Here is a 72089-nt window from a genome sequence, read left to right on the forward strand (position 1 = left end):
GGAGTGAAGACAGTAAGTGAAAACAGCGGCAATAGATAAACAGTGTTTGAATGGTAAAATAGCGTAAAATTACGTATAAATAGAAATGTCACTTATTTATTCATTTTCATTTTCTAAGTTAGTTTGATTAAAATTAATTTGTCGTAACGTAATAGGTAACTTTATGCCACGGCATCGTCGTCGCTAATAATAAAAATGAAAATTTACGTATTTTCTTACTATCAAGGTATGTCTTTATACAATTACTTTAAAATAGTTCAAATCGACTAAATCATATCATAGTAATTCATTCTCTTTCTTTTATCCTTTAAAAACTATCTAATAATCATTAACCCTGGAGTGCACATCACTTTCGAGTACGACGTCGTTTAATTTTATTTCTCTTAAAATACTAAAATCACATATATGTAAATATGAGGACTGGTACGAAGGGTTCGCGAAATTTCACGAATAATTATCATTTTGTTAATCATTTAGTGGCAATAAAAACGTGCCTCGTTGTGAGTAGTTTATAAACATCAAAGGGAAATGAAATTCATCTTTGAGGTAACCTTTAGACTCCCTTCGTTCTGTCCTGATATGTTGAAAGAGTCCCCACGATATTGATTTTTTCATCATCTTCATTCATTAGTGCTCAGAGAATTTTTTTTCTTGAATTAGGGAGAATTTCGTCAGATGAACAGTTCTGTTGCTTAAATTGAGAACATTATTACAGAATTTTTAACATCGCTCTTAATTCAAGAACAAGTTTTTTAATTCGAGGACATTTCACTGGAAAAATTGCAAATGGTGTCATTGAAAAGGCAAGAGAATTAAAAAATAATTTCTTCCAATTTCTTCGCCTTTCCAATGAAAACATTTCATGTCTTGGAAAATGTGTCCTTTATTCAAGAAAGAAAGATCTGTGCGAATGCTAACGCTTTCGAGGTCTNTAATTTCATTATGCAAATTGCAAAATTAGGACCGACAGATAAAGGGGGGGGGGGGAGGAAGGGCATAAAATAGATAAGAATATTTTAACATTTGTAAATTGGAGGAGTGAAGACAGTAAGTGAAAACAGCGGCAATAGATAAACAGTGTTTGAATGGTAAAATAGCGTAAAATTACGTATAAATAGAAATGTCACTTATTTATTCATTTTCATTTTCTAAGTTAGTTTGATTAAAATTAATTTGTCGTAACGTAATAGGTAACTTTATGCCACGGCATCGTCGTCGCTAATAATAAAAATGAAAATTTACGTATTTTCTTACTATCAAGGTATGTCTTTATACAATTACTTTAAAATAGTTCAAATCGACTAAATCATATCATAGTAATTCATTCTCTTTCTTTTATCCTTTAAAAACTATCTAATAATCATTAACCCTGGAGTGCACATCACTTTCGAGTACGACGTCGTTTAATTTTATTTCTCTTAAAATACTAAAATCACATATATGTAAATATGAGGACTGGTACGAAGGGTTCGCGAAATTTCACGAATAATTATCATTTTGTTAATCATTTAGTGGCAATAAAAACGTGCCTCGTTGTGAGTAGTTTATAAACATCAAAGGGAAATGAAATTCATCTTTGAGGTAACCTTTAGACTCCCTTCGTTCTGTCCTGATATGTTGAAAGAGTCCCCACGATATTGATTTTTTCATCATCTTCATTCATTAGTGCTCAGAGAATTTTTTTTCTTGAATTAGGGAGAATTTCGTCAGATGAACAGTTCTGTTGCTTAAATTGAGAACATTATTACAGAATTTTTAACATCGCTCTTAATTCAAGAACAAGTTTTTTAATTCGAGGACATTTCACTGGAAAAATTGCAAATGGTGTCATTGAAAAGGCAAGAGAATTAAAAAATAATTTCTTCCAATTTCTTCGCCTTTCCAATGAAAACATTTCATGTCTTGGAAAATGTGTCCTTTATTCAAGAAAGAAAGATCTGTGCGAATGCTAACGCTTTCGAGGTCTCGGTTGGATGAAAATAAATCAAAATGGCGGGTGATAATTACATTAAATTCATTATGGATCCATTTTAAAATGGCAAAGTACCGACAAACATAGTCTCGATGAGGGGCGGCGCAGGTACAAGATCCTCAACTTTCAGGTAGAATATTCGCTGATGACCCTGGATAGATAGACTTCTGAGTTCTGGTAATTTACCGAGGAGTCGTGATAAATAGTTTGTCTTTCGCTGGGCCTCGGCATTGTAGGTCACGTGGTCGCGGAGGGATGATATTATTTTCGACTGCAGCTGCTCAACACGGTGGGGCTCTTTCAGACCATGCCTCACTGCAAAAGACAATAAATTCGGGGATTTTAGTAATTATTTAGTCCACCGGATGCTGGGTTTTTAAATTTAACGATGTGCGACCGGTGAAGGGGAAGAATGGGGACGAGTGGATTAATGAATTTGATGTTCTGGGGAGAGAGCTGAGGAGCCAACGGAAACAGGCGATGCTGTCAATAGTTAATTGCGAGAGGATGTTCGATTGTTCAATTGGGAGGAGGGAAGAATTGAATTTAATGGTGGAATAAGTGGAATTTAATGGGAACTTTGTCTCGCTCATGTTCTTTGTCGAACGGGGATCTTCCAAAAAATATGAAGGATCTGTGGCTGGGACAGATTTCAGATATTTGCTACGTTTGTATTTGTTCGAATGCGTTTCATATGAGGAGCAAATATGAATTCCCACCTGAGACAGATCGGACGAAACAACACGGAGAAGAAAGTTGGAGAAAAATTACCAAACAAGTCATGTAATCGTGGAGCGGAATCTATTTCTAGGTTTTTTTTCACCCCATATCGGAGCAAAAAATACGAGAAAATAGTAAATTTTTCTTTGGTGAATTAAGAACATTTACTTTTAGGTTAAAACTGTAAAATTTACCAATCATCAAAAATTATTCCATGAATATGAATGCTCAATATTGCGCAACCATTCACATAAGTGCGTCCTCATGTCCTTCACATCGGAGCCCGAAAAAGAAAATTGGGAAAAAAAGTTTGGGAAATTTCGCTGTACAAGGAACGGTATTATTTACATCCACAGATGCGTTTTAAAAAAATTGAAACGGATAGTAGGATATCCTCCACAAAAGGTATTTTTTATTGAACTACAATTACGCTCCACGATTAAAATTAAATTTCGTATAGTAAAATTTGCCATGATTTTCTAGTACTTTTCATTGAACTTTTGTCTCCGTGAAACATTTGAAATCTGTCCGAGGAAACTCCTTTATTTTTATTTATTTTTTCTTATTAATTGCTTTTAGGACATAGTCCCTTTGCAAAGGGGAAGTAACATAGATAAAAAGAAGCAATAGATATCTTATAAAGAAAATTTTAAAAAATAGAAAAACATGGGTGAAACTAAGATCCCATGTCATTTCATGGAAGTCAATTGTCGAAATTTAATGGGATTTATTACTTATGAGTTCCTGGGGGGAATGAATGAGTTGGCATGTAGTGGCGATTCAGAACACTGATTCTATTTTTTGTGTGATGTTTGGAGAAATCAAAATTGTTTTAAAGAATTGTTTGTAAGAATAGTGAATGGTATGGAGAATTAGATACTTCGACGAGAAATTACAAATTGTGGGATTCGATGGCTAGAAAAACCATATCTGCTTTTGTTAGGGCTGATTTTATATCACGTGATCAATAGCTAGTAAGAAAAATATAAAGAAACATAATCTGCGTAGATTTGATGTTCGAAAAAAATTGTGAAAGTTTCATACTGATTGACAACCTCGTTCACGAGAAATTGAAAAACGAAATAACATGCGTTTTCATGCAAAATATCGAGGAAAATTCTAGCTCAATAAAAAAATTGCGACAAAAATCTGGAACATTTATGAAAATACGGGGTAAAATATAGAATAGAATTATTTTGGTGAAAAATTGCGATCATTAGGAGTTGTCAGATTCCCCTAGTAACCTAACTTTTCAAATATATAGTACGGGGAATCCCAATTTCAGAGAGCTAACATGGACTGTAATTGGGCTCGCTAAATAAGAAAACGCCACCTAGGATCTAAGGCGCACGGGCACTCACTCACACAAACAACCAAATTTTGGGTTTGCGTAGGCGCGTATGTGAGCGCCTTAGAGCGACCATATTGACGAAAAACAGCGTCCTCAACGGTATTTGGCGACTCCAATAGAGAAACAGGCTCAATTTAAAAAATCTTAATTTGAGAATTCGAGTATCTTCTATTCACAGAAAGGGCATAAGAATTTTTTTGGATTTGCAAATCTTTTTTTTAGCACTTTGATAATCCTCTAATTAATGATAAGTATAAATAAGAGTAAAAACTATAGAATCAATGAAGAAAAAGTCAGGGAATCTTTTAATGATTTTATGAAAGAATAGAAAATTCATCAGAAACACGCATCATTATAATGAACAATGAATTATTGGATTTATGATGATTCCTTGAGTGCACCGATTTTCTCCCCATTTGCGAATTCCATCATTTATTAAAGAATAAAAAACGATTTACCTGTTATGAGAGTGATAGCACAGAGACAGGCAAATGCACTGATGTCCACATCGAGGGTATGAAGTGCCTGACAGAATTCCAGAATTCCGTGCAACCAATCCCCAAAGCTTCTTTGACACTGAGCACGGGTCAGTACAACTCCATTGCAGAAGGTTAATCGTGCATCATCGGCTCTGGTACGATAAGCCAGCCTCAGTACAAAGAGCTCGAGACTCGCTGATTGGAAGAGTAATTCTTGATCCTCCTTAGTCAGATCAGTGAAGCCAGGAATTTTATCCGCAAAATTACGGATCACATCGACTGAAGTCATCAGGAGATTGTAAAATTGTTGAATTTTTTCCGCCTCGGTGACGGGTACATCGTTGAGCCCGGGCTCGCGGTACTGAGAGTAGTCCAGATTTGCTAAGTCAGGGGTTGTGTCAACGTGCGCTCGGACTAAGGCAGTTATCAGGGATATGGGCGGACTTGGTGGAGATTCTTGGGGGGATTTTGGCTTGGACGGTAGTCTACCTCGACGACCTTTTAGCGAATCTGTTCGGACGACCTATTAATAAAAAATCACGAGTAAAGATTGATTATTAATTAATTAAAGAGGAGAATCATAAAAGAATTTTCTTTTTTTTTTTAACTTTGGGACAATTTTTTGATCAACCGATTTAGTTTGGAGAATGAATGAAATAATTTATTAGTGAATTGAACAAGTTTTTTTGTCAGAGAGAGAAGACGGGTAAAATGGAACACCAAAAAATACGATTATTAGCGCAATTCAGTAATTTTTTTTCGTTTTAGTTGAGGTCAAATGGTCTTGACGGTGGCAACTCTGCTGTAACTCGTTCGATGCTGACGATAATTTGACTCTTGAGGATATCTAAGTATCTTTTACAGTTTGGGGCAGGCCAAACTATAGATTCAACGATTTCCAACCATTTGTCAATCAAATTTCGAGAGGAAAATTTGAAAAAAATCATGAATATGCAGTGTCATTCAAATGAGATTTTGCACAGAATTATTATTTTTTAAACAATCGTTGTTTATAAATAAATAATTGAAAGTGTTTAAACTTTCGGAAACTGATTGTTTCTAAACATTGCTTCTTTCCAATTTTTTTAAAGAAAAAATGCTCGTATGTAAAAAGCCTAATCGGCTATATAGGGATTATTAAAAAATAAAAAATAAAAGAAATTACTCGTAATTTTAAAAAACTGCAATTTTTAGATGATTTCAACAAACTTGTTCTATAAGTTAATTTTATAATTTTTTTTCAGATTTTTAAAATGTTTTCTAACGGTTTAATATCGAGATTCAAATTCAGATCTGCAAAGTTTAAATAATAAAATCATCGTAAAATGTCCGGAAACTTAGGGTCAAATGGGGCTCAAATGAAAGCGCTGATGTTCGACTACAAAAGTGTAGAAGCATTTCACTGGAGAAAAAATAGCCAAAGTACTTGGATATCCTTAATCATTAACATTTTTAATAAAAAAAACCTTCAATATTCATAAGGGGTGGTTGACCGTCAAGACTATCTGATTTTCTACTTCAAAAATTCCCAGGTTTTCGTTAGGAATGAACCACAACAAATTCTCATTTTTGTTGAAGTTTGACTTCATGTGATTCAATTTAAAATACATCTTCATAGAAATTCCTTTCGAAAGCAAATTGCTAGTTTACCAATAGAAATATATCGACTATCTTGTAACGAAAACCAATTTCCCACTTGTTTTGAATCATCAAGTTCTGACATTTTTATCGAAGTCCACTACTTCCGAAGATATTGAAAAGAGTATAAAATCAAATTTACTCGTTGAAAACCAGAATTCGGATTAAAAATAAAAAACAATTAAAAGATTGTTTTTTTTTCCACTCAATTCTTGTTTTATTCAAATAGAAATTATTCATATTTTACCTCTTTAACCATGCCGACTTTGAGACACTTTTGGAATCGACAAAATTGGCATCGATTGCGCCGTCGTTTATCCACAGGACAAGCTCTCTCAGCTAGGCAGACGTATTTGGAGCCCTTCTGCACTGTCCTCTTGAAGAAGCCCTTGCACCCTTCACAGGTCCTCACACCGTAGTGTTGACAGGCAGCGGTATCTCCGCAAACAGCGCAGAGTTGACTGGGACTTTGCGGAGCGCGATCAGTGCCTCCCGGGGACGGTATGGAAGTGAGATTTCCACTCGAGCCGCTCCTTCGAGGCTTCGGAGATTCCTGATTGCTGCCACTGCTACTCGAACAACGAAAATCGAAATTGAATCTCTAGAACTTCGAAAGTTCGTTGAAGCGTTTTCATTGATGGGAGTTTATTGGGGAAATTCGGATTATCGAGATTTATTTTTTAGAAGTGCAATTCCGGAGCCTTTAATTCAGCTTATTATGAATGTGAAATACGCAATGAAAATGAAAAACTCAGATTTCTTTTTCAGGTGTAATCATTTCAATTCATACATACTGCTGCATGATTTCGAGAGTTAAGGTCCGGGTGTACTATCTTTCGAACGTTATCTGGATTTCTTTTACCTTTCGTAATCCAAAATTGTCAATTGAGTGGTACATCATGTAGAAATTCCCAAAAATTATAATAGAATGATGGGAAAAAAAAGAAAAAATTCTGAACTTTTTCAAAGAGCGTTTTTAATTGAGATTCAGGATGAGCTGAAAAAAGTGGAACTTACAAATATCTGATTCGCTGTGGCAAATTATCTATTAGCAGTCATTTTCCATGGTGGATAACAAAACACTAACTCCTCATGGGAAGTGACAACTAGGTATCTCAATTTTCAAAACAGTGGTATGTAGTCATCTGCCATTTTTGTGATAAAAGTGTGATTAAAAATTTTTCCAAAATATTACAATTTTTTTCAAAGAGCCTTTTCCGTAATAAATGTCTCTGTGTAATGTGGGAAAAGATTTACGAAATCAGTCTTCCCCCTGCATGATATTGGGTGACAGGCTGCCATTTGTCACCCTAAATCAGATACATTTTTCAATTTCTTGTTATTCAACTTATTCTGAATATAAATTAAAAATGCTCTTTGAAAAAATTAAGAATTTTTTCTACTTTTTTTTTATTATTCATTCATAATTTTTCAAAACTTCTGCATGATGCAGGACTCAATTGACAATTTCAGATGACGAAAGATGAAAAACCATCGAGATAACGTTCAAAAGATAGTACACCCGGGCCTTAATTTGAAAATAGCTGCACTGTTAGAAATTTTTTGAAATTTTACGGAAGATATTTTAGTAAATCTCATAAGAGTGACATTGAATCGAATTTAGGAAAAAAATGGTTATGAAATTCCAAATTTTAAGCAGAATTCACGGAAATTTATGAGTTTTCAGTGGAACATGAATATTCCGAAACAAAATGCCATTAATTTTCAATTTTTCCCGGAATTTTCACAGAATAATTGAACTGAAAAATCAAGTATTTTATTGATTTCCAGATCGTTTGAAATGGAATATATTATTTTTCAATGACAAGATTTCCTGAAATTTTAGTGGAACTTGAACACGATAAAAACTTCCAGAATTTGGCACGGAAAATAACGAGGAAAATTTTTAATAGTGTGGCAATTACATAGAAAAAAAATATACTTTTAATTTGACACAAAGAAATTGGAGAAAAAATCGAAATTCATTTTCTTTTACCGCGACACAAATTTCAGGTGAATATTGATTTTTCCAGAAAAGAACAGATCCATGTTAAAAAATTCAGAGTGTTCCTTTTTTCAGAAAATCAATGGAGCTTTCCAGTAATTTCACAGAATTGCAAGAAGACTTCAGTTTTTTGAAGGATTTAACATGGTTATTTTTATAAAAGTTGAAAAATTTACCGACTCCCTGAATTATCAGGAGCCTTTTTTGGAAATAAATGAATGTTCTTCATTCACCTCGTTTGATATCGCTCACTGAGACATTGATACCATAAAATACCGGAAATTCTCTTTCGACAGTGTAGAATATTTTTATTTTCACCTCGTGAATATACAATTTCTCATACCATTAGAAACTTATTTCCTCTCGTGACGAAATATTTGAAAGCATTTTCACAGATTTCGGAAACTAATGTATAAAAATTGCACTAGTGTATCCAGTCTGAAGAAATTCTTTAGTTCTTTCACAGAAAAGTCGTGCGCAGTAAAACAATAAAAACCTTCAACATATTTCCCCAAGATTAGGACGTGAAAAAAAATATCTAAATTTTATAGGAGTGGCTTCTTCCGTCCCGTTGAATTACAGCTGTTTAACACAGTTATCAAGTGTTGAAACGTAACTGTTTAACTCAATCCTAAATATCCCTTTGAATACCTAATTCTCAATATTGAGTAATTTTACAACAGATCTTTTCCGAGCAATTTTTTTATTCTTCAAACCGTCTACTATTTGAGGTTTTTTCCTCCGCGTTGAAGTTCATTTGTAATAGCAAAGTGAATAACGAGCACTGAGCGAGGAAAAAGCATGTCTCGAATAAGTCTTGAAAACCACGAGTTGAAAATTGTTAAGATTAAAAAATCTTGAGTAGGAAATTCGAACAAATTGTATATTTCGATATGAGTGCATAAAAAGTGTTTTTCCGTACTGACCTTCACCTTTTCCAGTCCGGGCATTGGTATTGCCCTTCCCCGAACTGGCAAAAGTGAAAGTCACTATGGAAAAATATCGTTCGCGCCTAGTACCACAGGGGTTTTCGACTCGTGTGATTGGCACGCCTCGCCTTCGGTTCGGCGTGCCGACTCGACGGGGAATATACTATTCATCACTTGTGCGTAAAGTGGAATTTTACGCACAATTTCAAAACTTTCGTATGTTTAAATAAAACACTTTCTAATTTTCCATTATTTATCCAACCGTTTTTATCATTAATTCTTTAAAAAAAACTCCTTCCAGCCAATATACAGTCAACGTACAGTCGAGCACTAAAGTTCGTAAACAGAATACATAGAATGCAAGTTCAAGCTGTTCACGAACTTTAGTGCTCGACTGTATAACGATTTTAAAAGAACAAAGAAATTTAACACAAAAAATCTACAATTTGTCGTCTACATTTCGAATGCTATAAGCATTCTTCTTCAGGGCTGTTTATTCAATCTAAAGTAGAATAAAAACATCTAAAGTTGATTGAATAACCCCGATAGTCCGGGGATAATACAGAAAGTAAATTAACAAAATTTACTTTCTGACAAATTTCGCAAAAATTATATTGTTCATACCTAGTAGAATCAGATCTCTGCAGCATTGGTGCCCGTGACCGTATGACATTGTTACTCCCGAGACTTGGAGCAGATTGTGGACCCACGAGACTTGGTGGCTGCCCATAGGCAGTTGCCATTGGTACACTCGAGTACATGTCCCGTTGATGAAGTACCGTGCTCTGTGGTAACGTAACAGCAGGATTGGACGTCGATATTGTCGAGAAATAGCCAGGTGGTGGTGGTGGCGGTGGAGGAGGTGGTTGTGGTGGTGAAGAAGCTGGGGGTGGTGAACCGGGTAGATTAGCTGAGGCTGGCGGGGGCGTCAGCGTTGTTGGTATCTATTTTGGAAACAAATCATCCTCATTATCATAGCAAGTCGTTATTACCTAGTAATCCAAAGCGTCCGGAACTAATTAATCTATTATCTTTAGTATATCGACGAAGCTACGCGGAAAAAAAAAGTTTCTCGGTTTGAGTACAAAGTTACTGAGTCTGAGAAACTCGTGGTTCGAGAGGGTATTGTACTGAGAATGAGAAACTGGTTGATTGATTTCGGAACAAAAATCCCTAAATTTCAAAATTCGACTTTTTTCAAATGCGAAACGTCTTGAATTAAGAACCTTCGCATTCTGAAGGATATCGATTCGGGCAATTTTTTCTGGAGGAAATCCTCTTCAGAGTTTACAGAATAGATTAAGAGTATTTTTTAGGCGCAATATCAATTTTAGTTTCTGAACATTTTTTTCGAGAAAATGATTTTTGAAAAAATGAAATTTAACACATTGCGTTCATAAGAGCGGTTTACTCCCACCTTAATCCAATAGTTCATAGGCTTGAAGCGTTTTCTCGTACGCATAACCGTATATGACTTTGTTCATTATACTCTTTAGATTTTTCTTGCGACATTTAAAAACATAAGTTTGCGGGCAGATAATTGCAAACAATTAAATTAAAAGCTTCTTGATTGGTATGGCGACCATATTGGGTTACTCGGACTAGGGATGCAAAATAACAGTAATTTTTTACATGCGTCAAGTCAGTTGTGAATTTACCGTTTTCTGTCCATTTCTGACTTAACGCATACCTCGGGATGCAAACTGACCGGTCAAGTTACCCAATCGTCAGTAATTTTGCTCGTTGTCATTTATGCTTAAAAATCGTCCATCTAAATGTAACCTGGCCCTACCTTTTGTGCTCGGTCTTTTCTTTTTTAATTGTTTTTATTAATTTTTTGAGAAATTTGAATTAAAATTATTAATAACGTCGAAACGGAAATCGAAAATTTAGTGAATATTACCTTAGTATGGAATTTCCAAAAAATTAGAAAATTTCGTAGAACTTTTTTATTTATTATTATCATAGAATCTACAAAGTTCAATTATAGTAAAAAGTCGTATAAAATTTTTCATTGGCAAAATGATTTCGTAAATTTTTTTTCTTTTAAAGTAATTAAAGAACTCTCTCAACCATATGGTGCCCAAAGCAGGCTATCTCTTACTAAAATTTGGAGCGTTGTGGGGACCGAATTTCGAAGTAACACAGTAAATTGACCGGTCAGTTTTGTCCGTTACATCCCTAACTAAAATGCTTTGAATAAGAAAGGATTTATAACCATGAGCAGATTACTTGAAAAAAAAAAAATATTCAATTCAGAAACGAGAATGTTCTTAACTTGAGAACCCAGAACTTATCAATTCTAAAACTGAGATTTTCTTAAAATAAGCAAAAAAATGTGCCTTAATTGACGTACAATTATACTAAATTCAAGTGGAAATGACTGAGAATTTGTCCTTTTTTCGTTGATTTTTAAGGGAAACTTCAATTCTTTCCCGGATTTTTTGTTCGCAAGATTTCAGAAAATACAATAGAATTCTGAAATTCAGAGACTTTTTACGCGAACCTACATTTTTTCCTCTGTATAGTGGATATAACGAAAGAAGTGAAGACTTTTCAAGTGGAAAATTTTGCTTCGAATTTTGTTTGACTCTTCATCCAGTCATCACCACTTGGCTACATAAATATTCTCATTATTTACGTTATGATGATGCTCGTGACGTTGATGATGGTGGTAATGATGCTGTTGGGGGTGGTGATATGGTACAGTCGTGGAGAATTCACCGGTGTAGGTTGGATCGTTGCAGGCGTACTGCAGTGCATCGAAACACTCGTCGTCCATTTTTATACCAAGACTCTGTAGTTCTTGACGAGTATAACGCTGATGAACTGTGTAGGTCTCTTGAAAGCTCGGCAAGGGGGTAGGACTGTAGAATAATCAAGAAATTGATCATAATCTACTCCAAAAATAATATACCATCGAATCTCTCTTCATTTTTCATTTCATTTATTTGCAATTTAAGGCCCGGGTGGATTATCTTTCGAACGTTATCTCAATTGTTTTTCCATCTTCATAATGTATAACATATCACAATTTCCATTGGATTTTACATCACGCAGAAGTCCCTAAAAATTATGATTGTACAATTAAAAAGAGTTTTAAAAAACTGAACATTGCCAAAGAGCGTTTTTAATAAAGATTAAGAAATAAGTTCGATAAAGAGGAAATATTGAATGGATAATTTATCATGGTAACTAACGATCTAACAGCCATTAGATACATCAAATTATAGTCCAACTAAATCTTCTTTTCCTTCAGAAACTTAATTTCAGGCCGCAGGTTTCCGTGGTTTCCATTGTCGAAATGTTGATTTCTCAATGAAAACAATGGAAATACAATTGTTCAGATGGAAAAGAAATTTTAGCCTGACTATATTAATTTGCAATTTCCCTCCTATTGGCTTTATTCCCCAATATTATTCAAAAAGGCTCTTTGAAAATGTTCAGCTTTTTTTCAACGTTTTTATGATTGTACAATCGTAGATTTAGAGACTCCAGCGTTAATAGCAATTGGAGACCATTTCAGGTTATCAAAATAAAAAAAACAACCAAGATCACACTGAGAAGACAAGAGTTTTTTGAGAAGTACATCTTTACTTGTACAAAGAAATTCATGGCTCGAAAATTATCAAGCGCACAAAATCTCACACTAAGAAAATAAATCTAACGCCAAGAAATTTTATACTTATCCGAAAGATGAGGGCTATTGGCTCATATCAAGAAAACGAGTTTTCAAATCAAGTCAAGGGCTTTTTGCATTAAAATATTTTTGAATTAAGGCTAAAAACTATTAAATGAATCAATTCAATTTTACTTGGTTTGAGAAATCGCTTTCTTGTCATCAAGAAATTGTTCTCGTCTTTAGGACAAGTACAAAATTTCTTGACGAAAGTTTCTTTTTTTCTTAGTGCAAGATATTTTTGTGAGTTTCTTGATATAAGTAAAATCGTACTTCTCAAAAAGATAAGAGAGAAAGATAATCCACCCGGACCTTAATAAAAAAAATTGCTTTAATTGAATTGCGTCAAACAGACGTTTATCGACAGTTTTATTTGCCTCATGTTTCATTTTGCCCCACTCTCCACTAGTAATTTACTGATTTATGTTAGGTGATTGATAAGTTTGATGTGATTATGATATTCACCTGAGTGAGTCTGTATGGACATCGCCAGGTAACGGCCTGTGATGTTGCATCTGCTGATGCATGGGGACGTCTTCGGAAACGTTCTGGGGATTTCCAAGCTGTAGCTCGGGGAAGGGGTCGAGCTCCTCGGGCAGATTCGCTGCATCCGTGGGATCTGTGTAAGGGGCACTTAGGAGGTCCGCAAAACTGCTACATCCGAATGGGCTCTTTAAAGATAATAAAAACAGAACGTTGCTTCATAAATTGGGATTAGAGTGATGAGATGGAGTCATAAAATTCATTCTTTCCCTGACATTTAAGCTCATCGCCCTCTTGAGACACATTTTCACTGTCATTAAACTCTACACCTGTTGTTATGTCACCATCAAATTTTTCTTCTGATTCTTCGTGTTACTTTCTTCCTTTCGAAAATTAGTAGCACTTTATGAGGGAATCGACATAATTTACGGGGTGTAATTTTATAACGATGAGTCCAGTGAAAATTAATTATTACATTGATTTTCCCGGGGAAAAAATACAAAGTTATGAAATTTAGCGAAAGACTGAGAAATGATAATTGAAGGAGATTTCGTAAATTTTATTTTGGAATTATCTTTGAAACGAGTGGGTTTGAGAGAAATATGTTGAGAATCTTTTCTTGGGCCCCATACAATTCTGTATAAAAAAGGTCCCTCTACGATTCCTTCTCATCGTTGATCACGAAAAATTGATAAAAATTTTCAGTAAAGTGGTAGGAGGAGAAAAGTTAAAAAACTTTTGTAAAGTTTATTTTGAGAATATCTTTGGAACGAGTGAGTTGGAAAAAAATCTCAAGCATCTTTCTTTGTGCTGCATAAAATTTTAAAAAAAAGTATCCTGTTGATTCCTCTTATCGTTCCTCATTAGTTGGATAATTCCATAGTTAGGATGCGATTCACGTCAAAGATTATAGTTTGATCGACTCTCCGAATGCTCCTAATCTGAGACGATTAATTCTAGGAGAGAAAGTCAAAAGACTTTTTTGAAAGGCATTAGTTTTATTTCTTCACGGGAAGAATCTGATAAATTTCTCCAAATTTCTTTTAAATTACTTTACTATCGAATTCTCCAGACTTCAGTAGTGGAGTGGAAAAACGGCATAAGATATGAAATTTTTATCGATTATGAAATTACCCCAATAACGCACACAGAAAAAAAAAATGATGTTAGAAACATTTTACGAATTTTCATATGTCCATCCCTAATTTTTAGGCGGAACATTTCCATTCAAGTATTCATTCTTTCTAGCAGCAATAGGATTGAAAAAAATTACCTGTGTCTGCAGCAGAAGCATACTTGATGCGACCGTGAAGGCAGTGCCCGTGGTCGTCGTGGAGGTCGTCGTGATTGCAGTGGTTGTTGAGCCACGTTCAGGGCAAGCTAACACCGTTGGCCTCTGATGCTCGTCAGAGGCTCTGGAGTCCAATATCTGGGTCTCGAATCCCTTTTCACAGTCGTTGTCGCCAGTAGGCGTGTGCAATTGCCCTGCAATTAAAAAAAAAACATTTCCATAAGCACATGAACATTCTCTCTTCTTTCTTCTACTCATCGATCGATCTAGGCGATGCAAATGGGATAGGCTCTGTCATAAAATCTGTAGCCAAGTTGTCGACCGAATACGTCACATTATGATAATTATGCATTCATCCAGTGATTCAAGGAGAAAAGGTTGGAAGACACTGTTGAAGACACTGTTGCGAGAATTTTTCCCATCCAAATTTCAGCCAATAAAATTGCATTATTCGACTGTTATTTTATATAGTCTACACTGAGAAAAATGTTGTCATAATATCACAAAACTAATTTCTTGCACCAAATATCTCATCTCTTGAGAATAAATTTCTTGGGACAAAAATTTCGGATAATGTGTCAGCCAAAGTCAAATTTCGGTGAAGTGTTCATGACTTGAACATGAACATTTCATGATAAAGTGAGAATTTCTTGCCACAAGAAATAGGTTTTTTTTGTCAGAAGATGAGAAAATGACTAAAAATATTAAAAGCTTCGATTTAGTGAATCATGGATCAAAGACTTTCATATTGAATGAATAGAGAGTTTATGCAGAGGAAAACTTANTTGAACATGAACATTTCATGATAAAGTGAGAATTTCTTGCCACAAGAAATAGGTTTTTTTTGTCAGAAGATGAGAAAATGACTAAAAATATTAAAAGCTTCGATTTAGTGAATCATGGATCAAAGACTTTCATATTGAATGAATAGAGAGTTTATGCAGAGGAAAACTTACAGATATTAAAAAAATATAACCGTCGCTTACGCTCAATCGCTTTGAGTTCGAAGAAAAGCAATATCTTCTTTTTCTTCTGTCAAACTATTCTTGCTCAAGAAATTATTTTAGTGATATGTCGATTTTTCTCTTAGTGAACATGGTATTCAACTGATAATTTCTGACAATTCCACCTGTAATTTTTCATATTCATATATATTTGAAAAACAAAAGATTTCCTGATTGAGTGAGACCCTCGTTGGAACTGACAGATGGATTTTGTCTCATAGTGCAATTCTCTTGGCCAACATTTGGATGGAAAAATTCTCAGTAAGGTAAATGACCCTACGCTCGTCTAGCTAAGGTGAACACATCATTAGTCCAATATTTCTATCGAAATGAGGGTGAAGTTGCGATGATTTCAATTACATATCAGAGGGTAAAACCTTCAGAATTGGAATTTATTTATATTAATTATGATAATTACTATTTTTTTAATAAATAATCGTCCATGAATATGAACAGTCCCATGTCCCTACGCTCGTTTATTTGTCCCCATGCTCGTTTGACACATGTCCCTATCCTCGTCTCGTGATTTGAGTGATATGCAAAGGTTATATCCGAACTAAGTACATCGTGAGTATCCTATTTTGTGATAAAACAACATTAAAAAATATCTCGATGCACAAAATTATATTTCCATTGGACAGTCCAACCTTTTAATGATTTTTTCATCCGTTTAGTCCGTTACCAGTTGACAGTTGGGTGCAAAACGAGCGTAGGATCAATGCCATTTTCATTGTACCTATTCTTTTAATTGGCAATATTTCAGTGAAATATCCGGATATTACTATAATTTATGCATTTTTATTAAACTTTCAACTATTCAAAACCTTCGCCAAGGAATTTTTAATTCCATTTTACTAGTGTAACGGAGATATCAAAGTTTTAAAATTGTGAGTTTCTTAACTTGTGGCTTAAGAATTAACTTTGTCGTAGCACGAGTTGATGTGAATGTGATTTTTCTCTCTTATTATTCAATCAATCACTCTGCATTGGTGTCTATAACTTTTCTTATTGACTAAAATAATAACTCCAATCGTACTTCACTCTTAATAGACTCTTGGGACTATCAAAAGGATTGAAATGTCATAGCTGACAGGATCTGAACGAGCGTAGGGACAAAGACGGGCATAGGTACATTTACCTTAGTAATACCCCAAGAGCTTCAAAATTATCGGGTATTTCCCAATAGCTTCATTGCAAACAAATGAGGATGTCAAGTTTTGCAGGTTAAAAAATCCCGAGCGCTTGCACGAGGGATTTTTATGCAAAACTTGGCACGATGGTTTGTTTGCAGGGGAGCTTGAGGGAAATACCCGATTAATTTTGAATCTCGAGGGGTATTTGTCGGATTATTTTTCCCAATCGGATTTTGGCCAAGCGGAGTGCAGTGGACAACATCAGGAGGTGAATTAGGAAAGATTTGAACAAATTATGTTAATAGAATAACCCGATTTCAATAGACTGTCAAATATAAGATTCTATCTGAAATGAGCTAAAAAAATTTAGAGCTGCTGCGAAATATTCAGGTAAAAAAAAAGAAGAGCTACTGCGAAATATTCAAAAGCTAGGAGGAAATATCCAAAATAAAACTGTCGGGTAGCCTCAAATACTGCGCTCTAATTGGTCAAAATCCGATTGGGAAAAATATTCAAAATTAACCCCTCACGTACAGGGTCGATGCATGGTTGAATCTTAGTTTTTCCCCCTTAAACCAAATTCAATGTTGTTCTACTGAAAAATACTACTATGTGTTACGTATCACTACTGTCCATGAAGTTTGATTTTTCTCCAACAGTGTATTTCGTGGCTGGAGGAATTTCCATTAAAAAATGTCTATTGCGTCACTGCGTGTAGGAAGTCGGACATAATGTGTGGTATAGTTAATTTTGAAGAGTTTCTAAATTGGATTACTTCGGAGCATAGTCAATTTTTTCACCGTGCAATTCATCTGTTGCCATTTACTACTCAATTTCCTTTTCTATTCAAAAGCTATTTAAATGGAAAATTACGATCCTTTAAAATTAACTACCACACCGCAGCATAACTTTCTAAGTCAGTAACGAAAATCTCACATTTGTCAACAGTGCCATTTCCCAACTACTACCTTGATGTACATTTCAACTTATATTTTCCCCCAAAATTGTTAACTGAGAAGATGTGAATGATCCATTCGTTGCATTCCATATGTTCACAATTCCAAATTGAATATTGAATCCATAAACAATAACAAGACGAGTATTTTGAAAAAAATATAATCAATGAGATCAGTAGTTTGAGAGATGTTGAACAAAACAGTTTTTCACAAAAAGTTGAATATCATCTAAACCACTTGTCCGATTTCGTATACTCACAATTCCCTTCTGTAATATCATAAGAGCTACAATCTCACCAAATTTCAACATCCTATCGTGCGCAGAATGAGTTTCTCATAAAAACGAAAAATGCCGATTATTACCAAACCGTTCCTAGTTACATAGCAATATTGTGATTTGATTTAATGGATATTATCAAAAGGAGTATTGAGACGTCAAAAGAATTTCTTCATTCAGTCCCGTAGTTTTCGAGCTATTGAGGAAAAAAAGATTTTTGAGAAATCGCTGTACGTCGGAACTTTAGTCATTTTTCTGTGAAGATTCATTTCCGAAAAATTTTCACACACATCCGGACATATATACACACATTTTCGAAAATTTAACATTTTTCAGCTTATCTTCACGTTTCATGCCACTCTACGTCATTTCCAGGCAAAATTAGAAGATCCTCGAAATCAACGATTACAAACTTCCATTTGGAAGCGAAATTGAGATTTTTAGTCAGATGTTTATTTTTTAGCAATATTGTACTCGAAATTGAGGTTCTGCACATTTAGAGTCAAGGAAAATTTCAATAGTGTGAAAAAATATGGTACTGTCAAATTGAAGATTGAAAAAGTAATGCAGCACTGATTTTAGATCATTGTCAATGAAAAGAACTCATTATTCTGGAAACTGGAAACGATAGAGTGCACGGAGAGAAATATTCAATAAAAATGACGTATGTTATCCTTAATTCCGGAGTGAAATGTGGTTGTAGGAAATTTTACGGAACTGTCACGTAATTTTTACCTGAATCTCCTGTGAAAAATTACGATACCGTCACTTAAATTTTCTGAGTAGTGTGGGGACTTACCATGTGAACGCGCATTACCGTCAGTGACCCGTTTATGGAATCGGCACCAGTAATCAAATATAATTGGCCCATTCGACATCACGTGGTACAAGCTACAGGGTTTTCAACTGATAATTTTTTGATAATTTTCTCTGGTAGTTGCTATATAAAAAACAAAACATCATGCAGTCGAATTAACCCCTCGTCAAACTGACAGATTGAATTCAATTGTGGTAATCCGAGGATTTTTATTCGAAATGAGTGTTAATTATACAATTTTCGTTTCTCAATTGTGAGTTTCGTCTCATGGTCCAATTATATTGCCCGACATTTGGATTGGAAAAATAATCCCCCGAATACCACACGAGCTTCAAAATTAATCGGGCATTTTCCTCAAGGTTCCCTGCATACAAACGAACCTATAGGAAAATACCCGATAATTTTGAAGCTCTAGTGGTATTACAAGTGATCATATATTTACTGCGATAAACAAAGTTAAATGGAAACTGTGGGCTGTATACTTTCTTTGAACCCAAGAAATCCACTCAACAATACTTCTAAGTTATTGAAAACAGTACGGTTCCATAACAGGGCCTCGCGTCTTAACCCTCGCGTACGGGGCCTTCCTGTTACGAAACTTGACGTGCGCTTAATATCACTGAGATTCGATAAATTCTGATGCATGAAAAATTGTAAAACGCATTCGAAATTTAAACTACACTATCCAGCTTTCGAATGACGTTGGCGGAATTGGATTATTTATCACAGTTTTGGAATTATCCCGTTTTGAACAGAATCATGCGTTTTTGCTTGGGTCCATATACGTATATGAATCCCGATCTTGAGGGGTTAAGGGTTCCATTACCGCGTTATTGACGGTATTGTGAAAATCAGTTGGGGATAACTTGCACAAAATGCAATGAGCTTAGTGGCACATGATTTTCCAAAGATCTGTCATTCAATGAACATTCATTTTCATCAGTTGCAATTTTAAATTGTTGACGGAAAGGATAGCTACTATTTCCATCAGTTATTTATTCATGTTTGGCTGAATACGTTCGTGTGAAAGTCATTTAACTGCTTCACAACAACAAAAATGGGTCCCAACAGCCTGAATATTCTCATGTAAATGATTCAGGTCTTGCACTGAGGGAAAAATCTGAAGTTCGATTTACAATAAGAAAATAGTTGAGACATTTTCGTGAACGATACGATTTTTTTTGTATGCGGTACATAGCATTATAGTAACTTCACAAGCGTAATTTTTGCAAATCAAAATGCAGTTAAACTAACCAAAGTGTAAAAGTAACCACAACAAATCTATCGTGAGGAGAACTATAAAATAGTTGCAATGACTACATTTCATTGTAGTGATTACTTCTCCGGCCATAGTTACCGTAACCCATGAAAAATTGTTGAGGACTTTTTGACTATAATTCGATGGTGATGGAATATAGTCAGAAGAATTATATTTTTCTCTCAGTGTGAAACAAGATCCAAAGTGATAAAATTAGCAACGATTTGCAATCCCAAAAAAAACAATGAATACTTATTGAAGGGCGTACTCTTAGTATGATCCTATTCAGCTGACCTCGCGCGAGTGATTATTAATCACTTGTTACTTCACGAAGAGTCCGAATTTATTTTTATCTCTTGCATCTCCTCAATTCCATATTGGATAAGTTGACCTATCCCGCATAATTGATTATGTAATTATGCGAAGGATGAATGATTCTGGGACAAAATATCGTGTGACATTTTTTATAGAAGATTTCCCCAGCTACAAATAAAGGCTTTTGACATTTCCTTCATGAAGTACTTATTGAATCTAAATATAATAAAAATTTTATAATAGAAAATTTTCTCAGACAAATGACACATGATTGCTAAAGATGAGGATTAATTCCTGAGATTATTGCATAACTACCTTTTTCTTTTGGGAATTACCTCGGAATTCATGTAATCGTGTGACATATTGGCATTTTCGCAATTTTTCGCATTTTCACAACAAATCAAATAGATGGCGAATAATTGAATTCCAATTTTCACAATAAAATCTATAGATTTGGAAATTTTTGAGCAGCTGAAAGAATAATTCCCTAAATAACTTGAAATTCCAATAGTCAATACATGGATATTGAGTACCAAAAGTTGAAAATTCAAGAATAGATTGACCTGAATTTTCTTGATTTTGATTAATTTCAATGGACTGACTAAATTGAAATTTACAGTTTCCGTTGGTTTTTCCATCAAATTATCAAATTTGAACCATAAAATTCCATGAAATTTCAATCGAAAAAATTCAACAGCGGATAATTCAAATAGAATTGCAAATTTTGGGTGAGAATTGTAACATCTTTATGAAATTCTTCTTAGAAATATTGGAATTATGATTACTCAAATTTCGAGGTAATTTGTAACCGATCCTTCTCTCCCTGCAAGCACGTAATAATCGACTTTTCGTACAATTAAGAATATCCAAGTACTTTGACTATTTTTTCTCCAGTAAAACGCTTTTTTACTTTTGCAGTCGAACATCAGAGCTTTCGTTTGAGCCCCATGTGACTTTAAGTTTCCGGACATTTGACAATGTTTTTGTTATTTAAACTTTGCGGCCTGTATTTGAATCTCAATATTGAACCGTTAGAAAACATTTTTGAAATCTGAAAAAAATGAGAAAGTTAACTTTTGGAGAAAGATTAATGAAATAATTGAAAAACTGCAATTTTTTGAAAATTACGAGCATTTTCTACAAATAATTTATAAACAATCAATTTTCCACTACAAAAATCATTTGTTCGGAATCGTAACAAATTTATTCATATTCACAATTTCATCAGAAATTGATGTCATGCCGAAAAATATCAGGTTTCCGAAAGTTTAAATAATTTTAATTGAAATTATTTAAACTTTCGAAAATAATTTTTTTAAACAAAACAAATTCAATGAAAATTAATTAAATTATTATTTGTTTTAATTCAATTGAATTATAAACAAATAATAATTCTGCGTAAAATATAATTTGAATGAGGCTGAATATTCATGTTTTTCTTCAAATTTTTCTCATGCAATATAATTAATAAATTTGACGATTAAAAATAGCTGAATCTATACTGTGATCTGTACCAAACTGTAAAAGGTAGTTGAATATCCTTAATGCCACTTGAATACAGAAGTTATCACGTTGCGACAACCATTGATAGAATACACTGATAGAACGGTTTAGTCGAACCAAACGAGACTTTTTAACTATTACCACGATTCGTTAACTATTAACGAATCGCGGTAACAGTTAAGAAGCCTCATTTGGTGCAACTGAATCGTTCCACCTCTTCTATCAGTGTACCTTCAGCAGTGAAATCACACCAAAAATCATATTGAGGTTGGACGGGAAAGGATGAAACCATACTCATGGGAACTAATAAAAACCTCCCACACAAATGATCGCCCCATTTCCCGAAAAAAATACGTACAATATTTATCATAATTTGTCCGATCCATGTCTATCATATCTGTCCCGTTCCTAATCCCGGTTCAATGTTCTATAATCAGAAGATGAGCTTCTATTCGTGTCCTCCTTTTTCTCTTCTTCTTCTCTTCCCGGCGAGTCTAAGAAGTGGGCCTGTGGGCGTCGAAGCGCATCAGCCAGAAATAGATAAAGACGTCTCAAGAATTTTCCGTTATGTTTTTATTTCACGTAATTTTTTTTTTCCATTAGGTTGTGAATTTTTTCGACTGAACAACCAAAATGGAAAAAAAAATCTAGGCAACCTTCACTTTTATGGGTCTCGCCTACTTGTCTGATCGGTTATGCGCGAGGTTCTCAAACACGAATTTCGTATAGAGTCACACACTTTCACTGTTGAATCGTCCCTCATCAGGCGCAGCCTCCAACGATTTTTTGGATTTTTCAAACTGCCTTTCTAGGAAGGCAATAAAGCTTTTTTATTCGCTCCAACTTTTTTTCAAGATTTACTACTTCATTCTTTAAAACTTCCAAATTTAATTTATCTTTTATGGTAATCTCGCGTGTTGTGAAACTTTTTGAAGTTTCTATTTATCAATTGAGTGTACGGATTCAACTGACTTCATCCGAAGACCATAAATATGTCTAAAATTTTGGTAAATAATTATATACGAGTTTTTTTTTGCCTTTCTGTTCTCGAACATGTTTTCGCTTTTCGGTTCCAAAAATATTTCGACATTGATTTTTGATGAAGTTTGGCGAAGAAGTTCTCGATTTCAACTTCAGTCTGAGATCATATCTTTTCCCTTCACTTTCATTCTTTTAAATAGCACTCTTGGAAATTAGAAAACTCTTGGAATTTTCTAAGATTGATTGCATGTTATAAAATTCATCTTCTCCATTGAGTAATGATGCCAGCGTTTTCGAAATCCTCAAGAGTTTTTTCATGATAGGTCCCTTCGTAATTCAATATTTTCTACTAAATCAATTCGAAGAGTTCCCTTCCCATTTCTACGGGTTTTAGTCTACTTTTTCCATTTCTTGCGCCGCCAATTGTGATTCTAGATTTATGGAACTTCTCTTTTCTCAAGATTTATTTTACAGTCAAGCTCCAATACATCAATTTGGTAAGTTATGACTTTCCTTCAAATTCACTTTGAGGTTTACTCTTCTCTTTCAAATTTTATTGCTCTCAAATCGTAAACTTCGGAGTTATGAAACATCAGGGTCTTTTACGACCATTCAGATGACATAGGGTTAATTTCCTTCATCCACAATCAATAAAAATTGCCGGCACGGAAAATCTTGCTAATTCGGAAACACTTTCCTGTTATTTACATCTGGAGATTTCGATGGTTTTCCGTACTCCGATGGTACTCCATTCAGCTTAACTTGAGAATCTATTTCTTCTTCTTCTGAAGATGACGGATTTCGTTGTAACCTTCGCAGTTGTGAAGACTTGAAACTTTTATGATCACTCGGATGTCTTCGTTATGTCTTCATTAACCTTCTCCATCCGCAGCCAATAAAAATTACCGGAGCATACCAATGACTACGTCATGAATTAAGTTTTGATTCCAGCAATGTGAGAACATCAATGGTGACACTGCATCAGGAAGATGATTTTCTTCAACTTCACGTTGAAGATCGATTTTTCCTCTAAATTTGATTGATATCGATGGTAACTTTCGAAGTTATGAAACTCCTGTTTTTCTAATGATGGGTTCAATACGATAGCACCAACTTTCCTCATCCTCAATCAATAAAAATGTCGTGAAGAGGCCATTCTGAAAATGTCCAATTCCAAAATTTAATCCTTTTCAATATTGAGAATGTTAAAAACTCTCAATTGCAGCAGTTGGCGTGTTTCCAGTTTTGACTCTTTATCAGCAAGATAACTCTTGATTCCCTTCAGCTTTACCTCGGGAATTTATGAACGCTTTCAAATTTGCAATTAGAAGTTTACAATTATTACTTTTTTATCGTTGCTTTCTCAAATTTTATGATTCTTCGGATGTAATGGAATTAATCTTCACGCTACTGGAGTGCACTGAAGACCTCGCAAATTTACAAACACTCGTTGTAATGCGAGGATACAAAATGATAATAATTTACATTTACTTGATAATAATTCTGGAAGTTGTGAAAACCCTTCATTTTTTAATAATTAATTGAATACGACTGGATTAACTTTAATCATCCACAATCAATAGAGTAAGCTTGATCATCCCACAGTCCAAATATTTTCAATTCCAAAGAATTCTCAGTTTTTAATATTGAAAATATTAGATAATCTCGACTGCAACAATCGGCAAATCTCGACAACTTTGCGCTTTATCAGTGGGACAGCTCTTGATTACCTTTTTAATTACTATTTTGATATCATGGAACTTGTGGACATATTTTATAATGATCGATGCGGTTTCCCAAAGGATTAGCCGATATCATTCTGAATGACTATAAATTTCTCAAAAATCTCACTGAAAATTTTCTCAATCGAAAAGCACTTCGTTTTGAATGATGACTGCTGCGTTCCGGAGTCTTTTCACTTTTTCGTGATTAATCGAACCTTGCGAGATGCCTCTCCCTCATACACTATCACTCAAAACTCATCCAAATTCCTTAGGAAGAGTTTTCCACGATTTCTCTCCGTTTTCAATTTTTTCTAAATCTGATATTTCGCAGTTGTCGTTTTTAACTGCATCAACATGGCAATCCAAACACCACTGATACCTCGTCAGCATAAGATCCTCTATATACGTCGCTCCCACCCCCTCATCACCCAGCAAATACGGACGGATTGTCCCTCGGGAGACATGAAATCACTGGCATTTAGAAAAATCCCAGCAATTCCCGATGGTAGTGAATTCAAGCAGTCACTGGGCATAACATCCTCTTCCACGGGCACTTAATTCCATCCAGTATTTTTAAATCCCCACAACCGCTCAACGTGTCTGCTCCCCCAGGGGTTGACGATGAAAATCTGTAAAACAATTAACGCCCGCTCGTCGATTCTACTTTGATGGATTTCATTTTTGCCACAACACGTAGATAAAAGTGATAATCAGAAAGACAGATAGAGAGGGAGAAGTAGTTTCTTCTCTTCAGCTGCGCTGGGGTGCACTTAACTTATTATATCGTATCACATTACATCGTAAATATTTTAATTCATAAATTATACACAAGAGGAAGCGAGAGAGAAAGAGAAAAGAATTATAATGAGTTGAAAGGACCAAAGTATCAAGCAGTTGGAACTCAGGAGGAAGTATGTTTACCCCCTTTTATCGTCCTTCATCATCATCAGACATCTAATCAGATGGTCACGGTCTGATGATCCCACGAGCCATATCAATTCGGCGGAGGGGATCAGCGAAATTTTTTTCTCAGTCTATTGTGTGACGAATTTACACGGAATTAAATGGCCACGGGGGTTCCAAGATGCTCGACGATGCTAGGGTTGGCTGAGCTCCGGAGAGGGGAGCTATGTTTGGCCCATTAGAGGCGAAATAAAACCACCAGCCAACATCACTTTGCCACCTCCACTGCGACATTCCGAGAGCATAGCCACGCCCATACACGTGGCCTGCGCACGTGTAGCCGCTCCTTCCGACCGTGGTTGGTCGAGGTTTTTTTTCTTTTTTAGGCATTGTTTCTGATGTGCCGGGGAGCTGGTGGATTGAGGCTTTTTTTTATTTGGTGGGTGTGATTTTGAGGTGAGGAGATTATTTTTATGGTGAGTTTAAAATTAAAAATAAATTTCAGAGCTGTTGTCGATTGTTACAACCGTAAACAAGTTGGCACGTACATACACAGACAGGACCCTTAAGACATTATTTCTTCATGTTTCTTAACATTTCGGACCATTTGCAATCGAAATTAGAAAATCTAAAAATCGGTCGAATACTAGGCTGCAATTCGGAAGCACAAACAAGCTTTATTTTGAGACTTGTGATCTCTAATTGAGATTTTGAAAGTCTTAAATTCAAACCGTCGAAACTCTCAACTTAAGGATATCCACACCGAGAAAAAAAATTGCTTTTGCTAAGTATATTTACTTGCCACAGGCAAATGTATATAAATATCTGCATAAGACATGTGTAAATTTTCTTGTAGTTAGTAAATGTAATTGGCAAAAGTAATTTTTTTTCTCAGTGCAAGTACTTTGGTTATTTTTTCTTCAGTCAAATGCTTTTGTACTTTTGTAGTGGAACAGCAGAATTTTCAATTGAGTTCCATTTGACCCTAAGTTTCTGGACGTTTTACAGTGATTTTATTACTCAAACTTTTCAGGTCTGAATTTGAATCAAAACAAAATCAATTCTCGCCTAAAAAATAAGGTTTCCTAAAATTTAAACAATTTCAATTATTTATTTATAAACAACGAATTTTAAAAACATTAATAATTTTGGGAAAAATGGAATTTGAATGTTGCGGAATATTCATAATTTTTTTCAAATTTTTCTCGCGCAATTTAATTGACAAATTTAATGATTAAAAATGGTTAAATCTGTGTAGTTAAACAGATGTATTTCTGGACGATTTCAAGTTGCATTGAATATTAAATAAATAAAATTAAAATTATACTCATTATTTCACCTTTCAATAATATTAATCGTGTATAATCATGTGATCAATTATTTCTTTCTATTGATCGACATCTAACAAATGAAAAAAATATGGCCCAGTCGTCCAGAAATTAGGGGTTTCGACTGCATTCAACTATTTCTTAATTTAATTATTCTTTGTTTTGTTATTTTCACTTCAAATAATTTTTTTCTGCTAATTAAAACATTCTTGAAGGTATGGAAGCCATCATATCCCCATTTAGGTGATCATTTTTTTTAGATCCAACCACGAAACTCGAATTTCCCTTAATCATCCAGCAATTCGCTTGTTCACCTTACCAAACAGTAAAAAATACTTGGATATCTTTCAACAAAAACTTCCAGTGGAATTCCGAAAGTCTTAGCGTGAGGCATTCAAAAGTATCAACTTCAGTCCATGAAAGTCTCAATTCAAGAGTTTGAAAGTTTCAATTGAAACCTTCAAAACTCAACTTGAAAATTTCAGGCTTGAAATTAAGACTTTTGAAAATTTTATTTTACGACCTTTAAAATTTTAAAATAAGTTATTATTTTTTTGAGACTAAACATTTGTCTGCAACTTAAGGTTCAATATTATTCATGAAAAATTAATGATATATATTCGTTTTTCTCGGTTAGTCAAGTTATTGTTTTGGATGTAGAACTTCATTTCAGGGAGAACTTGTGTGATGATTTTTTTCATCTAGCTTCTATCAGTTTCGAGGGGTGTTTTTGTTACACAATTTGATTGAATATGTTGATTTTTTGCAGTTGCAAAAAATTTGGTGCACTGCGTACTGCAGACGAGAAGTAACGGAATCGACGGTTTTTTTTTACTTTTTGTTATGCTGTACTTATTGCGTATGACACCTTTTTCATTCCGGTATTCCCACGGTCATCCATCCAGTTAGTGATCGAGCTCAGCGCTTCACTTTCCATAGCTCAGACTTCCTGCCGTGACAGTACGCTAACCCCAATACGATCGATTCGAACGATTTCTTTTTAGATTCTTTAATGCTACAAACTTCACTGGAATTATTCTTTATATTTTTTTATTTTGTAAGAACAATCTTTTATTTCTAAAGACATTTTTATATATTCCACAGTTTTCCCGAAAAGATTTTTCCCTCTGTCTCTAGAAAAAAGGGTATTTATTGGTGACGAAAAATTTCGCAAAATCTTTAAAAATTGACTCAGAATCTTCAAGTCATTGATTAATATTACGAAGATTATTTGAATCATTGAATTAATTATTTCTCTCGGCTGTTAGATTGTTATATTATTCATGAAGTTCAATAGTAAAAAGGCAAAAGTATTATTTTGTAGAAACAAATCAAGAAAATCACAGAAATTTATCATGACATATTTTCTGTAAAACCATTTTCGAACTGAAGAAAAACGGTTTTTATATTTTTTTCTTAAAATTTATCGCAAAGAGTTTGAACTTCTTTTTCAGAATTTTTTCCGCCAAGTTCTTTTTAGGTTCTTTGATACGGTAAGTCTTACAGAAATTCTTGTTTTTAGTCCTTTATTTTGAAAAAATAATTTTTCATTTCCAGAGATATTTCATGTTCTTCAGAGTTTTCCCGAAAAGATTTTTCCATTTGTCTCCAGAAAAAAATAATACTTATTGGTGATGAAAAATCCCTCAGAATCCTATTGTTTTCTTTTAACTATGCGTCTCGACTGCTGGATTATTACATTCTTGCTGAAGGTCAGTAGTAAAAAGGCAAAAGTATCATTCTGAAGAGGCAAATCAAGAAAACCACAGAAATGTATCATAACTCCTTTTCTGTAAAAAAATTTCCACACTAATGAAAAAAACTGTTTTTCCTTTTTTTCTCCGTCTAACTTTCAGGACTATTTCCCCAGTAATTGGTCTAAATTTTATAATTATAATTCACTAAATTTCGATCACAATTGTGTCATACGTTAATTCCCGTTCCAATTTTTCAAATGCAAACAATTTCCTCCCGTCATTCCAACAAAAATATTCTTCTAAACAAACATTAACAATAATTCCATTTCTCTTCTATCGCGTTATCCTGCAGTGACGATGATTTGACAATTATTAATGTCATCGGCCAATTATCCTTGTCAATTTATAATGGTACCTCTGACATTCCAAAACACGGGAACAAAGGAATAATGCTCCATTCAAAAATCGATTTAAAATCTCCATAGAAAATCTCACTCCGAAAAAAAAGTAGATAAACCTCAGAGGGAAGAGACTCGGCTCTCTCGGGGCGACGCGGATATGTAGGCCCGTGCCCCCTGACCCCAGCGTAGGTTAGTTACGATATTGTACTACCGTGAGAGTCTCTTACTCGCCTTACAGCTCTGTGACTAGCGCGTACACTTCACTTCTCTCTGCCTGCTATAGGTTACGCCGTTTCGCCTCTACTGTCCCCTTCTCTCTCACAGGCCCAACAGCCTCCACAACTCTGTAGATTACACCTGGTGTATCCGAACAACTTCTGTCTATGCTCAATACCGCAGTTGCCTATTTCTCTCTTTGTTTTTTCCGCGTGTAAATTAATTCCTGGGGTCGAGAGATATTCAAATGATTAATTAGAAATCGCCACAGATTTCTTTTCGGTCTCTTTCATTTAATTAACAATTTTTGACAGCATTGACAGGACAATTCACTTCTTCCAAACAAATTATAATAAGGGAATTGAATGATTTTATGATTTTTATCATACGGGAATTATTTTTATGATTCCCTTATTATAAAAGTGGAATTGATTTGAGAAAAGAAGTTTTCTCTGTGGTGCTTTCCAATTCATGGAAAAATCGAAGGAATGAAAAGATTCTAGATCATTGAGATTTCATCCTGCTGTTTTTTTGTTGTAAAAATGGTTATTTTTATACAAAAATTTATCAATTCTGCACATTTTTTAATTACTGATACTGGCTCACTATTTATCGATACATTTCGATTGATGCATTTATGAACATTTGTTGACTAGACGCTTGTAAATGTTAGCAAAATCACAATGTTGGAAAAAAATGGCGTTTCATGGACAGTAAATTGATTATTTTGACGAGAGACGTCACATTCGTCAAGAATGAATTTAAGAATATCCAAGTACTTGGCTGTTTTTCTCCAGTGAAATCTACTTTTGTAGTCGAATATCAGAGCTTTCATTAGAGCCCTATTTGACCCTAAGTTTCCGGACATTTTATAATGATTTTATTATTTAAACTTTGCTGGTCTGAATTTGAATCTCGATATTGAATCGTTAGAAAATCTCTTTAAAATCGGAAAAAAATTTGAAAGTTTACTTTTGGGTGAAAATTAATGAAATAATTTAAAAAGCATATTTATTTATATATTTATTACTGTCTTTAGTACATGGTACCATTTTACAGGGGGGGTTTTACAAAACATTGCATGGAATAACTTCTGTAGCGATTTAAGAATAAAATAAACAAAAAGCGTACATGTAACAGTGTTTGTGTCAAGCCAGAAAAGATTAATTAAATAATTAGGGTAACATATGCGAAATCAAAATCTAAGTTAAGCTGAATCAAGTTAAATTCTGAAAAAGCATATTCATAATTAAGCATATCCATAATTTTTTTCCAATTTTTGTTACCCAATTTAATTGACAAAAATGGTTGAATGCATATAGTGTGGTCTGTACCAAACTGTAAGATACTCGAATATCCTTAAAGAAAAAAGGCTCCAAAAATATCAAGTTGAGCTGAAAGTTCGCGTGAATTTAAAATGGTTTAAGTAGAAATACCACAGAAAATTGATGGCTTGAGTTTTCAACTGGAAATTAATATTCATTATCAAATTGACCTAAATTGAAATTGATTGAACTTTGGAGAATACATATTTACCAGAATTTTTTATATCTTAATTAATTTTCACTGAATAATTCCATTGAAATTCATCCACTAATTTTTCATCGAATTGCGCTTTTTCAGGCATAATATCTTTGCAGATGTCACTTTAAAAAGATTACATGGGTGAAAACCTACACATGAAATAAGACCATTTTACACAGTAGTATAAAATCAATCTAATTGTTATGTCTGACACTGTTAAAAATTTTCGTCTGAATTTTCCGAACCGAATTCCATGAATTTTTATCGTGTTCTACTGAAATTTCAAAAATCTGGCCATTGAAAAATTAAACATTCCATTGATTTTCTGTTCAAATAATCTAAAAATTAATAACATATTTGATTCATAAGTTCTATTATTCTATGAAAATTAAAAAAAATCAGGAAAATTCAGGGAAAAATTGAAAATGTCATTTTGTTTCTGAATATTCATGTTTCACTGAAAATGCAATCAAGTTGTCAAATTTTCATCTCACGCTCACTTAACTCATCGTAATTCGGGAACTACGGGTGTTTTCGAGAACTCATGAATTTCCTTGAATTGTACCTAAAACTAAAAATTTCATGACCGTTTTTGCCCTAAATCCGATTCAACGTCACTTTTATGAGAATTACTATCATATTTGCTAAGAAATTTCGAAAAATGTCTAACTGCTGTATGAGAGCGTCTCGTACATATGTACAAGTTTTCTTGAAGATGTGGTTTTCATTTTAGTGCCAGTTTTTGGTATAGCTAACCACGGTTAGACCTCGATTAAAGTTAAGGATGTTCGACACCCTTTTAGCCAAAATTGACGTTGTTTTCATTTTTCTGGCAAATTATCGATGGGAGTGACGTGAAAAAATATAACGATTTTGTGGTTTGTCATTCTTTAATGGCTCACGAAGTTGCGTAGTGGTGCGATAATTTTCATGCGTTTTTTCTACAGTTTTGTGATTCTTTTTAAAAGTTTAGAGAAAACGCAGGAAAATGTTCGCACCACCTTAAAATTTCGTCAGTCATTAAATAATGACAAAACGCAAAAACGTTATATTTTTTCACGTCAATTCCATCATAAGTTTGCCAGAAAAATTAAAAAAACGTGAATTTTGGCAGAAAGGGTGTAGAACATCCTTAAGGAACTTCCGCAGTAAGTATACTTGGTGAAAATTTCGAAATGGTATGAAGACACAATATTTGGATCATATGTTGTTGAGTACATTCAAAAACTATTCCCGAAATTTCAAATACCTTGTCCACCCCATTTTCGAGATATACATCGTCAAAAATGGAAAAAACACAAAAATTGAATGTTTGGCGATGCATATCTCAAAAATGGGGTGGACCAGGGACTTGAAATTTTGGGAAAATCTTTTTAATGTGGTCAACAACATATGATCCAAATATTGCGTCTGTATACCATTTCGAAATTTTCACCAAGTATACTTACTGCGGAAGTACCTAAAGTCAACTGCGGGTTAACATTCCCGATTGGTCGAGTTTAGTAGTGGCGGATATTAACTTATCTTTAACCGCCAACCACGGATCAACTTTGGTTAACTTGAACCAAAAACTGGCCCTTGGTTAAACTAATTTTGTGCACGTAGAAAAAAACGGAAAAGTAATGCAGTGCTCGCTCCCTAAACTGGGGTGAGATGGCTCTGCTGGTCTCAATTTATCGTGAAGATCATGAATTACCCTCTCAGGATTTTTCCTCCAAATTAAAGTAATTTTTCCGAACATCGCAGAGAAATTTTTCGTGAAGTACAATAATGCCTAAAAGTATACAGTTAATTCAGTAGTGAAGCGGTAAACCGGGTTAAGTCGATTTTGAATTTTGATCCGTTTTTGATGAATATCTCAGAATCTAAGAGAGATAGCAAAATTTTTCTGATGACCTTTTTTGTAGAATCAATTAAGGGCTATAAAAAGGTCGTGACAAAAATTTTTCTATCTCTTTTAGATTCCGAGATATTCGTAAAAAACTGGCCAATAGTGAAAATCGACTTCACCCGGTTTACCGCTTCGCTACTGAATTGTATGTTTAAATTAGAAAATGTGCCAATGTGTCGTCAAACAAATTCAGTAGCGAAGTGGTAAAACGGTTGAAGTCAATTTATCTCCCAGTTGAGTTTTTGAGGAATATTTCGGAATCTAAGGGGGATAGCGAAATTTTCGTGATCACATTTGTTGTAGCTCTCAATCGGCTCTACAAAAAAGGTTATAACAAAATTTTTGATATTCAGACAGTCATTGAAAACTGGCCAATAGTCAAAATTGACTTGAATCGTTTTACCATTTCGCTACTGAATTGATTATCAATTATGAATTGTATTATGACGCCGAACGAGTCGACAGTCTCGATTTAATTCGAGGGCATTCCTGGGTCGTTTATAGATAGAATTTTGTCTCTGGTTGAATTCATTTTTTTTCGGGTAATAGTCGAGACGTCGAACTTGTAAGTTGCCGAATATATAAATTATTTTAGGAAGGATGTATTTTTTTATTCAGGTTGAGTCTTCTTGCAGTTGATTCATTGTCCTTCAGATGTTTTTAGATTCGGCACTCAGGGTTATATAGTGTCACGTTTTAATGAGACATGTTTTATTCCCTCGGGTGATACGAAACCTCGGGACGATGATCGATTACTTTGTTGTGACGCGGGATCAGGTGGACCGTTATGTAGAAATCTGGGGTTCAATTAACGGTTCAGTTGTGTTCTGTTGGGGAGGATGACAATGCGTAGGGCCGAGGGCTGTGTCTGAAGGGTTTCTTCGTTTAATGAGGAAATTCAATGGGGTGAAAATGTTTCCATTTATCGACGGAATTTTCCATTTCCAAAGATGGGAATTGGGGGATTTTACCCTCAGAGTTGAGATTTTTTCAACTGACAGTGAAAATCTCTTCGACTTCTACCTAGAATATTAGATATATTTGCCGAATATATCTAACGAGATGTGAATACTTAATCACAATTTTTTGGGATTATGAATATTATTACGAATAACTTGGAAAGGAAAGGATTTAGAGAGATTTTTGGAGGATTTTTATGATTTTAGAGGATTTCTGTTGCAAGAAATTTCATTTTGTAGAAAAAATATCTCTTAACTATTTTTTCAAAAACTCAATAGTTTCGAAAATAGTTTTAAAATTTGAAGTATCCTGATTTTTCTCCCTTAATGATATCCAAGTATCTTTTACTGTTTTCAATCATTAAATTTGTCAATTAAATTGCGTGAGAAATTTTTTTAAAAATCGTGAATATTCAGTGTCATTCAAATTACCTTTTACACAGAATTATCCGTTTTTTAAACATTCGCTGTTTATAAATAAATAATTTAAATTGTTTAAACTTTCGGAAACCTTATTTTTCTAGATATGAAATTGATTTCTGGTAAAATTCTAAATATGAATAAATTTGTTACGTATCCAAGCAAATGATTTTTATGATGGAAAAATGATTGTTCATAGATTATTTATTAAAAAAAAATGAATGCTCGTAATTTTGTAAAATTGCAATTATTTATTATTTCATTAATATTACCCCAAAAGTAACCTTTCGAATTTTTTCTAATCTTTTTAATTTTTTCAATAAAATATAAAATCATTGTAAAATGTTCGAAAACTTAGGGTCAAGTGGGGCTCAAATCTAAGCTCTGATGTTCGACTACAAAAGTAGAAAAGCGTTTCACTGCAGAAAAAAATAGTCAAAATAGTCGGATATCCTTAAACTCAATACAATCTCACTCCCGAAAATCACTACTAAACTGTCCCTAACATTCCATTTTTTTTCTGACAGTATAAATATAGAAATGCAGAAATTTAATGCAAAAACACTTGCACTAAATTAAAAAATAATCCTCAAACAAATTTTTCCTCCCATTTCCCCAGCATGCATTAACCCCAATCTATTTAAATCCCTAAACCCTGACAAAGATAAATCAGAAAAAAAGCATTGGAACAAAGGATTTGTCCTATATACCGTCAATAAAATTGAGTATGTGGCAAGGTGTACAGGTCGATATAACGAAGGCATCTGACCTGGGCTATTAGCGGAGTCCAGTTGCGGAGGTGTACTTTATATAGAGGTTGAATAAAGACTCCAGTGAGATGGTGATCACGTGGTATCAACCAGTGCCACCCGCTCCATGCTTTACAGTACATATAATACAAAATGAGAGGAGAAATAGGTATATGCATATACCGCATACCGGTTTACCGTAACGCCAACCTGTTCTTCTATCAGTTTTAGAGGCGTGGGGTAACAAACTGTGTACAATTATACTTTATGAAAATTAACCGAAAGGATATCTGTGCAACCTGACTTTAAATATTGGCTACTTATTCATTTTAAATTGTGAAAACTGGTTTTTCGTACTGTGTCTTACCAATTCAGATTACCCCCACTACCACTATTTATCTACCCCTGTCACCAAGGCAATAACGAGAATTTCAGTGAAGTCATAATTCATGATCCGGGGATTTTCAAAGCATTAACGGGTTCTAATCGGGCTTCATCTCATTTCCTTGTTGCAATGGGGAATTTTTTCCGGAGATTTGGCACTTTCATAATTGAAATCGGCGGCTAGATAAGAAGAATGAAATAGGCGTGAAATTTTGGACGAGAATTTTCATAATGTTTGGGAAGTTAGGGAGCTTTGAGGAAAGTACGAAAGGACATTTAATTCAGACAATTGCATTTTCTCAAACAAAACTGTTTTTTAAGGATATCCACGGACTTTGGCTTTTTTCTCCAGGAAAATGCTTTTTTACTTTTGCAGTCGAACATCAGAGCTTTCATTTGAGTCCTCTTTGATAACCCCAAGTTTCCGAACATTTTACAATGATTTTATTATTTAAATTTTGTAGCTCTCAGTTTGAATCTCGATATTGAACTGTTAGAATACATTTTAAAAATATGAAAAAAAATTGGAAAGTTTACTTTTGGAGGAAGACTGATGAAATAAGGAAAAAATTGCAATTTTGAATAATTATGACCATTTTCTATAAATAATTTATAAGCAATCAATTTTTTATCATAAAAATCATGTGTTCGAAATCGTAAGAAATTTATTCATATTCAGTATTTTACCAGAAATCGATTTAATGCCTAAAACAATAAGATTTTCACAAGTTTAAATGATTTTAATTATTTGTTTATAAACAACGAATGTTTAAAATAATAATAATTCTGTGAAAAAAGCAACTTGAATGCAATTCATGATTTTTTTCAAAGGTTTCTCATGTAATTTAATTGTCTAATTTGACTGAAAATTGTTGATAAGATAATGAAGGGAATTATTTGTCTCGTGCGGAGAATGTGTGAGATTTAAAAAAAAATTAGTGGAAAGTGTTAGAAATTTACTGCGAGAATAGTCAATTGATTATTTTCTAAAATGATTCTTTGTAGTTGTTCACTTCATCTAAAGTTTCCATCTAAATTTTCTACAATAATAATTTTGATTACTGTTTGTTAGTTACTGTTGATGTGTTCAAACACGAAGAAAAAACTTCACGAAAAATTACGTGACAAAACGTAAAAGTGATGCGGAATGCTCGTTCGGGAATTGTTACGTAAAAACTCGAAAAAAAATCTGAAGCAAAATAAATTGTCTACAAAGTATTTCCGAAAATACTTTGTGCGCCGTATGATGAATGCAATTGCTGTTGTGCCAAAAATAAATATTCGATGTTCCTAATTTGATTTGCTAACAAATTCTTTATCAAGATATTCTTAGTTTTATATCTCCCAAGTTGTATTGATCTAGAGAAATTTATCGATCACCCGATCACTTTATGTAACTTAGATCTAAATCAACTGTCAATTAAAACTTAATAAAATATAGTTACACCCAATAAACACTCTCGATCTTAACGGCTTTAATATGGCAATTGAATCTCATAATCGCGAAATTACATCGAGTGACTATCTACTCCGTGCAACTAACTACCAACAATAAAAATCAACTAATGTCCCTTGGAATTTTCATTGAGAAATTCACCCACTCCGTGGTTGAATATCTGAACCATGCAGCGATTTAAATCCACGATTATATCACACGGATTGATTAAGTTCTCCCCGAAATGATTTCACTATAATAATCAATTTCCACAAATATAAATGCCTCATTCAGCACACTTCACTTTCAGCCAGCTTTTTCTTCTCCCCCTCCAATAATTTCTACACACGAAGAGAAATATTTAGTAAAAATTGCGGGGCAATTTATGTAATCCGTAATGGGGAATCGTTTTCCGGAAATTTTTCCTATTTACTAAAGATGAAAGAAACGTGAAGTTGTTTTATATCGAAATATCTCGAAATTGCCTGACCGCTAATCCTAAATTCTGATTGGTCAATATGTGACACGAAGTTATTCACAAAAAAAAACACGCGGCATTCTCAAATTCTTCAGTGGTAAATTTTTTTTTCACGTCATATATATCACATGTATATATATCATTGGTGAAATTAATAAATTCTGTCCTTTTATGGAGACCGATTATTTTTAAAAATTGAAGATAATTAATTGAGAATGAAAAATTTTTTATAGATTGTTTTACTCTACTTCGCTATTCACTTCAATCATTAGTCGAATTCTCTTTGATTCATTATCAATATTTATAAGGTATTCATGAGAAAATGAAATTCAATGAATTCCATTTCTTCATTTCAACAAATGAATAGATCAGCGCGTGCGAGAGCGCGCGCATAGATCTTGTATAGGAATTAGAAGAGAAGAAATCTGAAACGTTCAGTGAATTTTCAGGTTCATCGCAGAACAAAGTACAAAATTGTCACATAAGTTCTCCCAAAGAAGTAAAATCTTACAGAAGCTTGCCGACTTATTATGCCTCCAAAATCAAAAATTCTTGAACATTCAACAATTTTTATAAAGCTGGTGAATTATTTCTACGTCCCGTTCCGTAAAATTTCTCAATCGTTGGGGAAAAATTACGGAACTACTTGTGTCCCCATAGCGGTGAGTCATCAGACGGATGGTTAATTTTACGGAACAAATCGTAGAATTTACGTGGGGATTCGTGCAATTTCAGTTCCGACTCACACTTTTTATTAAATTTTACTTTGCTCGCATATTACGTTTCGAAACGTAATTTTTACGTTTTTTTTTCTGGTAATTTTTAATGATTTTTTTTCTCCGTGCAGATGAAGCATGAGACGCCCATTCATATTTGTTCCCATCCGCTATTTATTTTTGTCAAAGAAGATGCTTAGAAAACGAATTTCCATTAAAAAATAATGTGAAATTTCCATAAATACTTCAGGAAAAACTAAAAGAATTCTGTTCCGCTCCAAAAAATTTTTATATGTGGCACACCAATTTTCAACCCCCATACGCAACACTTTTTCGTGCATGCTTATTAATTTCTTCAGTTATTCCGCCGACAGTTTACGTGCGTAGAAATTACTTTCCCCATTGACAGGAGTTCGTGATTCCCATTGACACGTCCCACTACTTTGTAAAGTAAATTTTTTCCTCGTACGAGTATCAGTTTCCGCTACGGAAATTTCAGGAGATCTAATAGTGAGTCTGAGGATTGATTCCGTCGAGAGCCTGAAGAAGCTAAACTAATCAGTGAAACGTAGCATCACTGACAATTCAATCAACACTACATCATCATTTCTCCAATATTCCCGGAACCGAATTCAACAACATAGAACTAGAGATGGGCGATGTTTGTCGATTAATCGAAAATCTCGATTTTTCGTGCCCAAAGATCGATGTTTTTCATTCGATGTTTTCAACCGTCAATTAAGGAATTTATGGCGTCGTCTCCAAAGAAAAAAAAGTCAAGATATTGATAATTTTTTGTAAATACGTTCTTTTATGTACACTCTAAAAAAAAGTTACTACTCACCAGTACTGAATTCTACTTGGGAGAAGTTTTCTTGTGAAAAGTTGGGAAACTACTTGTCCCAAGTACTTTTCATGTCCTTGGGTGAAGTACAATATTTGCTAAGCAAGTAGGAAAAGTACTAGGAGGAAGTACTTTTATTACTTCCTGTCAGCATTTTTCTTACTTCTCACAAGTACTTTTAATGCTTGGAGCAAGTAATTTTTCTACTTCTCGCGAGTACTTTTATGACTTGATTCCAGTACTTTTGGTTGGTTATTTTGTTGGGGAATTTCATATCATTAATTATCATTCTCATTATCGTTCTCATTATCATTATCATTATCATTCTCAGATGACAATGACCNACATTTCAATTTTCAAGCATTTGAGGGGCAAACGAACAATAAACAATAATTTTATTTGCATTAATTCTTCGTTTTTCAACGATCTCCATTGTATGATGAATCTTACTGTAATATTCCGCGAAAATCCATTGGTACTGGATTTGAGTACTATTACTACTTGTCTCAAGTATTTTTTCTACTTTTGAGAAGTACAGCTCGGTACTCAGTACAAGTACTTTCAGTACTGATGATGAGTACAGTTGGTACTTGTCACCAGTGCTAATTGTACTTGGAGCATAAAACTTGTATTCAGTCGATTTTCGACTTGGACCAAGTAAAAAAATTAGCTTTTCTCCAGAAACTCCTCGGTACTGAATACAAGTAGTTTTCCTGCTTATCAGAAGTAATCTTTTTTTAGAGTGTATTAAGAAATTACGTACAAAATATCAGATAGCCTAGGAGAAAGACAACAATGGAAATAATTTCTGAAGTTGCTATTTATGCATGCAGTTGAATGGGACATCGATAATTTCAGCAGTGTTTCCATGTTGCCGACCGGTCGATAATGTAGGGAAAACGCTGAAATTATCGATGCCCCATTTAACCTCATGCATAAATTGCAACTTTATAAATTATTTCCGTTGTTGTCTTTCTCCTAGGCTATCTGAGCTTTTGCACCTGATTTCTTAATACCTAAAAGAACGTATTTACAAAAAATTATCAATATCTTGACTTTTTTTCTCTCAAGACAACGCCATAAATTCCTTAATCGATTTTCGATTCTTTTTCCAAACATCGATGTTTTTGACCAAGTTAACAAAATTTTAATTTTTTTATCGAATAATAATGTTGCAATAATGTTGACTGATTCAGAATAAATAAAATAATTTACCCGCAATTAGCAGTACCAATCGAGAACCGTTATGAATAATAATATATACAGGGTGACGTCAGCATGTTGTTTAAAAATTGTGAGGAAATATACAATGGAAAATCAGTAATTCAATGACATAAGAATTATGAAATTACGATAATAAATTTTTGAATAATGAGCGTTAGAATTTTTCAATTATTTACCGAATAACATCATAGTAGTCTCCCGCCATGCCGCCATGATTGAAAATGGTGGTGGTACGACAATTATGATGATATTTACTTCGATGTGTTGTATACCCACATTATTTCCTGATTTCCCACTTACGAAATATCCCCAATTTCCTAAATATCCTCAAAATCCTCTACAGCCTCAAATCCAGTCCTCATCCTAACCAAATAAGTCCACACTTCCCTCATAACGCAAATGAAGCAATTAGGCTCCGACTGTCGCCAATGCCCCAGACGGACCCTAATATTTGTCCCAGATATTTGGCGCCTCCAAAAACCCCCACTCCTCAATTTTCCTCAGATCCGCCCTTTTTCCAAGACTCATGTCCTACAAAACAACTCTCCCTCAATTCAGTTGCAAATCACCCTCCGAACTTACAACACCTCCTAACTTAGGAGTCTTACTTTAATAAATCGTGAACAGAATTATCTCGCTTCTCCGGCTCTCCTTATTATTAAATCGTTATTTCATCGAAATACGACAAATGGTTTTAGGGACATTATGCACGATAGTTGAAGCATACCATTATGTGCGATAGTTCGAGCAATGTTCTTTGCAACCATGAACCGATAATTTTATCAATACTCAATATGGCCGTCGTACCAATCAAAAAACATTTAATTTCATTGTTTGCAATTATCTGCCCGGAAACTTAGGCTTTTTCATATTGCAAAAAAACTATAGAGTGTAACGAACAAAGTCATATACGGTTATGTGTCCGAGAAAACACTTTAAAACTATGAACTATTGGATTGAAGGCGGGGATATACAGTTCTTATAGCTGCAATGTGTTAAATTACATTTTTTCAAAAATCGTTTTCTCGCAAAAATGTTCGGAAACTAAAGTTGACATTGCACCCAAAAAATATTCTTGGTCTATTCTATAAACTCTGAAGCGGATTTCCCCCAAAAAAAATTGTCCGAAAAAACTACTTGGATATCCTTAATCAACAACCCTGTTTCGAGATTCAAGATTTGACTCTCCAGCAGTACTTATCATTGAAATGTAAGTTCCCGGTAAATTATTTTTTCAATAAAATCGAGATTACAACAAAATTATATTTAAAAATAATTTTTTTTCTGTGCAATGAGAAAAACATAGATTTTTAAAATAATCGATGTCTGTTTCAGAAAAATCGATCACAACATCGATATTTTTAAAAACATCGTCCATCCCACCATAGAACTAAACAATACCATCAACTAGCCATCCACTTGATAATCCTGCTCTGACCCCAGCATAAATCCCTCTGAAAAGAAAACAATTTCCTAAAAATAATTACCCACCGCCTTTTCCCATGCCTACAAACCTTACGGGAAATGCCACTGAGCTAAAGGTGCCCTTCCCCTCTACCCTTGAAATTGTCCGTGTAAATCCCGAAGAAGAGCCAACACCAGCGACAAAATAGTGAGAAAAAAAAAGAAAAAACAACGAGTGTTGTAGGTCAGGCACGAAGGTGAGATATCGCTCGCTAATAAATACAGTGCGATGGGCTTGGTTCCCCCAGTATGCAGCCCTGTTTCCGTAGTCTCTATCGAGCGATCACCTTTAAGCAAAAGCGCTGAGAGAGATAACCGAGCAATAGAGAGAAATGGTGAATCAACGAAGAGAGGCGAACGAGAGAGAAAGAGAGAAATTCGGCCTTGTCGTCGCGTCGTGGACGTAAACGTCCTACCGGGTTGACCCAGCTCCGAGTTATTCCACCCACCCCCCACCCTCTCCCCACCTCATTCCGCAGTCACCTGGCTGGTGCGCTATGACGTCGTGCCCTCAGCAGTGACGTCATGGTTGTGCCGCAGTTCCGTTCATCGATCGTTTCTTCACCTTCCCCACTCATTTTTCGCAGTCTATATCCAACCCCCTCTGTATTCTCGGCCATGAGTACATATGAACTCTTCGCTGGCGTTCCCCCCGTTTTGTTCGCGGAGAATAATAACAGAACAGAACAGAATAGTGAAAAATGTATGCGACGATTTATGTAGATATTGCTTCCGGGGTTTTTTTCCCCCCTATCGATTGCTTTTTTATTCTTTATCGTTATCAGCGTCTGTGCCCTTACTTCCGCCTTGGTATTTTATTTAGACGAGCATACCCTTGAACAAATGTGCCACATCAGGTGGATAATGGAGAGGATCGATTATCCTCTTCTGTTTATGGTGGATTTATATTATTGGAGGGGTTACGGTGGATTGGTCGGGTAATGTCAGTAATTGTGGAAATGTTAAGGTGAAATTTTATTGTAGGGGATTTTTTTTCATCGGAGATTAATCGAAATTCAGGGGAAAAATGTTGAGACTTTTGTCGTTTATTTCGAAGATGGCATGATTACGATTCCGTTGGCGCTCCGATTTAAATTGTATATTTTAGGGCGCGTACTCGCGTAGCGTCGACGTCCGAGCCGACAGAGAGGAACGGCCAACCACGCGACAAAAAAAAACCGTGACACTAGTCGTGAACGATATTTTTCCGTAGTGATTTTCGCTTTTACGTGTTTGGGGAAGGGTCAGTACGGAGAATATGTTTTATCGCCCCGGCGGACGCAAAGTCATATTTCCAAATCTTACTTCGCACCTACGCCGGGGCGAAAATAGTATATTGTGCCCCTAGGGAGTAAAAGTATTTTCTGACGAATGTGACGTTGTAACCCGAACCGAAGGCGAGGGTTATAATCACATTCGTCAGAAAATACTTTTACTACTGTGTGGCACACGATATTTTATGCCTCGAGGACTGAAAACTGCGATTTAGAATCGCGGTTTTCCGTCCCTAGAGGCATAAACATCGTTCTCCCTAGGTCTCTCTACACTGAGAAAAAAAATTTCTAATATCTGAAACATATTTTCTTGAGACAAGTAAATTTTCTTCAATTGCTTAATTCTCTCAGGCATCTCAACACACATGACCCGAGAAAGGCCTCATGCTTTAAAATATTCTTGTACTCAAGTATGATTTTGTCGCAAATGAACTTACTTAAATCGCGTAGAAGAGTCGTCAATCTTCTAGTCTTTATTGTTTTCATGATTTTTTCTGTATGCACTTCCAATATTGCAATATGTAAAATATTCATGACGTAACGCGAAACGATAGTGATGAATGAAAATTTATTCGAGTTTTGTGAAGTGCACACATTCTGAGATTTAAGCCATTGAAAATAATTTACTTCTCTCAAGAAAATGTTTCAGATATTAGAAATTTTTTTTCTGAGTGTATACTATCCCATATAGTTTTTTTGCAGGATTACGGAAAAAATAATGAAAAAATTCCACCTGCATTATTGCTGCTGAATTATGGAGATTTTTCACAGAAGGCGAGAGTTTATATGGCGTTCCACATCTTGTGACGTTACAGAATATTGTTGGATAGAATTTTGGATTAGATAGGAGGAAAATCAGTAGCGAAGTGGTCAAATGGTTTAAGTCAATTTAGTCTTTAGTTGAGTTTCCCAGAAATATTTCCGAATTTAAGGGAGATAGCGAAATTTTCATAATAACCTTTTTTGTAGAGCGAATTGAGTGCTACTAAAAAGGTTATGAGAAAAATTTTGTTATCTCCCTTAGATTTCGAGATATTCGTTGAAAAGTGGCCAATAGCCAAAATCGACTTAAACCGTTTGACCACTTCGCTACTGAAATAATAGTTGACAAAAAAATTTACTGAAATAATTGGATAGTCTAGACTGGGATTTGAACCCGAGACCTTCCGATTATCCATCGGGTGCTCTTTCAACTTGAAGTAAGGTCACAAGGGTCACGAGGGTCATACAGGTGACACTACCTTGGTTGAATGCGTTTTTCACTGGAAATTTTTTATAGAGGATTTTGTTGACTAAATTTTTGCGATTGTTGTTGCAATTTTGTTCGGAAAAAAAATTTAGTCAAAAAAATCTTCAACAAAAAAATTGTCATTAAAATGGAGTTGTGTTGTTTTGAGGTTGTAGATATAATCATTGAATTCAAATGTGGAAATGTGAAAACATGAATCGGTATCTCAAGTATAAGAAGCTTTATGGAAATGTTAGTATCTTGACAAATAAGGATTGAAATGCTGATATCCCAAAAACTAATTGAGATGGAATTTTTCTTCAGTTTTTCCCGTATTCGTGAGAAAAAATGATACGGAAAACATATGTCAAATAGTGGCATCAAAGGAATCGTAATCTTCCCTCGAAATATCTGCAGAATAATGCCATTTTCTCATCAATTTGTACTTTGTTGTAATCCCCCCCATCGCATAATGATTTTTTTATCGTCGAATATGTTTCTCTCGTCGAAGAAAATACGCAGTTGAGCCGTGATTACTCCCTCATCCCATTTTTCCTCCCTCAGTAATCATTCTAAAATTGATTCACTCAATCGTTTTGATACAAATCTCATTTTCTCCCATGGAACAATGTAGAAAAAAGGTTTCATTTCTCTTTGTGATACAAATTATGTAACACATTTTGATAGACAATGGTTAAATTTTCTTGCACGATCATCCTTTCAAACAGTGCCTCTTGCATATAAAAGCCTTCAACATACCAATAATTCGCTTTCCATCCGGATGAATCGTTCTCCACCCCTTCAATGAACTCACGCCCACGACAACGGTGCACAACAAAACACACCGAAGGAGAGGAAATTCCTAGCTGTGTACAAGGCATCGGGAGAGAGTCCATAACACACTCGCCTCATTTCTGCACAAAGGGAAGTTGAAGAAAGAGTGAGAGAGAGGGACTGATAGAGAGGGAAGGTGGGACCGAGGGAACTCGATCATGCTCAACCGTGCGGATCCGCCGAGAGTGTAGTTGAGTAGTTGGCTGCGACGAGGATCACATTTAATATCTTCATTTTTTTACATTTTCTAGCCTCTCCAGTTGCATCGTTTTATCCCGGCGATCATCGTGGGCGAGTTACGTACGATATTACGCCTCTAAGAATTTCATTCCTTTGTTCAGTCAACTGCGTATCTATTACCGATAAAAATCCCATCCAATCCCTAATTTACATCGTTTTGAGATAGGGAGAAATGATTTCTCGGGTGATGTGGAAGAATGAGAGATACGCTCAATGTTTCATGGAGATTATTTTGCGAAGATCTGTGGAAATAATGGGTTTAGAGACAATATGGAAATACATTTTTCATCACGCTGTGCGAAAAAGTAACTTTTTAGGCACGCTTCGCGTGCCTAAAACGTCCCTTTTCCACACATTGTGATGAAAAATATTGTTCGATACTCGTGGGAAAAGTGTTTTTTGGTTCGTGGGATTATATCACTCGCCTTCGGCTCGTGCTATAAAACACCTCTTTAAACAACCTATAAACACCGCTATAAACAACCTCTCACCGCTATAAACAACCTCCCACGAGCCAAAAAATACTTTTCCGCACTCGTAACGAAATATACGATTTCATCACGCTGTGACGATCCGCCACATTGTGATGAAAAATATTGTTCGTAACTCGTGAAAAAATGTTTTGAAATGTCGTGAAAAAAACACTTTTTTGCACTCGTTACGAAATATACTATATATACTCGCTTCGCTCGGTAATCGCGGTTTACGGGCCTTCTGACGAATAATTGCATTCATCACACGGTCCAAAAGTATTTTCTGACGAATGTGATTATAGGATTATATTTATTCCTTAATACAAAGCCACATTCGTCAGACAATACTTTGTGGACCTTGTGATGAAAATAACTATTTTGACACCGCTGTTAGGTTTATCTCGTGCCGATAAGTGCCTTTTCGTTTACTCGTAAACATCGCTGTCAAAATAGTATATTTCGTAATGAGTGCAAAAAAGTGTTTTTTGCACTACAGTGGAAAACATTTTTTCACGAGTTACGAACAATATTTTTCATTACAATGTGGCGGAAATTGGACTTTTAAGAACGCGGAGCGTGCCAAAAAGTTCACTTTTCGTCACAGCGTGATGAAAAATATTATTTAACATATGTGAGACTGGGATTTTCAGCTCATGTCAAATCTTCACGTTCGTGAAAATTCCGCCTCGTATCGGAATATACTATTTTTGTGGACAGAGTGAATTTTATTACAAAGAGTATGTTTTGGGATTTTTCTTTCATGGCTAAAGGCTTTTATGTATTGTTACTCACGATTCCTCGTCTAGGGATTGGTATTGCATACTTCCCAACCTCGGAAACTTAAAAATCACTACAAAAAAATTTGGTCCCAGGCTGTTGCAATGGGGCTTTTTCCTTGTGTGATTAACCAGCGTCACAGGTGCAAAAATTAATGATTCCCAAGTATCTTTTACAGTTTGGTACAGACCACACTATAGATTCAACCATTTTCAATTATCAAATTTGTCAATTAAATTGTGCGAGAAAAATATTTAAAAAATTATGAATATTCAGCGTCATTCAAATTGCATTTTACGCAGAATTATTATTTTTAAACATTTGTTGGTTATAAATAAATAATCGAAATTGTTTAAACTTTTAGGAATCAAATCGTTTACTGGTAAAATTATGAATATGAATAAATTTCTTACAATTCCGAACAAATGATGTTTATGGTGGGGAATTGATTGTATATAAATTATTGATAGAAAATGCTAGTAATTTTAGAAAATTGCATTTTTAAATTAGTTCATCAATCTTCCTCGGCAAGTAAACTGTCCAATTTTTTTCAGATTTTTAAATTGTTGTCTAACGGTTCAATATTGAGATTGAAATTGCGACCTGCAAAGTTAAAATGATAAAGTCATTATAAAATGTCAATAGTAGAAAACCATTTCACTAGAGAAAAAATAGCCAAGGTACTTGAATTTCTTTAAGCTCCATCGCAACAGCCCGGAAAAATACTATTTCTGTGAGTAATAACATCTAAAAATTTCAATTTTGAACATAAATATAGCAGAATCCAGCAAAGTCTCACCAACTCATGTTTTTACTACTTCTGTATCATTTCGATAGAGGAGCTTCGAGCGTTCTGTAATTTCTGTGGTCGAATAATTCGGAGTTCTATCCCTCGTGCGTTACAGACACTCTCCTTGCTAAATGGGTCTCTTGATATAATCAATAACCATTTTTCTCTAATTTTCGTTGAAATATCAATTTTACCTTCAAACAGAGAAAAAAACTTCCCAGTTTCCGGAATCAAAATACGGCTTTTAAGGGGAGACTACTATGAGTTTTCAAAGTCGTGGGTTATTGGAGTGAGACTTTTCATACGTTGAAGATCGATTATATAGATCTGAAAACGAATAATTAGTCAAAAAAAAATTTTTTTCATTATTCGTTTGCCCGAAAACGCTTAAAATGCCAAAAACAGTCCACGGCCTCCAATTTTTGAGCTACGAAGGATTTTTTTTTTCAAAATTTTCGGAAAAATATGTGGAATAACAATTACGAACTATTTTTTTTAAATTCGCCTCTTACATGGCTAAATTTACTTTTTTTATATTTTTTTACACAAATAGTGAATTTTTTTATATGAAAAAAACCGAAATCAGCTGTGTAGGAGTCGAATTCCAAAAAACTGGCTCGCAATTGTTGTTCCACACATTTGTCCAGAAATGTTGAAAAAAAAAATTTTTTGTAGCTCAAAAATTGGAGGCCCTGGACTGTTTTTAACATTTTAAGCGTTTTCGGGCAAGCGAACAATAACAAAAATTTTTTTGCACTAATTATTCGTTTTCAGATATATATAATCGATCTTCAAGGTATGAAAAGTCTCACTCCAATAACCCACGACTTTTAAAACTCATAGTAGTCTCCCCTTAAGAAGCTCGTAGTTCTCCTAAGAAATTGGTTTCGTAATTTCCGAATGAAAATCCCTGAAGTTGAGTACCAAAAATCTCCTTATTTCTAGTATGAAAAATTCTTAAATCATGAACTATTTATTCCTTAAATTGAGAAGTTTTGAATTCTTAAACTAAGAACATTCCAAAGCAATGAAATTATGGAATAATTGAACATTAAATCAACATTAATTGAGCGTCAGGTGATATATTTTAACGAAAAAAGTATTTATCACAACGAATAATTGAATGTTAGATCAGGAAAAATTATCAATTCAATAACGAGAATATTTTTAATTTGAGAACAAAAAAGTTGTCAATTTGAAAACCACGATTCACCTTGCTTGGAGCAGAATTGCCTGTGATTCAAGTAAAAATAGTTGGGAATTGTAATTTTTCCTCCAATGTTCAGAAAAAAAGTTCTTAAAATAAATAAAAATTTCACCCATTTCCAGAATTTTTTGCTCGCTAGATTCCAGTTCAACAGGTTTTTGAAATTCAGAGCTATTTCTCAGACACTAGGATATTTTTTCCTCTGCGTATCAACTTCTCAATCATACCCTCAAACGTTCTCATCAATAAAATTCCGTTGCAATCACATAAACCTCACCCCCCGGAAGCTCCAAAATTCCAATTTAGCTCTTTAAAACAATTCACCAAGCTGATTTTAGAATCCGCGAAAATTGTTTCAAGAAAAGTTTTACCTCCATTTCGAAAAACGGGGTCACGTGCTTGAAATACATAACCGAATGAAATGAAGTGAGACACTGATATTGAATTTTACGAGCTGTACTGAGATTCTGCTGTTGAAGAGGGGAACAGTATAACACGTATTGTACGAGTGAGACGGAGGTAGTCGGGTCGCGCGCGGCCCCGAAATAGCGTAGCGCATACGTCCTTGACGGAGGTTATGACGTCCTAGTGTAACGGCTCGATAGCGGGCGGGGGGTGGACCTGTGACGTCAGCGTTGGACGTTGCCACCGCGGTGTCTGCTTTGCCTCGGAGGGATAGCCACCGCTTCCCTTATTGCCAACCACCCACTCCGCCTCCACCATACCCCCTCCCGGAAGCTCTCAGCTGTTCTCCCACGCACGTTTTTGAACTGCTGCACGTTTTCCATATTTATGCCACCCTCTCTTGTTACGCAAATTTAGAGGGGAAATAATGACGCGAATTATGCGATAAGAATTTGTTCAGTCAAGAAAAGGGGAGTGTGTGGGAGGGGACTTTTCAATTTTTTTTCGAAATTGGTGGATTTAGATAAAAATGCGGAACTATATTTTTTGTGGAGAATAGAATGTATTTGGAAAAATTCCATTTACTTTCTCCTGGGCCTAATTATTACAGAGATTTTTGTAAATTCGTGTCAGATGACTTTTTTGTGGAGAATTGAATTTATCCTTTCTAAAAAAACGCATGGGCAATATCTCGAATCGAAAATGAGAATGAAAATAAAACCCGCCTTACAAACAAAAGAGAATTGATTACCCTTCTATGAAACACGAATAGACGAATTATAATTGTCCAAATCATTTAGGTGAGAGGAAAATAGAATAATTCTACTTTCTTAATATTACCTTTATTAAAGGTTTCTTCGAACAAAGTTGATTAGAATTAATAGCTAGAAATATGAAATTACCTCACATTTTTTACGGTAAAGATACCCGAGTGGAAATTTCACTCAGTTAGCTTGGATCTACATTAGTTTTAGATTCAATACTGGTCAGAATTTATTGATTAGACTTTCGGATTAGGATCTGATGAGATTCTGAATGGAGTATCTGTATTCATTGTGGCGGAGTGAATTATGTTCCTATTCTGATCAGTCAAATCTCGACTAGATCCGTATCGGATCCGGGACTGTTCAGGAAGATCGAATCCTAGAATTTTGACCAGGCATGAACCCAAACAAGCGTTACATTTCTGATCCAAAATTGATCAAAATCAGTTTTCACTGGTCAGTCTCCTATTCTATCCTAATTTGAATTTCCACTCCGGTAGGAGAATCTGAATGCCATATAGTGACAATGATGATCGATTTTTTCACTTTGAACAAATAATATTAATATCCAAATACAAAATTTCTGATATGAACAAAAAGAGGCTGTCACTAAAAAAAAACAAAACCAAGCAACCAAAAATCAAAATCAAAAAATAAAATTTAATTTTGAATTTTTTAAGCCCGGAATTATATTGATGAGATGAACAACAGATTAATTGAATTACCGTAAACTATCTCAAAATTGATAACATTATAGATACGGGTACAATAACAACTCTATCCAAAACAAGTCTCTGGTTAACAACTCTATCCATCTTCAGGTCTATCATAACAACTCTATCGAACATCGAGACTAGCGAGAAACAAATATATTACTTATAAATGGTAATAACAAGTCTAGTGATGCCGCGTGACGCGAGAGAAACGAGACGAGAGACATAACGAGACGAGACAAGAAAAGCCGGTTGAGAACGAGAGAAACGAGAGGCGAGACGAGAGTCGAGAGAGCCTCCCCCTCTCTGCCCCTCTGTGTATTTTTTTCGTGCAAATTGGATTATAGAGACGAGATAAGGGAAAATGAGACGAGACGAGAGAAGAAATTGCTCTCGTATTTCGATACGAGACGAGACAGGAGAATGGTTTCCTGACAACGAGACGAGACGAGAAGATGCAATTTCTCTTCTCGTCTCTCGGCATCACTGAAAAAGTCTATCGATGATCATGATTACCCCAACTTCCCAAGCCATCACAATTCTCTGCAAAATCACCTCTACCAATTGAGGATATGCAAATATTTCGGGCAATTTTTTCTGGAGGAAATCCTCTTCAGAGTTTATAGAATAGACCAAGAGTATTTCTTAGACGCAATGTCAACCTCAATTTCCAAATATTCATTCGAGAAAACGATTTTTGAAGAATAGTATATTTCGATACACCTGAAACGGAATCTCCACGAGTGAAGTTGACGGCCCGAGGCGAAGCCGAGGGCTGCCAATCACACGAGCTGAGAATTCTCGTCTCACATGTGTCGAACAATATTTTTTGACGGTGATGTTACGTTCAGCGAGTGGCCGAACTGTCTTTTTTGTCTACAAGAAAACGAAAAGACTTCGTTTACTTTTCTTTTACGAGTAAACGAAAACACTTTTTGCTTTGAAAATGTCGAGACTTCGTTGCAAAATAGTGTTTTTGGCAATCTTTTTTCAAACCACTTCCTTCCATCGATCCTCGTAAAGTAATTTATAATTTTTCTTCAATTCGCCTCATTGACTGGCTACTTATTGGATTGCACTCAAACAATTTCATTCAATCCGTCGTCTCAGCGAATGCCGCCTACTCCATCCAAAAATCAATCAACTTTCTTCCTTTCTCTCTTCCCCCTCGTTCGGCGGTTTCTCCGGGATTCTCTCCCATGACGAAGGTGAAAATAAAAGACCCACGTGTGTGAGTTTCATGACCCAGAAGACGTATCAAAAAGTATAGCTGCAGTCACCTCGATGGTTGAATGTTTCTCGCCGCTGGCGCTAGACTCGGGGCATCGCATATAGCTCTTCAAAGATATCTTATTAGTTCGTATGACCTTAATGTCTTCCGAACATGTACACCGCTCATTAGATATTAGGATGGTCGAGGCTGTTTGTATTTGTAGAGATAAGCAGAGGCATCATCAATCCTTCGGGAACTCATTTTAATTTCCTCGTTTTCTTTTTGAGTTATTTGTACGTCCGGAATTATTTAAATCGTCGCCCAAGGGCCGGAATTTCCCATCACAAATTTGGAACATCAGATGTGTCCGAATTCCTCATTTTCTCATTTAGTGACGAGGGAATTTATTCAATTTTGTCAAGTGGCCATGTATCCAATATCGGAGTGAAAAAGCTTTATATAGTTTCTTTCACTCTGAAATAGTTTCTTGGGGAAAATGGAATTCATATTTCCTGTGGCACATGACAATGAAGGATGTAAGAATTTCATTTTTGCGGAGTAATGATCTCATCACAAAGACATGAGTTTACAGTTTTTCACTCTAAATAATATCGATAACAAAAGATTCAGTGAGAAAGTCATCTGAATTTTTCTTCTGAAATAACTCGGTTTGTTAGCTAGTGCGAATGAAAGGGTTCACTAAATTTCTCATTCATCTTGAAAATTAAGAAAACGGGTTTTTCATGTTAAACAATCATTGACTTTTAAATGAAGACTTGAATTTCCAAACTCATCGTTAAAATTGAACATCACATACAATTCAATTTTTCATAGATTGATAATTCATAAAAGTTGTTACCTGAATTTGGAACAACTTCAAGGTTTTTCAGCGCAGTATGAACCTGAAACTCGAGAATTACTTAAATATTTAAAAAATTAACTGATTCGTCAATGAATAAATATACAGAAATTTCATGTAACTTTGTCGTTGTTAAAAATTTCCGTATTATAAAGATAATTTCATAATTAACAGAGACATGGTATTTGTTACGTTATATCGCTCTGGAAAATCCTCATTTCATTGTTCTCCACCTCACTCATTCCCAATTCCACTTGATACATCGACAGGAATCACCTGAATGTTTCATGACACCCAGAGACGTTTGGATTGAACCTGGGAAGCCAGCGATGGACGCCGATTGAACATGTGAATAGTAGTGGTTTGATTGTTTCTGCACGAAATCCATCAAGACGATTGGAGCATTTGGGCATTTCATAAGCCTCCACATGTGTTTCGCTAGTTATTTCCCCTTTCCTGAGGTTTGCGGTTTGTTTCTCTTCATTTTCACGTTATCACGAGGTCGTTCCACTTCTGAATAGACACGGAATCGAGATGGCCTGTCTTGCACATCCGCGAATGCAGGTAAACTACTGTATTATGGATTCGATGAGCTAACGAGTATTGACTAGTGTTATCAGACTTATTTTAGGCATCGGTGGAGCTCTAATACGTATGCCGGTGAAGTGTGTACGTTGGGGATACTTGAATACTTGCACAAATTTAATTTCGATTGCTATATTTATTGTAATTATTGTTAAATGGCTAATTAGAAATGAAATTCATCTATGTAGAACTAGTCGATTGAAGGGAAGACTCCTGAGTTTTTAAATTTGCGGGCTATTGGAGTGAGATTTATCATGCATTGAAGATCGATTATGTATGTCAAAAAACGAATAATTAGTGCAAAAAAATAGATTGTTTATTTATCGTTTTCTCGAATAATTAATGCAAAAAAAATAATTGTTTAGGTTTCGTTTGCCTCATAGTTGCGTGAAGTCTAAAAATAGTCCTGTAAAAATTCAAAATTCAAAAATTTTGGAAAAAAGTGTACAATAACAATTACGTGTTAGTTTTTTGAAATTCGACAGCTACACAGCTAATTTCATTTTTTTATGTAAAAAATTGTACCATTCAAGCAAAATAGACAGGAAAATGAGCCTCAAAAAGTTTAAAATGTATTCTCCATTCTTTCGCGAACTTTCTGGCCATATTTGGCTAGAATCGCCTCGAATTTCAAAAAACTAGCTCGTAATTATCATTGTGCACATTTTTTCTAAAATTTTGAAAAAATAAATCTTTGTAGCTCAAAAATTGGACGCCCGTGACTTTTAAAACTCACAGTATTCTCCCGTGAAAGTAGTATAAATATAACCTGAATTTTGAAGATTAAAATCTGAAACGAATTCTGTACGAAAATTAATATGAATAGAAACATTCTGGTTGAATTTGTGCTCAATCGGCTGTCTAGTATTATTGATAATAATTAATCTATGAGTGCAAAAATAACACAAAGTCCTATCAAATCTAGAAAAAATCTTGAAAAATCAGAAAAAAAATTAATAAAAATTCTGTGACCAAAATGAAAATTATCGTCAGTGTCGAACTTTTGTATTGAATAATTGGTGTTTCTGAGTGTCCGAAATGACATGTTACGTTGAAACACCGTAGTCAAGCGAAAAACTATTGTTTAAAAAATAATTGAAGAAAGAATTTGAAGGATCAATTCCTTACATTTATCATCGTTAGAATTCATGGAGAAAATTATCAATGAAAGATAATTTTTTTTGGCATTTCTGAATTTATTTTCCACGACTCGAGTGGAGTTTACTCGTACTACTTCATAATAATCTACTACTTCATAATACGTCCTCGTCCATGGATGGAGGGGGATCCATGCCATGATAATTCGAATGGATCTATTGTTTTTGATGCCAAAATATCAGAAGTTTCGATTTCTTGAGAATTGAATTGCTAATTGAAAAAAAATCATTTCATAATGGAAAATAGTCAATGCCAAATTTTCAGTTTGGATAACTATGTGAATATCTCTGAAGTAAATGATTTTAGGAAACACGTACAGAAGACTTGTTTCAGACATCAATGAGTTTCATGATAATTATCGAAATTATCGTTGAATTATTGATGAAGAAATTCGGTGCAGTTCATTTTGACAATATGTCTGAAACCAATAGGTTTTTAGAAACAAATTGTGAAAGTTTTCCTTTTAAAGCACTCATACACATAATTCCATAATCATTAAATGGTTCATGTCATTTCACCTATTTGGTCGAAGATGTGAATATCTTGGAAATAAACTTTAAATTAGGTGAAAAAGTTCGCAAGATATTTTTTTATCTCCTGAAATTTTCTACAAAAAAAGCTCCTCTAATAAATTGCGAAAGACCTGTCAGTCTCGGAAATATATGAGATACATATCCGGAGTCGCTGTGAATTTGTCATCTCTTCATCACTTCACCACTCAAGTCAATCACTAAGAAATAGCTATTTTTTTCAACTCTAAAAAACATATCGGCACGTGACACAGGTCTTTGTGCCTCAGCCAAGCAGTCGGGGACTGCAGCGTAAATTTAGTCGCGCTTCACATCGCAAACAATGCAGTTTGGACTCTAGGAAGAGCGTCACCCGCGGAAGCCAGTGGTTTATTCCTTCCACTTTTATTTTTAGTTGATGAAAAAAAGGGGAATGAGGCGAGAGGATGATGCACCGGCATGCGAGAGTTACAGCACAGTGGAATCATCAGTCTGGGAGGATGAGAAATGTGGAAAAAAAAGAGACACGTGGCACTCAAATTTGGCGAAAAAAGATGAGTCCAACGATTTCACTGGGTTTATCGAGAAATATTTTTTTTTCTTTCGACATTTTTTCCCTAAAAATACTGATGACTGACTGAATGAAAGATTTCGAATTTTTAAAGATTTTTTTTTCAATTCAAACATCATTAAATAAAATTAATAAAAATTATTGAACTATTATTAATTAAAATTATTAAATGGGTTTAGTCATTATTATGCAATTATTAAAATCAAATGAATTGTTCGAAGATCATAAAGTTTTTTACGAAAAGAATTGTCTGATGTTTTTTTTCGAAACTCCTCAGTTTAAAATTTATTTGCAAAAAAATCAGTGAAATTGTTCGGGAATTATGTTCAATCTTTCTCTCACGACTTCATAACTCGAGTTGGAGTGGATTATAGTAACTCATTGATGCAGCCAGCCAACGTCAGAAACATTGTAATACCGGATACTTAAGACTCTCTGTCGGGGCCAAAAATGTCTTGCGTCGATGACTAATCGAGAAACATACCTATCCCAGGTGGGTAGATATCCGCGTAATTTTAAACTCGTGATTATAAAAAGGTAATAATAAATGGAAACCCGAAAACGATTAATCGAATAATGCGAAATTTATTAAATGATTAATCAATTTCACTGATTAATGAAACAATAAATCAATTTCGATGGATTTAATTTCTCTCAATCAACTTTCAATGAAGAAGAAAAAATGATAAAGTCACAGGTGCGTGACCACCCGAGGTATTATGGTACCCAACCATCTATATCCGCATGTATCTATTCCCCTTCGAAAAGAAAAGTAAAATGAAGAAGGATCCAATCAGGCAGCCTGCCAGCCTATATTTACCCGGTCCGTCCTAACCGATTACACCTGTAAAATAAGGTACAGCATCACCACGAGTCAATCGGGGACGCTCCCGTATATTTGTCACACTTTGGCACTCATTCCATCTTCCTAAATTCATTAATTCAGTAGTGAAGTAGTAAAAGCAGATGAACCTCAACCATCAAACATCTAATTTTGGACATATCTCGGATGCCAATTGACTGTTCACAAAATATTGGAGGACTTTTTCTGTAGATTATCAAAATCACCGCAAAAATGTATCGCCGAGATAATTTAATAATTCAAAAGACAATGCCAAAAACATGAAATTTTTATGGATTATCCCATTATCATAGTAATCCTAGAAAAGAATACTGGAATACATTTTTTGAGGTTCTTAAGGATATCTAAGTGCTTTAGCTGGTTTTTCTCTAGTGAAATACTCTTTTACTTTTGTAGTCGAACATCGGACCCTGAATTTCCGGGCATTTTACAATGATTTTATTATTTAAAGTTTGCAGGTCTGAATTTGGATCTCCATTTTGAACCGTTAGAAACCATTTTAAAAAGAATAAATGAACTAATTTAAAAATTGTAATTTTTTAAAATGACGAGCTCTTTTGATAAATAATTTATAAACAATTAATTTTTCACCATTAAAATCATTCGTTCGGAAGCGTAACAAATTTATTCATATATAGAATTTTACCAGAAATCGATTTCGTGTCTAAAAAAATTAAGCTTCCGAAAATTTAAACAATTCCAAACATTTATTTATAAATAACGAATGTTATAAATAATAAAAATTCTGTGCAAAATGTAATTTGAATGACATTGAATATTCATGATTTGTTCCAAATTTTTATTACGCAATTTAATTGACAAATTTGGTATTTGAAAATGGTTGAATTTATAGTATAGTCAGTATAAAATGTAAAAGATACTTGGATATCCTTAAGGATATCAATTTCATGTCTAAAAAAATTATTTCCAAAAGTTTAAACAATTGCAATTTTTTTTCTTATAAAAAACGAAGGTTTCAAAAACCAATAATTCTGTGGAAAATGTAATTTTCATGGCACTGAATATTCGTAATTTGTTTTAAATTTTTCTCACGCAATTTCATTGACTTATTTAATGACTGCACATGTTTGAATGTAAAGTTTGTACCAAACTGTAAAAGATACTTAGATATCCTTAAAATTCCTCACAAAATATCTTCCAACATTTTCCCGTACATCCACAGCCTCCAGACATATTGACAAAATAATCTGCAGATCAGTCAATTTCTCACTTATCTCCCATATCCACCACTCCCCTCCTATTACCTCAGCCTTCCAATTATAATCTTTATCTAACTTCAGACATTACGCTACTGAAAAGCCCTGTCGTCCACGTGACTCCCGTATAAATCGATGCCGCCACAAAGAGAAAGATATCCGCATAAATAAAAATAAATAAAAAACCCGAGGTAAGTAACTACACATTTTTCCTTTCCTCTCCACCCCCCCCCCTCATCCAGTAATTCCAAATGCATGAGTTAGTGATAATCTAATTCAATGACTCTGCATGCTCAATCGTCCCTCGATCACCATCTGAGCCACCCACCTCCGCAAAAAGAAAATAAAAAAGTCTTAAACGTGTTTTCTAATGGATGAAGATAGAAATAAAAAAACACTCCACCACATGCACAAACGCCATGACCACCGTCACTCTCCGGCTCCTTAGAATATACATAGTAATAATTTATGTAGGCATGTGCGAATGCATGTATCCAACAGTTGTCTATGTTATATACGATTTTATAACGGTAAAAACCTCTCACCGTCGCCGACATCCTGGCCCCTGGCACGTCGAGGGCGCGAGTAGTGTACAGGACATTTTTTTTTAATTCACTTCATTAAAACCACCTTCTCCCATTTCTCGAATTTTTTTTCAACCTTGAGAATTGTCTCAAGGTAATCAGCAATTTTTCTCTGTGATTGATCACATTTCGTCAATTATATTGACAAATGATTTTGTGGTAATATGTCATCAGATCTTTTTCAAGATAATTTCCTCAGGTACATGAATGATATTTCGTACATTTTTCTTTTAAGGGGAGACCATGAGTTCTAAAAGTGGCGGACTATTGAAATGAGATATCTCATGCATTCAAGATCGATTATCTATGTTAAAAACAAACAACTAGTGCAAAAAAATTGAGTGTTTATTGTTCGTTTGCCCAGCAGACGTTTAAAATGCTAAAAATAGTCCAGGGCCTCCAATTTTTGAGCTACAGAGGTTTTTTTTCAATATTTTTGAAAAAATATGTGCAATCACAATTACGAATTAGTTTTTTGAAACACAACGCCTACAGAACTAATTTCGATTTTTTTTTCATTAAAAAATTATAAGAATTGTTTTAAGGTCCATTTTTCTGCCTATTTAACATGAATGGCGCAAATTTTGATATCAAAACCAAATTAGCTGTATAGAAGTCGTCGAATTTCAAAAAAATAATTCGCAATTATTATTATGCACATTTTTTCAAAATTTCTGGAAAAAACAATTTTGTAGCTTCAAATTTGAAGGCCCTGGACTATTTTAAAAATTTTCAGCGTTTGTGGGATAAACGAACGATAAACAATTAATTTTCTCGCACTAATTATTCGTTTTTAGACATGTATAATTGATTTTTAATGAATGAAAAATCTCACTCCAATAGCCCGCGACTTTTAAAACTCATAGTACTCTCCCCTTAACCCTAATCTGGTCACCTCCGCGGGGATTTCCCGCCGTGTTATTTCGACTTTAGCGTTGCCGAATTCACTCTATACTGCCCGAGCGCATTTAGCCAGTTTCCGACAACGTCGCGTCATGAGCAATTTCATTTAACATGGGAAAAAATAATTCATCTGTCCGAAACAACTTGTTTTCTTTATAAACTTTGGGAAATATGCTGTTCTAAAAACTCTTATAATTTTTTAGACACTTCAATTGACAAAGTCAAATTTTTATTTAATTTTTACGGTTAGCCAGTCAATGGTAAAAAAAAAGAAAACCGACGAGTGGCGGGGTTTCCCTCAGAGGCTTCTAAAACAATTAGCTAATTAACAAAAACGTGCATCTCATAAATATTGTTGTTAACTGCTGCATCATCTCGATCAAAACACGATTCATGCTGGGCTATCAGACTTTTTTGCGAAGAGTTTCCTCAGCTCCACAAAAAGATTCCCATAATTTCTCCCAGCATCTCCCAACTCTAAGATACTGACCTAATCAACAAAAAATTAATTTCATCCATAGTTCTATCAATTACAGAATCACCGAGGATCCTTTTCGTAAATAATTTGCTCAGCTCCAGCGAAGGTCCCAAACATTTTCCCCCAAATTTATTAATCCATAAAGTTCCATCACTTTGCTTTCATATTAAATTTCATTATTACTTTTTCCTCGCCCTCATCCTTATGAAATTCCAAAACTTACACTTTGTCCAAGCATCATCAGCATTATGCCCCTGCTCCTGACTCTCAAGATTCCTATGATGATCATGGTTATTGTTGCTATCAGCAAAATTGACCCGGCTGTTGACCGGATAAACAATACCATGATGAATGCTCCTCGGCCCGACATGAGCGGCAACAGCACACTCATCAACATGACTATCCCCAACGCTACCCCTCAACCCACTGCCCCCAGTCGCGGGTTGAACAGTCGTTTTAGTCCCGGCAGTATCACTGACAGTACGCATATTCGCACTCCCTTGATCCTCAACGTTATCTCGATATAATTAACACCTCAACAATCCTCCAGCCAACAAATTCACCCTCAAAACATCGTCACCTCCTCCATGTCCTTGTAACCAACTACGAACCCTCTTACTCGATCAAAAAAATCCAACAACTGCATAATAATAAGGATGACATTAACCGAAAAAAATATCAACTCGAGTGCAGATTAAAAATAGTCCAATGGTTAAAAAAGCATAAACAAAACGTTTATCCACATAGAACACCGAAGGACGACAGAAGGGATTTAAACTGACTAAATACATCCGAGAATTTTCATTTTAATTCTCTTATGATATATCTGTTGACGTGAGACACAACCGACCTGCCAGAGTCGCTGGTGGTGTTCTTGTGTCCCTCCAAATGGCATTGAGGACCCGATCGTTGACGATGAGGTCCTGACGATTGTAAATCCTCTCGTTCCACACCTCTGACCTTGGGACTCGCATGCGGCCAAGTCTTCACCCTTTATTATATCCAGATAATAACGTGTGACAAATCCACACGATTAAATCCTCCAATGGATCAATAACACCAACACTTGTCCAAGATATTTCTTCAGACAGTCATCAGTCATTCACTTCCGGTTATCATTCCACCGGTGAAATTGTTGTTCCCCCGTGAGGTATCCTCGGTTCCCTACATTCGACGAGACGTACGCACGTTGTTACTGGTACAACCAACCAACTACTTGTGCTTTCAATTGGAGTCTCATTCAAAACTAAATAATCGGGATAACAAAGGTGTCGGGAGGTGCTCAAGGGGTTTTGGAAGCTCTCACCACGTGCTCAAAATCATGATAACCACACTGGGAATGTTCTTACTCTCAAGAAAAAATAAAGTAACATCAAGAGTCATATCAGGGTTGAAGGTGGGGGTTGGGTAACACTGTTACATCGTGCTTGTCAATGAAACTTTGGACAACTTGTGATAGAGTGCTGGGTATTCCATCATTTCTTGGTAACTTTTCGATGAAAACTACTTACAATTTAAACTCGCTGATGGCACCCAGTAACTGTTGATTTAATCAATCACAAAATAGTCAATTAACCATTGTCTTCCATTAATGAGAGTTGTAATTTATCACAAAATTTCGGAGATCTGCGACAATTAAATCCACCAATTTTGTTTTCTTTACTCTTCACGAATTCATTAACTAATCAATTAAGATGTATCTACTGATTTTTATGTTATGTTCTGTACTGTTGCTCAGTATTTAAACCATTGGATAGTTCCGCACGTAAGGCCGGCCACCGCGTAACTGAGTCCGGAGCGCGCGCTGTACACCGCTATATTAAAACCGTACTGTGTGTAAGCGAACGGGCGCCCCCCGGTGACGTCATTGATTTGACGTCATGGAGGTGTTGGATGCAGGCGGGGAGGTGAGGAGCTCGGGGATGAGGCAACGGGTTATTCGCGGGAGAGGTGGAGGGGAATGTCGGACTCCTGGATCGATGGACCCAGCACGCGCACCGGTATCATAAACCGCCACGCGCATATCGCCGATAGAATAGCCACATTCTGTCGTTGTGGTTGTGAGGGAAGACTTGAACTGGGGTAACACCACCTCACCCCGTCTATCGGTCATGACGTAGATTGGTGACGTCATTCCACCACCCACTGGTGACACGGGGATGAGAGTGAGGAGGCGACTGAGGGTAAGGCGGAGAGGGTGGAGGGGAATGTGGATGACACTTTTCCTTCCTTCCTCTCGCTTCTCTCGAGATAAAAGAGTTGGAAAAAATGGAAGAATGAATATGTAGGGGACATGAATGTGGGACGATGGGGTGGTTCATTCATAAATGTTGGACGAAAAGACTTTCATGAGAAGGGTTTTGTTATTGGAATGCTTATGTGAGGGTAGATGACGGGCGCGGTTCGTCGGAGTTTATGGATTTTTGAGGCAATGAGGGGTTTTTTGAGGGCGGCGGATGTTCTGGTGATGCTTGCACGCAGAGAGATGTTCAGTAAAAATTACGGAACTCATAATTCGACCGATTATGGAATCGACTCAGAAAATTTGAGTGATGGTATCGTAATTTTTCAGAGAAGATTCGGATAAAAATTGCGGAACGCTCTGGAAAAATTCAGTGAGAGTTCCGTAAAATTTCCTATAACCACATTTCACTCCGGAATTACGAAAAAGATACGTAATTTTTCTTGAATATTTCTCTCCGTTATGTCGGATTTCGGGGAACTTGGGAGATGTGTCTGCGATGAGATTTATGTAATGGGTGGTGATGGAGCCGATCGATGGGTGTCGAGAAGATAAGAGGAGGGACGTGGTGGGAGGGTTTTTTTGTTAATAATTTTGGGAATTACCGAAATGGGCACTACGGAAGTTCTGCAAAATAATTTTTATGACAGAAGTTTATTACCAAACAAATAAAGTAGTTGATGATTTTTCTCTGAAGCATCTGCTTACAGAGGTATTTGTAAAGTAGTGTTAAGTTTTTGCGATTTTCCTCCCTCACAACCACCTTCATGTACGATCGTCTCTTTCTTTCGCGTTATTCTTTTATCTTGATTCCTAGTCTGTGGACGTGTCATTTTTTTCATATCTCTTTTCATTATTTAGTTCGTCCCAAAATTTTCAATAAACTGTTATTTATTCATGAAATGTACCCATTCATTACAATAATTTTGAGGATAGCCAAGTATTTTGGCTATTTTTTCTCAGGTGTAATGGGCTTCTACTTTTGTTACCGAACGTCAGAGCTTTCTTTTGAATCCCATTTGACCTCAAGCTTTCGAACATTTTACAATGATTTGCTTATTCAAACTTTGCAGGTCTGAATTTAAATCGATATTAAACCGTTAGAAAACATTTTTAAAATCTAAAAAAAATTGGAAAGTTTATTTTTGGAGAAAGATTGACGAAATAATTTAAAAATTTCAGTTTTTTAGAATCACGAGCATTTTTTATAAATAATTTACAATCAAAACCTAGTTTAAAAAAAATACTAGAATTTTTTTCTGTTACACAAAAAATGTTTCCAGTTGAGATTCTGTTTGCTTAATGATTAGCTCTGCTTTAGACTCTGTCTCTTCGCTTTGTATTGTTTTTTCTTACATAGTTATTCGCTCTCTGAAATATATCCTAAAGTTAATCTCTCTCGCCTATTATTGCGCTACTATCATGTATATCTCTTTCGGCATCTTAGCTTTAGTTTGACCTGCTTTATTATTTTTTTCTCTTATTTTCTTTCTATTTGTTTTTTATTTCTTTTATTTTGTACCATGTTTAAAGAACGCATCACGCTGTATAAACTTCGGTGCTCCCCTGCCAAAAAGTACCATGTACTAAAGGTACATGGATTCAAAATTGAAATAAATAAATAATAAGTAAAATAAATAATTGATAAACCATCAATTTTCCACCATAAAACTACTTGTTCCGAATCGTAAAAAATTTATTCATATTCATGATTTCATCAGAAATCCACTTCATGCCTAAAAAATAAGGTTTCTGAAAGTTTAAACAATTTCAATTAGTTATTTATAATAAAAAAATGTAAAACAAAATTATAATTCTGTGCAAAATGTAATTTGAATGATGCTTAATAGTCATGATTGTTTTTCAAATTTTTCTCACGCAATTTGATTGACAAATTCGATGATTGAAAATGATTGAATCTATACACACACGAAAAAATTTAACAGAAAATCGTAGGGAATTCGCTAGACAATTCTATTGGATTTCTATTGAGCTTTCTATTAGTTTGTGGCCAATTCTATTGAAACGTTTAATATAAAATATTCTAGAGAAAAGGTCAATAGAATTCGATTTTTCTATCCAACTTTATTGAGATATTTTCTATAGAATTTACTCGGCTCAAATTTTCTAAGTTTTTTTATTCAATTTTTTTTGCGTCAAGAAAATCAAACAAAAAAGTTAACCAATTTTAGCCAAAGATATTCTATAGAAAATATTTCAATAGAATAAGTTTTATAGAAGAATCGAATTCTATTGACTTTTTCTGAAGAAAATTTTCTATTGAATATTTCAATAGAATCGGCCAAAAATTAATAGAAATTTCAATAGCAATCCAATAGAATTGTCTAACGAATTCGCTAGGTTTTTCTATTAATTTTTTTCGTGCGTGTAGTGTGGTCTGCACCAAACTGTAAAAGACACTTAGATATCCTTAAGAATTAAAAATTTTACAATTCCACTATTCCTAGTAAATTGCGTTCCCAATTGTAATTTATTCACAACAGAACAGTGGATAAAAATTCCCGGGTATCTAGAATATTGTGGGATTCCTCTGGCAATGTCTTGGATGGACCATGTAATTCCCGTCGCCTTAATCAATTAGTCAATAAATTGATTCATCAATGAATGAATTAATGCTCGAACAAATTCAAGGCTACTAATTCGTTTATGAATCACACGCTCAATTATCCGTTACGATAATCCCCTTCCTGCATTGTCACTTACCCTTATTGGTTAACCCGCCCACGTAACGTAGAATCAGCTGTTCGGCCGTATAAACTTTTCAAGGTTTTATCAGTATCGCGTGGTGGTGGCACGTGTCCCACCCGCAATACTCACCCCACCACCTGAGTTTACTGTTACGAACGCTTCAACGACGACAAGTGTTGAGATTTAATGGCTTAGGTCATGGTGACGGTTGAGGTGCTTTTTTAATCAGTTTAACGAACCAATTGATCCGCAACGGATATGCAATAGAATATCCAAGGCATCTTCCATCCTTATCTCGTTTTTTTTCCACACTTTTCTCTTTCACTTTGTTCGTTACACCCTTGTATTAACTGGAGGCGAGTGGGGTCATCCGTGCCCTTCCTCGTTCACCTCACTGTGCACGTGATGACGAGGAAAAAAAACATCTCATGCTCACCTGATGCTACTGATGATGATGATAATTATTTAATCGATTGGCGTTGAGAGAGAGAGGGAGGAAAAAGGTTGGGGCATGCTTTAGGCAGCGAACCGCAAGGACCTGTTTTTTGCACTTGGGTATAACGTGTGTACAGGGGCTTTATGCAACGCCTGGAAATTACTTGCTGTCGAGTAACATCGCATTTTAGCACGCCAGTGTCTTATCTCTTTCAGTTTATATCGCTATGAATTATGACTGATTTTTTTTCATCTTGACGTCTTTATTTAGTTTCTTGTTCATTGAGAGATTTGCGAATTTACTATCGTTAAATTTTATTTTGTGAGAGAGTACTTTGTTGAGGTTCATCGGTTAAATGTTAGTTACGCTGTTCTTTATAAAATTTTTTTTCAATTTTATTGCAGGAAACCAATTACGAGCTGAGTCATATTTATGCTTTTTTTGTTTATGGTCTTATAATAAAAATGCAGCTATTGAATGCAATTATTCGCAATGAGTAATCTTTCAATCGAAAAATTGTTGTTTTCATGAGTGATGTTGATGGTACACCCTGAAAAATGGTTTTTTTGAGTGAAATAAAAATCTTTATTTGACATTTTTTACTTATTTTAAAAATATTTTTGTTGCAAATACATAAACTTGTTAACTTGTTTCAAGAAAAATGATTTAATTTTATTAAACAAACAATTTATTTATTTCAAGTAAATTTTTTTTAATTGAATAGACAATTTATTTATTTCAAGTAAATTTTTTTTAATTGAATAGACAATTTATTTACTTTAAATAAATAGTTTTCTTATTTTAAAAAAATCAGATTTTCATGTATTTTGTGAAAAAGATCATACTGACTAGAGATGTGGAATGATCGTCATTTTCCCTTTCGATTAGGTCAGGTATAAATGACCGGTTTCTGACCATTTTCTGACCCTAACCGAATTTTGTATTCAAAAGCACCGTCCTTTTTATTTCGGTAATTTGTGGGATTATTTTTTCAGCGTTCGATCGGAAAACTTTTTAATAGAATTGAATATAATATAATTGGCCCCAGACTCAATGATACACTATTCGAACAATAATGAAATTTTATGGGCAGTTTACTATTAATTTTCAGAACATTGCCGCTGAATGCAATTTAAGAGGAAAGAAAATCATTAAATTTTAGATTTCACTGAAAATTTAATACAACAGCAAAATTTTGAGAAGCATAAAGATGAGATTTCTTCAATTCATTTAAATTTTTAATAAAAACATGAATATTCAGTGCCAAATTACCCTGAATGTTTAAGTAATTGTTAATCGGAATTTTCCGGTTTTCTATTAATTTTTCGGGAATACTTAAACTGAAATTTACAGTTTTCATATTTTTTTCCCTGAAATTCCGAATTTTCAACGGGGAAACTCCTTAAAATTTCAGTAAAACTTAAATGTGACAGAAATTTTTAAAAAGTGTATTCGAAATTTTAGCTAAAAATGTTTAAAATTTTACCCTTACCACCCCAAATGACCCTTTTCACCTCAGTGTATACGACCTTCTGTCACCATCGTCTTCCTGATAGTGAAACCATGGAACAGAAATTTCATCCTCCTCCCCTCCCAGCAAATGACTTACATGATGTATGTACAGCCCCTAATAATAATTGCATGTTTTTCATTCAATCTTTTTCGAGTTTGCCATCTCAAAGCGATAATAAATTATTAGTATCAAATAAATATTTATTGAGTCCGAAAAAAAAATTGTTTGGATGAAATAAAGATTTATTAATAGTAGAAAAATATTGATTTAATATAAATGAAACTTCGAATAAAAATTTTCATTTAATTTGAAAAAAAAATTTTATATGGGATTATTTCAATAAACTTTCTTTGATTCAAATAAATCATTTTTCTGGGTGCAGACTAGGATGGCTCATATGTAAAAAAAATTGAATTTCATAATTTTCGTGTTTGATAAAGATAACCAATGACATGGAAAGTACATGTGAATTTTTTCAAAATTTTTGAATCATTTTTCAAGATTGCGCCGTGTAGTTTTATTTCTTATGGACTTTTACACGCATCGTAGAGATCGAATGTGTCAATAATTTTTTAAAGACTCAATTATTACATCCCTCGGTGTTTCCCCTTCGTGAACCGTTCAGAGGGAGGTTTAAGAACAGAATTAATTTTTGTCTCAACAGAAAACTTATTACTTATCAAAATGAAAATCTTCATTTCTACTCAATTCAGTGATTTTTAGACGCCTCTAGCACGCTGAGTATCTGGCCGTTTTTCATCCCGATTCGGTTGATGGATTATGGAACTATCTGACAATAATTCAAAGAAAAAAATTTTCTTCCCCACCAATCGAATTCTGAAAAAAATGCGAAAGATAATTCCTAAATTTCCAGTAAAGACAGGTGTCCGGCTCATGCGGTGCTTTTACAACGGTCGTAAACACAGAAATTGAGCCTAGGCAAAAAATTTGACCTGCCGAACTAACCTGCGCTGGGAAGGGACTGAACTCGCATCGTAGAGCTGCTTTAAAATTTAGCTTAAATTTTGTATATAGTTTTCATGTTTTCGGATGATGCATTTATGAAAAAACGATAAGAACAGAGGAAAACCTTCTATGATGACTGTAGTGCGTCAGTAATACGCTTCAAGCGGCAGAAGGGGGCAAGGAAAATCCACGATAATGTCAGGGAGTGGTGGAAGAGGGGATTCCATTCATTAGGCCAGAAAAATTGTTCTTCAATATTTCATGTATCAAGTTTTTAATAACTTCTTTTTCTTCGGTTTTTTGTATTTTTTACTCTTTGATTATTTTTGATATATTGAGAATTTTATATTCTCCATATATTTGAAAGAAGTGTCAACTACATTTGTAACAAAAAAGGCATTAGACAAACCTAACTTAATCCGAAGAAATCCTGGGAGCGTTTATTCAACTCAGAAGGTTAATTATGCTTATTTCCTTCAACTCTATTTTATATCATTATTTTTCGAAACATTTTAATTAATTCCATACATCCTTCAGATTGAAAAAATATATTTTGCCCATGAGGACTATCCAATTCTCAATATATCGAGAATAATTAAAGACTAAAGAATATAAAAAAAAACAATTACCTAGGTGACTCACCCGAACCCTCACTTGGAGCCATACTTACTACCTGACACGGGCGTATCATTGAGGATATTTAACTTCTACCCAAGTTTTATAACCTCTACTGCCAGTAGGTCAAAAATGTCAGTCAAACTTTAAACACACGGCGCAACCATCAAAATGCAGTTTAAAAATATGACAAAATTCACAGGGGTATTTTATTAACTGAAGAATCATTTTTTGAGACGAAATCGGAAATATTCAGGAATACCCGTAAAATGGGCCACCCTAGTGCAGACACTATACATAAAAACTTTCAAATTTTGACCGGGCTTTCTTTGCCACCGCCGGGTTTTCTTGTTCGATTGTTCAGTTGAAAACTCAGTGGAATATTCGGTTTGAAACTTGTGATGAGAAAGCGGTGTGGGGCCTGAACCCGGGGGCTTAAGGTTGTGAATCTCATGCTGCTACTAAGTGCGCCACATAGCCCGATTGGAAAAACTTGTATTTGCATAAAATTTAATGAATTATAAAAACGCTTTCCTAATATCGTAAAGATGTACAATGGAATTAAATTCCGAAGATGTTTGATTCGAATCAATTCGTGCGCATCTAGTAGAAATGGTCGTCTTCCCATACCGACCTTCCCAGCAGAGTAAAGTGAGAGTTGCAAAAATGGTCTGTATAAGAATTTCACTATCTCCTTGGAGTGCTGACATATTTCCAAGAAATATGATGAATTCGAAGTGATGTTAATTCATCTCATTTTATTACTGCGTTATCAACGACACTAATTTCTCAATTTTGTTAAAGTACTTTTTAAAAGTTGATAATTTAAAAAAATCACTACTTGAAAAAGCCCTTCGAACCTTTTAAATATTTATGCTTTCCAAAGGAAGCATTGCATTCGTTGAATCTGATACTTTCAATTTTTCGTGGCAGACCATGTCCAGATGTATGTACACGGACGAAAAAATTTAATAGAAAAACATATCGAATTCGTTAGAAAATTCAATTGAATTTCTATTGAACTGTTCTATTAGTTTTTGACCGATTCTGTGTATTGTTTAATAGAAAATATTCAGTAGAAAAACTCAAAAGAATTCAATTTTTCTATATAACTTATTCTATTGAGATATTTTCTATAGAATTTTCTCGGCTCAAATTTTCTATGTTTTTTCGATTGATTTTCTTGATGACAAGAAAAAAAAATAGAATGAAAAAATCTTAGAAAATTTGAGTCGAGCAAATTCTATAGAAAATATATGAAAAAAATAAGTTATATAGAAAAATCGAATTCTGTTGACTTTTACTATTGAATGTTCTCTATTGAACATGTCAATAGAATCAGCCAAAAATTAATAGAAAGTTTAATAGAAATTCCATAGAATTTTCTAACGAATTCGATAGGTTTTCTATTAAATTTTTTCGTACGTGTATGACCGATCGTTTTTCGAAAACTGAAAAAATAATTGTTTAAATGAATCCAATTGCCATTTAAAATATTCTTCCCAATGCCATCTTGAGCAAGTTTGATCATGAGATTGGATGCATTATCTGTTGTTGAAAAATTTGATTTTGAAAAAACCATATTCGGGGAAAGGTAAAAAAGTTAACGCCGGGGCACTGTTGGCTGCCACCGTTGGGGCAATATTGGCTGTCAACATTGGGGCAGTGATGGCTACCAACGTTGGTGCAACATTGGCTACCAACGTTGGAGCAATTTTTCTCCGAAAAATTCAAATCATTCTAACCATTCGGTTTATTCTGCTAAAAAAATACAAAAATACATATTATATATAATTTACATGTTTACATGTAGTCGTATTCGTTGGAGTCGCATGTCCCACATTGATTTTTCGTAGCTCGGTCACTTCCCCCACTCGACTACCCACGGGCCCCGAAGTCCACTCCAACGTTATCTTCGAAGAGGCATTGTCTCTCAATTCCACGAAAGCGGAAAACTTAAATACTCTAAACATGAATTTTCGATCATGAAGTTCAGTTCCCTGCAGACTATCATGGAGAGAGGTTTTAATTTTGTTAGGAATTAGATAATGAATCAGAATAAAGAAAATAACTGGAAGATTGCCGATAAAAATGTTGAAAGAAAAACAGAATTAAGGTGAATTGTACAACTAAAACTAGAAGACCAACACCCCTTTGACAATAAAAAATTATTTTTGATAATGCAATCGGTTGATTATAAAAAAACAAAGTTGATTAAATGTGTTTGGAATGATAAAGGAATGATTAAAATGATTTACTAAAGCATTACATTCAATAGAATGAAAATTTAATTCTTAGTATTTTTATTTTATGGCTCCAGTTCTCACAAATTTCGCCCCGCGAGAGTGCGTAGTGGGGGTAGCCAAATACAGTCGCATTCTCCGAATTCGCTTCCCCTATCTGTCGTGAATTGGTAAACTAGGATAAGTGCAAAAACCCAAATTTTACAGGAGAGCTTAAAAACTATTTTTGCGATGGTCACTGGGATTTTACACGAATTGGCGCTCGATTCTCGTTCATTTATCGAGTCTTCCCTCAATGTAACAGGGACGTGCATTTATAATGCGATTTGAGCTGAAATCTTGCACTTATCCGCAGTGATTGAATTTTCGGGAAAGATAAGTCAACTTATCTTCCTCGGTGGTTCAAACGAATACAGATATGTTGACTTATCTCGTGCCGCTTCTAGTAAAGTTAATTAGTTTCTGAAGTATATTAACAATATGTGAAAAACGTTTATTATATCATTATAAAAGATACAGGTGGAACAACATTTTCTTAACTGGCACAATTCAGCGATTATTAAGATGAGTTTAGATTGTTAAGATTTCTAAATTAAGAGGATATTATTAAGTTGAAAATAAATGGCTCAAGGTTTACTCATTGATTTTGCGGTTCAATAAATTTGCTCAGAGCGAATTTTTAATTAGAATCATCATCCTCGTCTTCTGATGAATAAATATCTGGATGTATGAGAGGAACATGTTCCTCACAAACAATCAGATTTTGGTAAAATGCATGGCACTCTGCGTCTATGAGTGGCAGGAGCTTCAGTAAATCATTTTTTTTTCACGTTTGATAGGATGTGGGGAAAGAACATATTGAACCGCCAGTTGTGGTAAGAAGTTTCTTTGCCTCATGTCCATGATAAGAAATCTTGCATCTTCTTCCAAGCCAATTTTGTATTTCACTAAACCCAAGACTGAACGCTGGTAACGCAACCATTGCACTTCTCTCCAACGCAATTCTTCTACATTGACGTTACGGGCAGGTTTCCTCACTGTGCCGTTGTCAATGAGCCCGGAAAAATTGAATTGTTTATTTCCATCCATTACCACCACCTCATAACGCTTTCCCATGTTTCTCACCATGTTATAATAGTCTCTCGGTATGTAGATGTGCTCTGCATTCTTCTTCGCTCGTTCGATTGCTGAATGATCACAATCACACTCGTTTCGAGTATGCCCTGGGTACAAAAACTTGTGGTCAATGGTTTTCAAACTTTTTTTCTTCTGAAGAGCGTACAGAAACATGGTAGCCACGATGGAATTCTTATTTTGTCCGGCACACGAGTCTGAATAGAAAATTACATGCTCGGCGGACTCAGGGAGTTGCATCAGGAAGTGATAGACAGCCGAGGCTACCTGATTTGCTCCTCTGGAGCCTATCCCTTCGTGCCACATGTAATTGAAGCTCTTGTCATCATTACAGCAATGAACCGTGAGGTTAAATGTATGCAACTGTCTCGAGTAGTAAATCTGACCAGTGGGTAGATGTGGGGTCTCAAGAACTTTCTGTAGATCGAATGTTGCTACAATTACCTTGTTGTCAGAGTCCTTAGCCATATCTTTGTCCGAAGACTTCATCGTATAGGGTATTGCAGCGATGGCTTGATGATGTTCATTTGAGCATAAGTTCTCTGCAATTCGCTCGTAGATGATTTCAATTGCATTTGGAAAGTATCGCAAGTTTTACACGTATCTGTCTTGGGTTCTTTAAACGATAAACCAAGAGCTTTTATTTTTCTCTCATACGTGAATCGAGATATGTGTATACCTGGATACTTGTCCGTGAACAATTTGAGCATGTGGGTACGAGTCAAATGAGGTGGTAAGAATTTTTTTGACGTTTTGCTTCGGGAGTAGTGCGATTCATACGCTGGGAAACTCAAGATATGATCTCTAATGGTGTCCATGGTAGCCTCAGGTAGATTTCGTGTCGATGAATGACGTCCTCTCAAATCTACTGCAGGAACTCCACTGAGGCTATCTAGTTTCTTAGTGACGACAGTGGAAATAAATGTATTCGAAAGATCGAAAATATTTTGGAAACAGCCTTTACAAATAGCCACTGTTTCTCCCTGTACACTCACTGAATATTTAAGAGATATATTACGATTCCTTCGTTTCGATGGACTGCACTCAGAATAAATCACCCGTTTCTTTGACCCAACAGAAATGAGGGGAGAAATGTACAATCTTTTAAGGTTGACATCTTTCAAATCCCAGAAACCCTTACTGAGTGTCTCGCATATCTCATCAGGTATTCTTTCACGACACTTCATTCGACAACTTCCGAGTTTCCTACGCTGGCGAGCCCTCGCAATTTTACCACCACTAGTGACATAGCATTCGCCTGCATTTTTAGCGATACTTAGTTTTATTCTTTTCCCGGAATTAATTGGTTTAATATATCGTCTGTAGCGTTTCTTTGGAGGTGCTTCGGTTGATTCCATTCCGTAAATCTTCTCTGACAATTTTCTCCTATTTCGTCCTGGACCAAAAAAAAACAGTTAAACAAAACTAAGATTCTTCAT

At 34.8% G+C, this 72089-nt stretch overlaps 2 protein-coding genes across 2 annotated transcripts in view; both read right to left on the bottom strand.

Annotated features, from left to right (window-relative positions):
* Positions 1 to 1135: 1135 nt before the first annotated feature.
* LOC107039463 (nuclear receptor subfamily 4 group A member 2) lies at positions 1136 to 59280 on the bottom strand. Its single transcript, XM_015259078.1, has 8 exons — positions 59016 to 59280; positions 14530 to 14741; positions 13239 to 13444; positions 11736 to 11961; positions 9719 to 10038; positions 6408 to 6729; positions 4502 to 5045; positions 1136 to 2287 (listed from the first exon to the last, which is right to left on the bottom strand). Exons 1-8 carry the CDS (start codon positions 59278 to 59280, stop codon positions 2031 to 2033), a joined length of 2352 nt encoding a protein of 783 aa, XP_015114564.1. The 3' UTR covers positions 1136 to 2030.
* Positions 59281 to 69986: 10706 nt separating this feature from the next.
* Positions 69987 to 72089, bottom strand: part of LOC107039435 — a 5068-nt gene continuing 2965 nt past the window's right edge. The window contains exon 4 of the mRNA XM_015259037.1: positions 69987 to 72046. Within this exon, the coding sequence (XP_015114523.1) occupies positions 71136 to 72046 (911 nt within the window). The 3' untranslated portion in view covers positions 69987 to 71135. The remainder of the gene's footprint in view (positions 72047 to 72089) is intronic.

The sequence above is a fragment of the Diachasma alloeum genome, unplaced genomic scaffold, assembly GCF_001412515.2.
Source record: "Diachasma alloeum isolate Michigan unplaced genomic scaffold, Dall2.0 Dall_scaffold_00300, whole genome shotgun sequence".
Lineage (NCBI taxonomy): Eukaryota > Metazoa > Arthropoda > Insecta > Hymenoptera > Braconidae > Diachasma > Diachasma alloeum.

Excerpts from the sequence above, each read along its gene's own strand:
- LOC107039463 (XM_015259078.1), bottom strand. The coding sequence starts at position 59,280 with ATGCGTACTGTCAGTGATACTGCCGGGACTAAAACGACTGTTCAACCC. Across the intron at positions 6,730-9,718 it reads CAGAGATCTGATTCTACTAG|CAGTGGCAGCAATCAGGAAT; the intron begins GTATGAACAATA and ends TTGTTCGAGTAG. Across the intron at positions 5,046-6,407 it reads AAGTCGGCATGGTTAAAGAG|GTCGTCCGAACAGATTCGCT; the intron begins GTAAAATATGAA and ends TTTTATTAATAG.